General features: G+C 33.9%; 4 protein-coding genes, 2 long non-coding RNA genes and 2 pseudogenes across 6 annotated transcripts; 4 read left to right on the top strand and 4 right to left on the bottom strand.

The window, feature by feature from the left end:
- Positions 1 to 15725: 15725 nt before the first annotated feature.
- Positions 15726 to 19513, bottom strand: LOC146922788 (uncharacterized). The gene is made up of 3 exons (XM_085715574.1): positions 19327 to 19513; positions 18897 to 19247; positions 15726 to 18338 (listed from the first exon to the last, which is right to left on the bottom strand). Exons 1-3 carry the CDS (start codon positions 19402 to 19404, stop codon positions 18159 to 18161), a joined length of 609 nt encoding a protein of 202 aa, XP_085571700.1. The 5' UTR covers positions 19405 to 19513; the 3' UTR covers positions 15726 to 18158.
- A 1686-nt stretch (positions 19514 to 21199) lies between these two features.
- PUR7 (purin 7) lies at positions 21200 to 32398 on the top strand. Its single transcript, XM_085715573.1, has 12 exons — positions 21200 to 21595; positions 21771 to 21872; positions 24562 to 24691; positions 25542 to 25634; positions 25716 to 25804; positions 30080 to 30160; positions 30250 to 30339; positions 30441 to 30530; positions 30633 to 30683; positions 30766 to 30812; positions 31787 to 31844; positions 31931 to 32398. The coding sequence occupies exons 1-12, from the start codon at positions 21287 to 21289 to the stop codon at positions 31988 to 31990; spliced, it is 1200 nt and encodes a 399-aa protein (XP_085571699.1). The 5' UTR covers positions 21200 to 21286; the 3' UTR covers positions 31991 to 32398.
- Positions 26257 to 29529, top strand: LOC146922787 (uncharacterized). Its single transcript, XM_085715572.1, has 4 exons — positions 26257 to 26388; positions 26711 to 28486; positions 28573 to 28691; positions 28785 to 29529. The coding sequence occupies exons 2-4, from the start codon at positions 26713 to 26715 to the stop codon at positions 29259 to 29261; spliced, it is 2370 nt and encodes a 789-aa protein (XP_085571698.1). The 5' UTR covers positions 26257 to 26388; positions 26711 to 26712; the 3' UTR covers positions 29262 to 29529.
- A 2420-nt stretch (positions 32399 to 34818) lies between the features above and the next one.
- On the bottom strand, positions 34819 to 39275 carry LOC146922784 (uncharacterized). The gene is made up of 2 exons (XR_015012578.1): positions 38951 to 39275; positions 34819 to 35418 (listed from the first exon to the last, which is right to left on the bottom strand). It is a non-coding gene; the product is annotated as an uncharacterized LOC146922784 (long non-coding RNA).
- LOC146922785 (PKS-NRPS hybrid synthetase cheA-like) lies at positions 35472 to 38416 on the bottom strand (annotated as a pseudogene).
- Positions 39276 to 42803: 3528 nt separating the features above from the next.
- LOC146922783 (uncharacterized) lies at positions 42804 to 45587 on the bottom strand. The gene is made up of 3 exons (XR_015010871.1): positions 45315 to 45587; positions 43607 to 44181; positions 42804 to 43446 (listed from the first exon to the last, which is right to left on the bottom strand). It is a non-coding gene; the product is annotated as an uncharacterized LOC146922783 (long non-coding RNA).
- A 1793-nt stretch (positions 45588 to 47380) lies between these two features.
- Positions 47381 to 48147, top strand: LOC146922782 (SKP1-like protein 1B pseudogene; annotated as a pseudogene).
- Positions 48148 to 55104: 6957 nt separating this feature from the next.
- Positions 55105 to 57084, top strand: LOC146922781 (protein neprosin-like). The gene is made up of 5 exons (XM_085710856.1): positions 55105 to 55347; positions 55922 to 56089; positions 56202 to 56255; positions 56429 to 56575; positions 56707 to 57084. Exons 1-5 carry the CDS (start codon positions 55228 to 55230, stop codon positions 57067 to 57069), a joined length of 852 nt encoding a protein of 283 aa, XP_085566982.1. The 5' UTR covers positions 55105 to 55227; the 3' UTR covers positions 57070 to 57084.
- Positions 57085 to 72089: the final 15005 nt, after the last annotated feature.

Below are 72089 nucleotides of genomic sequence, written 5' to 3'. Positions count from 1 at the left end.
TCTTTTTTATTGCCCTTGTGGCATGCTGTGTTAATCATTTCCCCCCTTCTATTCCCCATTTCTTACCCTTTGAATTAATCACAGTTTTTTTCTGTAATTACTACTATTAATCTTATTTTTACCATGTGAAAAATATCCGAGGAAAGATATTTCTATAGATACTTGTTCTACCTTCAGATCATCAGATGTATCCCTGTTTATTTTTATTTCCTTGCCCCAATTTAGAGAAGCAGTGCCAATAGGAAATAGGCGAGAACTGGCCAAAATAGCTCATGTTGAGTATATTGATTGACTTACAAAATGAGAACGTAATACAAAGTGGAAAATGGTCCATATTTTGAAAGTGATGCAGGTTTCCTATGGCACTCTTTATAGCTTGAAACATATTAGAAGTTTCGCACATATTAATCATACAAATCCACAAAGAAAAATCTACATGGGGGGAGGTATAATTTAATATAATACCCTATGTCAATTGCATATTGGTACCCCTAAAACAATAAATCTAAATGTGCTTATTATTACATTCCAGTTAGAGAAAGCATCTTACTGGATAAAATGCTTCTTTTTGGAGAACATGATGGGTATTCAATGGTAGCTTTCTTGATAATAAATCCATAACACCTGTCAGTCATAGCTGTATGCTTGTATGGTACACAAATTTAAAATTTCAATGGCTACGATTTGGGAAGAGCAACTTAATTTTTTTTTTAGGCTAGATATAAATTAAATTGAAAAGAGAAGGAAATACAAGATTGGGGATGAAGAACCTGACCCGACCACAAACTCAAACCTTCAAGGGTGGGTGATACAGACAAGTCACTACAAAAGTTTTAACCCTAACATAGTGAAATAGCAATATGTGAAATAGCAATATGTGAAACTCACTTCGGTCATGCACAATGAGGTGAACCATTGGAGGTGCTTTTAACAGTTTCTACCATTACTATACGGGAATGGATTCTCTCAAGTGGTATTCTCTCAAATTTTCTCAATTATTACATCAACACAATTAAATATAAGAGAGAGAAGGAGATATAAAATCATAAGAAAATAAGACATGTGTGACTCAGATGTAACAATTGAAAAAAAAAAATTGAGAGTTACACTTAGAGAATTCATTCTTGCTTTATCAAGAAAAAGTACCAGGACAATGCAATGCTTTTATCCTTTAGTAGGCAAATACTATAGCAATAAAAAATTCAACCTAGTTTTGGCACTAACATATCCTTATCCCTTATTCCTTAATGGCTCAAAACAGTGTTCATAGCAAAAGGGTTCATGAAGAGGAGGGAAATGACCAATTGGCAGAACAATGGAGAGCAGTGTGCAGAATAAACTATAATCTAGTATAAAAGAACTCAACATTTAAAATAGCAAAGTTCATCTACCATAACAAAATTAATTCACCCGTTGATCAAAGCACACTTCCTAAATAAAAAACTTGGGAATCTATGACTAAGGTGAAACAAAGAAAACATATCCTGCTGCCAGTTCTCATATCACATTCTCATAACTTGGATGAAATTATAAAATGAACCCTTCAAACTAGCTGTAGATTCATTAGTGCATCATGATCATCATAATAGTTCAAATAAACACAACCAACAAGAGTTCAAAACCAAACAAATGCATGTTTTGAAATCCATTTAAGAGATTTCCCAGTATGTTTGAGCCAATGCTTAAGCTCTGTCTAACCACATATCTGAGCATACTAATATAATATTATGATCATCAAAACAAAAAATATATGTACAAGTGTATATTCAGCAAGAGAATATCCATCATAATTTCATATAGTCAGTAATCAAACAACATAGATAATTAGTAAAGGGTTACGTGAAGGAATTAAGATGTCCATATTCTTTATTGTTTGATTGAAGTATTTGCTTGGATAAATCTGGCCTAGTGTTTCAAAATAGTGTATTAGTAGTAAAGGGATTTGTGAAGGAAGAGAATTGACCTATTGCCACAATAATGGAGACCAGTGTACACGACAAACTATAATCTATAAATGTATGGAACAAAAAATAGCAAAGTTTAGCTGCCATTACGTAATGCATTCACCTGCTGATCAAAGCACGTTCCCAATGAAGGAACTTTGCCAAGCCATGATATAAGTTATAATAACAGGTTAGACTTCAAAAAATTGGGAGTCGATGGCTAAGGTGACACAAACAAACATACATCTACCAGTTCTCATACCACATTCTAATAAATTGATTGAATGATGCATAATACTCATCATAATAGTTCAAAGAACACAATCAACAAAAGCTCAACAAACAATTGCTTGTTTTTAAATCCAATTCAAAGATCTTATAGCCTAATTTCTAAATCATATTAATTTCATAAGTCAATAAAAATCAAACAACACAGTTGCTAAAATAAACAACAATAAGACAGCCTCAATATTGAGATATCCTTAATCCTTCATGTTTCAAAACAGTATACATGGGAAAGGGGTTCATGAAGGAAGAGAAAGGACTTTATTTTCACAATAATAGAGAACATTGTGCAGGACCAACTATAATCTACTATGAACTGAATATATGAAATAGCCAAGTTCAGCTGCCATAGCAAAATGCACTCACCCACTGATCAAACTAATCTCCTAATTAGGGTATTTTCCTCAGCAACCAGATATAAATTAGAACGAGTCAATCTTCAAAAGATTGGGAATCGATGGATAAGATGACAAACAATCATATATGCTTAACTTGATTGGAATGCAATGAACATTCAAAAAGTATAAGTGAAACTGTGTTCTCCATAACTTACATCTTTAAAGAACAGTGAAGTATGTGACATTGTCTCCATACTTCATTGGAAAACTATGAAATCCTTCAAACTTTCATTAATACAACAATGAAATCCTTCAAACTAGTGGATACTGTAACACCCCGTTTTCCCAACGTAAAAATTTCATAAATAAATCAGAGTTTTTCAACATAAAACGGAATGTCACATTCTTTTCTTAAAAATCATAAATGGAATAAATAATAATTTATCCTTAAAAAATCATTCAACATAAGTATTTATAAACTTTGCAGCGGAATTAGTTCAACATCATAAAAATAGTCTTTGGCACCAAGGCCTCATCACTATAGTCTCATAGATAGTCTAAACATCATGATTTGTTCAATCCGACGACTTCATTATAATTCTCATAAAAACAATACGTAAGGAATAGAAAGTAAAGACATAATCCCCATCCCGTTACGTATCAGAGCATCCTAGACGACACGATGTGAGGAGTCTACTCACGAACACAGCTAGTCTTTATTACCTGCACATTACCCACGGTCGAGGCAACATATACGCAGAAGGGGTGAGATTTCTCAAACAATAATATTAAGCTCATAAATCATAAATTACATTTAACAACATAAACATCTTATAATTTAACAATTATAATTAAATACATAAACATCATCACTCATCTTAGCAAAATATCATCATATAGCAGTCACAGTCATCGTCACATATCATCATACTAAAAGACATCACAAGGTAATTCGTTAAAACATCACAACTTAACGACTTGACTTGACAATGCATCTAGACTCGACTATGCAACTCTTAACGTCTTAAACCATCTCGAATCATCATGAAATGCAAATGCATGTGGTACCATTTTAGGGCATAAGCCCTCATCGTCGTGGTTGAGCAAAAGCTCCATCGTCATGGTTGAGCAAAAGCTCCATCGTCGTGTTTGAGCAAAAGCTCCATCGTCGTGGTTGAGCAAAAGCTCCATCGTCGTGGTTGAGCAAAAGCTCCATCGTCGTGGTTGAGCAAAAGCTCCAGGGCATGAGCCCTCATCTTTAAATGAGTATGCATGGACTCAACATCTTACGTCTTAGAAACTTCATGAACATCTATGACATCTTAACATCTTGACAACATAACATCTTAACAACTTGATGAATTCATAACGACTCGACGACTTAACAAACTCTGTGACTTAGACAGACATTTACATCTTAAATAAGATCAACAACAACATATGCAACACTTATAAAGACACATCATATCAGCATCATAACTTAGTATCAAATGATAAACATCAACATCTTAAACATCGCATCAACATGAGCATCATAAATAACACGTATAGTGCATAAATAACAATATCACTTCATTAACAATCTTAGTCATCTCAACTTAGGCTTCCTGGACAGCTTCTAATAATCTAGACATCCTTCCTTTCCTACTCCAAGTTCATCTTAAAACTACACGATCTTTAAATAGTAACACATCTTTATACAACACATCTTTAAATCACACATCTTCAATTAATACATTTAGTTACACATCTTAAAATTACACATTATTTTTACATCAATAAATACATATCTTTATATTGAACACAGTCTGTGACTTGCCCCTGACGTAGTAATCATTTTGAAGAGTTAGTGGTTTGTACATTATAGGTCAAACCATAACTAATGCTCATAAGAAATTTAATTAAGTTTTGTCGTAAAAAGATATTTTAAAAAACTACCATATTCTATCAAAGAGAGTCGACCTACGCAAGGAGCTTTTCATGAAGCATAAAGTACTTTCTATATGCACAATAATAACAACCTATAGTAATTATCTACTGGTTATTTACCATATATGTGGCGAAAGCTGAATATATAATGCCAACAGAATATAAATAATTTTCGGCTAAATTATAAATATGAGGGACAGCAATGTGGACTAAGAAAATAGTTCGAGTAGATGTATACAAGGGTTAAAGTTAAACACATAGCAAGTAGACAAAACATCAATATAGGTTGATCTCGGAACCAAAATAGTATGCCGTTTTATTAAAATAATTTCACTCAAACCCTAATTTCTCATAATCTCACAACTCATCCTAAAACATATGTTAGATGCAATCTAATGATCTACTGACTTAATATTAGTGAAAGATAGTCTCACCCTTACCTTAGATTGTTTTTCTGAAATCAAAAGCAGCGTTCTTCGTTCCTAGGGTTCTCTCTCTGAGTTCTCATCTTCCTCCTCTTTCTCCAAAAAGCGGTTTAACGTAAAAACTCTTTCTAACCTAAGCTACCTTATTTATAATACTAAATACTCTTCCTAAATCTATTTAGGCCCAATAACTTTTTCTTCTTTCTATTCTAACCCCCAAATCTACTTACTCTAATAATTCTCATATTCTAATAAATAATAGAATAAAGCCACTTAATAAAATACTAACACCTCATATATATAAATAAATAACATAAATAGATTCTAACTTAATAAAAATAATTAAATATCAAAGTGGGCGTTACAGATACATTGATGCATAACAATCATCATAATTGTTCAAAGAACATGAGCAACAAAAACTCAAAAACCAAGTAGTTGTTTTAAAATCCATTTTAGAGATCTCTCAACCTATTTGGGCAGGTGCTTAAGCTCTCTATAACCACATAACAAACATTCTAGTATAATAATACTAAAAATCATCAAAACAACACAATGTGTATATGCATATCTTCAGCAAGAGAATATACGAAATTTCTAAACCACAATAATTTCATATAGTCATTAGTTGTTAAAAGTCAAACGATCAAAAGACGACATCAAAATCACTACAAATATAAACCGATAAAATATCCAACACGAATGGCAACAAAAGTTATACCTAAGAAAGAGAACACTTAAAGGTTAAATCTCTTCTCGGTTTCCTTCAATACCAATCTAGCCTGGTCCCTAATCAACCTTGTGCGTTTCACAAACAGCTCCATCTTGGCGATATTAAACTTGTGCCACCTCTCCTCCAATGCAACCCCCTTAGACTCCTCCATCAATTCCAACCCCCTTTTAACAGCATCCTTGTTCAGCGCATTCAGACCCATGTCATCGTTATATTCAACCAATCCTCTTAAAATCACATTCGTATCCATCCCACTTTCCTTCTTGGAAGAACCACCATTCTTTGAGTCTTCTCGAATCAATTTCACATCTTCCTCCTCCGCAAGATTCTCATCATCATCAACAACAACAACACCACCACAACTGGCGGTAAGAGTAACTTTCTTGGCACATTTTGAATCATTTCCACTTCCACTAGCAGCACGCTTTGTTCCAGATTTGGCAAGTGATTAGTTTAGGGTTCCACTTTGGTCTGGCCTAATTCCCATTATACCCTTTCAATTCTAACGTTTTCTTTTCCCCGTTAAATATCTCTTCTACTGTTTCTTTTTGTTCCCTTCAATTTATTTATTTTCCTTTTTTGGGATGTTGTCACACTCACACACATCTGATTTATAAGCTTTTCTGGACAAACATTTTAATTTTTTAATTTGTTTGCCTTTCTTGTTCATACTTTTGCTAGATTAGTGATTAAATTTAGAATAACAATAATGTGCATTATCCGATCAAGTGTCTCAAATAAGTATCAATATGTCCAAATCATCTTTCTATGTCTATGTATTTACTACTTATGAGTTTTTGAAACGTGTGTCTACTAAGAGGCAATGTTAATTCAATCTTACTTTTATGATATGTACATAAGATCATGGTTTCAAATTGCAATCGCGGTTGCAGTTACATGATCGAATTTAAAACTATGATTAGGATTATCGGAATTAGGATTAAGATTGTTTTCTCTTTCTTTCTTTTGCTATTCTAATCTAAAGTTGCCTTGGTTGTTTCCCATGATTGTTAGTTATTTTTTAAGTTTGTTCTTTCCTTCATATCTTTGAGTGTGAGGGTAATTAAGATGGATAGGATTCTAGCTTCTGTGGTTTTCAAGGGTCCTAGTCATGTAGACAATTCGACATGAATCACAAGGTCATTAAGGCCTTCTAAAACTTTCCCGTCACGGAACTTGGCAATTGTATCATGATGCATTTGGTAGGTTTGCATTTCCGGACTATTAATGTTGGTGACCAATCAAGCTTGCACACCAAGAAAATGAGACTTGACATCAGCAAAATAAGAAAATGCTTGCTGTGTTTTTGGTTCCTAATGTTTTACTTGGTTACTGAGTAATGTACTCAACTCACTTGCACATATATTTTTAAATGTTTTGGCTCAAAGACGATATAATATTTAATGAATGCAGCGAAATGCAATTGGTGTGTGTCCATTACAACAAGCTCAAGCGGTTCTAGTTCTTTGTCTAATTACAGCAAGCTGAAGTAATTCGTGACAGCAATAGATTTCTAGTGGGCCACTATTGTGATCAACATTATTCGTAATACAGATGACCTCTTTAGTTTGGGCGTTCGTTATATAGTAGAACTCAAACATCACCAACGAATATGTGTGTTTCTTCACAGCAATGAAGACACTAGTCCAGAATCAGAGATTGATTACTTCCATTTTTAATATGCTATGCCTCAAAATATTCGAAAGTATTTGAGCAGTCATGACTAAAACCTACAGAAAGAATAAACAATTGAGTAATAGCAATACAAAAACACAAGCCAAAGAGAATAGCAACATGGTCAGGGATATCAATTTAAAAATATCATTTAGTATGATAAAGATCATAAAGAATATGTGATCAACTACTTTCCAATCATTTAGTATATGTGATCAATTATTCGTAATGTTGAAAGTAAGCTTGATTCAATAGTTTGTACCATTAAAGATCATAAAGAACTGAAGAAACATTTAACTACGCCATTTTAAATTGTAGTGGAGTATGATAAAGCGATCAGTCTATGTTATTTACATGAGCAAATGAAGCATATGGAGATTGAAGCTGAGAAGTTGCAAAATCTAGTTCAAGTTGAAGCAAAATGTAGTTTATGGGAGCTAAGGAAGAGCTGCGTCAAGTATACACAAAGTGATCGAGCTGCAAACCTATTTCAGAAGTTGGTAGCTGTTAATTATGCACTTGGTGAACTGGCACAGTGGTGTGAATACAAGGTACATACTATTTCATGGAGAATGAGGAATCATGAATTTCATAGTTATCTTTTATAATTTCTTTACTTTTCTTTTTCAGTTTGCACAATCTTTTCTCGCAGCTCTGCAAAATGATGAGAGGGTAAACTACCAACTTGATGTCAAGTTTCAGGCATCTTATCTGAGTATAAATTGTGTCTCTTCTGACATGTCAACTCTCAAAGGGTGTTGTTTCTGACAAAAAGGATGGAGAAGTTGACTCAGATTGGTATAGATCACAGTGGATCGGATGAACACGAAGAAATAGTAGAGCTTTTGAACAGTCAAAACTAGGCAATCCTGCTCTTACAATTAATAATTCAAATGTGTTGACAAGTGTGTATTGTTTGGTTGGAAGATATATTTAAATTTTGTGTCCATCGTGTTCTGAATCCAAAATATGGATATGCAAATAACATATGAGTAATGTACTTAATCATAGGATGGTACCTTTAGTTACACTTGACAATGATCTTTACGATAATGCTAAAATTAGTAGAAACGCGTCATGATGCATTCTTCACTAAACAAACACTACCTTTATAATTAATTATATGGTGAGATAGCTAAGCATATATTTTTAGGAAAAATTGAACTTTTCATTTTATACTAGTTGTATCATAACATACTCTCTAGTTCAGGATAGTTGGTATCATCTTTTCATTTGACATTATCTCTTATTGGATACAAAATTTATATCATCACAACTGGTTCGGTTCTTGGGTGGTAAATTGAGCCATGGAATCAAATATAGTATTATATAAAGATAAAAAAATGATGGAATTGGTTTTTTCATTATGACTTTTCATGTCATGAGAATGGAACTTACTTTAAGGACTACAACGTGGACAATAACGAGCGACCTTCAACGTTTCTGTGAGGTAATGCAATGTGGTGGTGACTGTTCAATGTCGTGGTGGCGTCACAATCAAGGCCGTGGTGTTAAGGACGTTCAACTAGTTGGTGGCGGACTGCAAGGCAAATTTCAACTTCTATCTCAAAAAATGTATCTGTTTTGTTCCAAACACATAATACTTTCTGCATATTTTGCTTCAATGTTTGTTGATATAACTCTTTCCTCTTGGTTCCTCTCTAATTATGCAATAACTGTTTTTTGACAGTGAGGCATTTCAATAATACCTGGTATACATAAAAAAATCAATTTTCCAGCTGGGACTCCTGGTATAATTGATGATAATATTTTTTATGTTCTTTCAAAAAAAATATTTTTTATGTAACAACTTCAGCTAGGGTGAATATGTTATACAAGAAAAAGAAGTGAAAAATGTGAAGAGTAATACTATATTAAATTAAAAAGGAAATATATACAAAATAAAGTGGGAGAATATGCTTCTTTTTGGAGAACATGATGGGTATTCAATGGTAGCTTTCTTGATAATAAATCCATAACACCTGTCAGTCATAGCTGTATGCTTGTATGGTACACAAATTTAAAATTTCAATGGCTACGATTTGGGAAGAGCAACTTAATTTTTTTTTTAGGCTAGATATAAATTAAATTGAAAAGAGAAGGAAATACAAGATTGGGGATGAAGAACCTGACCCGACCACAAACTCAAACCTTCAAGGGTGGGTGATACAGACAAGTCACTACAAAAGTTTTAACCCTAACATAGTGAAATAGCAATATGTGAAATAGCAATATGTGAAACTCACTTCGGTCATGCACAATGAGGTGAACCATTGGAGGTGCTTTTAACAGTTTCTACCATTACTATACGGGAATGGATTCTCTCAAGTGGTATTCTCTCAAATTTTCTCAATTATTACATCAACACAATTAAATATAAGAGAGAGAAGGAGATATAAAATCATAAGAAAATAAGACATGTGTGACTCAGATGTAACAATTGAAAAAAAAAATTGAGAGTTACACTTAGAGAATTCATTCTTGCTTTATCAAGAAAAAGTACCAGGACAATGCAATGCTTTTATCCTTTAGTAGGCAAATACTATAGCAATAAAAAATTCAACCTAGTTTTGGCACTAACATATCCTTATCCCTTATTCCTTAATGGCTCAAAACAGTGTTCATAGCAAAAGGGACCCTAGCCTAGGGTGAATATGTTATATGAGAAAAAGAAGTGAAAAATGTAAGAGTAATACTATATTAAATTAAAAAGGAAAGATATACAAAATAAAGTGGGAGAATATGGTTATAGTGTTTCCTTTATGTTAATTAATTGTTATATCAAAACCTTTAATGCGTGGAAACCGTCTTTAGCTTCTATACCCAACCAACATATTGTTTCACCTGCGATCCCTTCCTTAATGATTGATAAACCTTGGTTTTCTTCACAAATTGTTCCATGGTTTTGATAATTTGTGCTTGATAATTTGAGCATAATCTTTCGAAAAGAGCTTGGCATGTTTCATGGTTTTGATCAAAACCTGAAGAGGTTGGCTAGTGTGCTGACTACAATCAAGGCTACACTTGACTACAATCAAAACCTGAGGAGAAACAATTCATTGACAGTGCTATCAAGGATTGGCTACTAAAGCTCAAAAATGCTGATCACATCCTCAACGGCATCTTGGACGAGTGTGACACTGAAGCATTGGAGATGGAGTGCAAAGGATCCAAGTGTAGACTATCACACATGCATGGTACTGTTAGATTATAATAAAACATCTTATAATATATTTATACTAAATCATAATAGATTATCTTAAATTATTTTCTAGGATCAATTTATAGTTTTAGAATATCTAAGAATAAATAATATTAATCCTATTTTATATTATTTATTCTTATTATGTTTTGTTCTTGATTTATGATTGAGTCTATGTATCCCTATAAATAGGATTAATATTTAGTCTATTCTATCAAGTTACTATGCAGTCACTATCAAAAATATCCAGGTTGTGGCTGTCATGGGAAGGAAATGAAGTCTCCCAACAAGAAGAAAATCTTGAGCAGATTCTAGAAGAGCTTCAACCTTATGCCCAACAACTTTACTCTTTTGGAGTAGGAGGATACACAGATGCACATTTTTCACCATGGATTTCTAGCCCTTCTGTCAGAGATTTAAGTTCTTTAGAGCTTGATTGCAAGAGTTGTCTAAACTTTCCGGAGGCTATGGAAACTACCTTCTCTAAAGTATCTATGAATATCCAATATGATCCATGTTATATACTATGATGGAGAAGGTTTAATGGCTTTAAAATATCTTTTATTGGAGAAGTTGCCAAACCTAGTAGGATATCAAGGGAAGAAACCAAAACATTTTCCCACGCCTTAAAGCACTTGAAACCACTGAATGTCCTAATTTGTTGGGATTGCATTGGCTTCCATCTCTCAATGATTTGTATATACAAGGGAAATACAGTCAAGAATTATCAACTTCAAACTAGGTAATCTTGAATCCCTGCATTTCTTGTATAATGAAGAGTTGATTTACTATCCAGATGGGATCCTAATTAAGAAACCTTGCTTCTTATGTTAAGACATTGGATTTTCACAGGCTCTCAAAACTTAAGACACTCCCCGCTGAAATGATTCACCTTCATGCTCTACAAGAACTATATATTAACCATTGCAGAAGCATCATGTCAATAACAAATGATGTATTGAAATGACTACACTCTCTCAAGGTGTTATATATTGTGGGGTGGAATAAGTTCAACATGTCATCGAGTATTCAATATCTAACTTGTCTAGAGACAGTTGGTAGTTGTAACACCCCGTTTTCCCAACATGAAAATTTCATTTAAAATCAGAGTATTTTGATCACAACGGAATGTCACATACTTCAATTAAATCATAAAATGGATAATAATAATTATCCTTCAAATTCAACATCATGAAAAATCTTAAACTATTGCAGCGGAAAATAGTTCAACATTTAAAAGTCTTGGCACGCAGGCCTTATTGAAAAATCTCATAAATTAGTTCATAAAAGAGACACGTAAGGAATAGAAGTAAAAGCAAGCCCCCATCCCGTTACGTATCAGAGCACCTAGACACCAACTGAGAGTCCACTCATGAACGCCTCTAATCTTTATTACCTGCACATTACCCACGGTCGAGGCAACATATACGCAGAAGGGGTGAGATTTCATAATCAATACATTAAGCATATAATCCAATAAAATGCATTTAACAACTTAAACATTAATAACATATCAACAATTAACAATTAGCATAATTTTTCATTACATAACAAATACAATCATCAATACCATTACTAATTCTCATCACAAATCATAATCAACTTAACACTCAACTTGACGACACAACTCATCCTTGACCATGCAACTCTATCAACTCGACAACATCTTGACAACTTAGACATCATGAACCTCTTGATATGCAAATGCATTTGGTACCAATACAGAGCATCAAGCTCCCAACCAACTTATATGAGCGTAATTAGGCTCTTCAGGGCATCAAGCCCCCAACATAGTGAGCAAAAGCTCCAGGGCATCAAGCCCTCACCAATCATGCGAATGACTAAGCATTCCAGGGCATCAAGCCCTCAACCAACTTATATGAGTATGCAATGGACTCAACTTCCAACAACTTAGACAACGACGTGTACAACTCATACGACTCATAATCATGGACAACTTCTTAAATTCCAACAACATAGACCGACTCATGCAACCTCAAGACACTAACAGTCGACAACAGAAAACAGCAGCAACATACAACAATTAACAACGCTTGAATGTGTTAACATTCACATAAGGAATTAATTACATCAATATAAATATCATATAACATCATTATAGCATTCATGCAGCAACACTTCTAATTTTCAGTCACCATAACAGACTTCTGGAGCTTATGAAAGCATCCTAAACAGCTCTCTAACTTACTTCTAAGGTCATCTCAAGACTACACGTGCGAAAGGATCGCATCGGGACAATTTTGGGCAACTAACAGCTTAACTCGCAGTGGCGAGTAACTTCACTCGCACCGGCGAGCAAAGTGTGCATTCTGGGTTCCTACGTATTTACTCGCAGTGGCGAGTTATTCTGCTCGCAGTTGCGAGCTCACAGGTCACTCGCAGTTGCGAGTTCCATTGCTCGCAGTTGCGAGTTCTGGGTTCTAGCTCGCAGATGCGAGTGTTCTTGCTCGCAGGTGCGAGCGATGAATGTCAGTACGGCCAGAAACCTAAAAATCACAACTTTTCACCTATATTCATGATTCCTTCATCCAAATAGCATCTAATTATCATCTTAAGTCATATCTAAGGTCTGTATACTAATTTTGCATCAATCTAACATCTGTTCTTGATTTATTCATCAAAATTGATCCTAAACCTAATTCTCAATTCTCACCAAAACTTAACCTAATCATGCTAAATTCATCCTATAGAATTATACCCTTAATAATATTGAAAATTAGTCTCACCCTTACCTTAGATTAATTCCTGAATCAGCGGCAGCGTTCTTCTTTCCTAAGGTCTTCTCCTCTTCTCTTCTTTCTTGTTCTCCTCTTTTCCAAAAAGCGGTTTCCGGTAAACTCTTTCTAACCTAAGCTTCTCTATTTATAATACTAAACGCTCTTCCTAAATCTATTTTGGCCCAACAACTTATTCTTCTTTCTATTCTAACCCCCTTCTTATTTCTCTTACACCTCAAAACTACTCTATTCCTCATAATCTTATTTATTTCTAAATTAAATATATCTCTCCCCCACTTAATAATAATAATAATAATACACCAATAACAAATATATCTCTAACAAATAATAAATATATTTCTACACCAAATAACAAATATATCTATAACAAATAACAAATATATTTCTACACCAAATAACAAATATATCTATAACAAATAACAAATATATTTCTACACCAAATAACAATTATATTATGCTAGTAAATACCAACATATAACATAACAAAATATCACATAAATCATGTAAATCATACCAATCATATAAATATATTCTAAAACTAATTAAAATAATTAAATAAAAAGGAGGGCGTTACAGTAGTTGTTCAGAAGTGGAGGATCTCCACGAGGCTTTACATCATATGACTTATTTCCACACTCCTTAAGCTTATCTGATCTTCCAAACCTAGTGAATCTTTGTCTGAATGTTTTGAAAACTTTACCTTCCTTCACGAGTTAACAATTTATGTGTATCCCATATTGTCCTGCCTTCCAACGAGCATTCAACACCTTAAAATCATTGACTCTTAATGGTTGCCCAAATTTGGAGAAGTGGTGCCAAAAGGAAATAGGTGAGGACTGGCCAAAAATAGTACTCATGTTGACATATACACGTGTTGATTGAAAAGCATACTTTTAGTTGGAATTTGGAAACACATACATTTGTCGATAAATACAGGATATAAAAAATCAAGCATGACCTTGTTCCATCAGGATGTGTTATAATGATATCAATGTCCCCACATGTAGCTTTCCCACGTCGATATGATCCTCCGCCAACAATAATAACCTATGTGAATCAGCAGCAGGTAACCAGGTTTTTAATGTCATGCTTCAATTCTAACTAGAGAGCGACATGATGTAAATTGCAAAAGTTGACAAGTATGATTGCGAAACAAGACAAATGTCTGAAGTTGGAGATTGGAGGTCTCTTAATAAAGCTTGAATCATTCCTTATTTCAAAGAAGTTTGGAGATTATAGTGCTCACCCCAGGCAAAACATCCTCCCCAACTTTCTGCAAAATGTGTTCATCTCATGAAATAATAGCATATAACAGGTAGAACCCCACACAGACCTCATGGCGTTGAATCCAATGCCTGATATCATCAAAGTATTTCAACCCTAACTTTTGTGCATTCGTAAGTGTATCATCGTTCCTAAGATCATCTAATGCACGATGTCCTTTGTCATACAATTTCAGTGCTGTGGCTGGACCTATACCCCAGACTTCTCCAAATAAGGATATTGTTTGCACCTATAGTTGAATCAGCTTGAAGAAGATAAGGCAGTAAGATTGCTATCAACATATCGACAATATACATGGTGTTACTATATTAAATCTGATAGATATACAAATTAAATTTGTATTACAATTTTAATTTCATTTAAATTTAATTTGTATTACAATAAGAATCAAAAAAAAAAAAAAATTGTATTACAAACGCATCCGTGTGCATATATGCCAAAATTTAATAAATATGATGCAAAGGTATTTAAAAAAGGCTAAGTACTTCATACCTTTTCATCATTTTCAAAGTGTTCCAATTTCGATAACTTCCCAGTAGTGATTATCTCCTGAATCTGAACACAACAATTGTTTGTCACTTTGTTTATTACCTGACCCAAACAAATTGCTAGATAATTACATAGGAAATGGCACAAATGTCTTATTGAGGACCAAATTCAGATGTATGTATTAACAATGGAAGGTCATTCGTATATACTGAACAAAGCCAAATGTTAAAAAACTGTTAAAAGAAAGAAGTAAATAAGAAGCATAATTGAATATTAGAACCAAACTTTCTAAAAATGGAAACAATCATAGTTAACAGAAATTGTCAGACTATTATTAGACCAGTATCCAAACAACACATGCACTTTTATTCTGCAATAAATGACAAATGTTAAGCACGCACACACTAGAAAGAAAAAAATAATAATAACCAAACCAAACCACTCAATGGGGGTGAGAACCAAACCACTTAAGCATCTCATACCACTCAATGTGGGGCTTATGCACATCATAATAACCAAGTCCCTATCATAGCACTGCGCCTAAGTGCAAACATCTTGGTGGCTTCACTCTGCAATGCTTCATTCAGCCTTTTCTGGTGTAGCCCTTTGTGAGACATCAGAAACCAGCTCCGATACCCAGGCACTTAGGGAACCCCCACCCCACACTCACCCAATATTTCATAAATGCATGTGCTCCAAATCCGTCTACATTAATTTCCCTCCAACCTATTGTCTATAACTAAACACAATTAGACAGAACTAGATATTGAGAAAAGAGTGATTTTTTTTGTCAAAAGTCACTTTATTCAGAGGAGCCAGAAGAAAGTTTTGGATGAAAAATATTAAAAGCAAATAATCATCAACTGTAGGGATGTAGTCTTCTGTCAGCATAACTTAAACTGTCGACTTCCCTGCGACTGCTTGCTATGCTTGTTGATGAAAGTGGTCCATTTTCTCTTCTATCTTCATTACTTTCAAGGTTTACAATTTTCGTATCCTCATAAGATGATTTGATCTTATTATTTTGTAATTGATGAGGTTCGCTAGAAATTATCTCATCAGTTGGCTTAGGATCCAAAGACTTGTCGGGTTCATTGATACCTTCACCTTGAGGATCCAACTTTAGTACATACCGATCCTCTGAAAGTTTCTCCCCTGATTTCAAGCTGTCCTCCAGCCATTGATAAAGGAGAACTCTGCAAAAAGCATCATCGTGAATAAAAAAGAAAACACATAAAAGCACATTCTGACCATAAAAATAAAAAATTACTGTGTGCACTTTAAAGGTGATTGTTAACCAAAAGAAATTAATCACATAGAGATTTCAGTTTATACAAGTCAAAGTACAACATATAAAAGTCCTAAAATAAACGGCGCATAACATGATTACGTCATTCAAATACTATTAATCAGTTGTTATGATTAAGGATAATGCAGTGAGCTGGCAAGAGATGAATGCTGAAGGAAAAAGACAAAAGGAAGGTAATCAAGGACACATGGTATGTGATTCTTACATCATGGAGCCAAGGAGAGGCAAGAGAGAGAGAATGCCTAACAGAAAATATTCCTCTTGTCTGTACAAATAGAAGAATGAAGAAATGAAGAGGGAGCACAACTTGATACACGTCCTTTTCTCCTTCTTGTGAATAAATTTATCTTCCTTTCCGTTGCAATAATTAGTACTTTTCCATTCCAAAAAGCGATTGATTAATAATATTCAATCCAGAATTTCTTAGATTCTTCATTTGTATCAGTTCGTATTGTAATGAAAGGATCTTTGTGATTCATTATCTCTACAATTGCTTATCACTGTTACATCATCAGTTTCTAATTTGATGCTTTAAAGATATACACACACAACATCAAATTTTATGCAGTCAAAACGCCACACAATCAGAACAGTCGGACAATTGGAACCCGTAGATGTAGACGCATTTCATTTAAAGGTTGATTCGAGCTTTAAAAAATGGACCGTTTAATCTTCATCCAATGGCTCCGACTTGCTAACTGTGGGGAATGCATGGTTCGCCTTTCGCTTCTGATTCATTTGGGACCCTTTCCATTTTGTGGGTCCCACGTTTGATAAAGGGTTTTGGAGGTTATTTTGCTGTTGGGTTGGTTTTGGAGATTTCAGCTTTTTCAGTAATTCTACAATTTGCCTATCTCACTCTATGATTTTGGTGCTTCTGATCATTTAGTTGGTAATCCATCTCTTATTTATAACATATCACCTCCTAAAATATCTCACAATATTACCCTTGTTATTAATTCAAGCTTCACCTCTTGCATGTCTATCTTTGTGTTGGATTTCAAGTGTGAGTGGTTAAGTCTCACATCGCCCATGTAAATTGTAAAAATCCTTTTTTATGGGATAATGGCATTGTTAAGTCTGTGATGTAAATTTGAACCATACTGTATATCTGCCGGTTAACCTAGGATCACTTGGTTGAAAATTCACTCTTCAACTTTGATGACCTATAGGTTCGATACTCTGTCACACCGGAAACCATATTGTATATCTAATCCTAAACATTGTTATGTCATGTATAATTAGCAATTCTGTTACCTAATCCTAAACATGGTTATGCCATGCACAATTAACACCTGTGCAACCCATTTAAAATAACAAAACAAATCTGTGCAAACCATGATCAAAGTTTTTTTGCTTGACCTTTTTTAACAGAGATAGCTGATACGGTTTGTCTCTCATCCGATTGAGCACGTCTCATCAGAATATTCCATTTTTTCATACTAATACTAACAATACTAATGAATGAATGGCTAATCCCCTGAAAGCTGAAAGTATGAGTATCTTTGCATTTGAGGTATAGGGAAGAATGAAGTGGAATGAGCTAACATTTGATTGTTAGATTTTAAAAGAGGGGTGTTATCATATTTTATCACAATCAACTTCATTCTACTCTATATCATCAATTCAAAGTACATATCCTAAAAAACTATCAATGAAGTGCAAGCTAAACCAGTTGAAGGTGGCAGGTTTCTAAGGTCTAAAGATATATGCAAAGAGGGACATGTCTTTAGCAAAGTTACCACAGCTAGGTAGTCTTCAACTTCCCTTATCTTGAGCTTGCTTGTGTCACATAATACTCTGAAGTTGCTTTTGCAACTGTGCTCTTATTTGGTGATTAGATTCAATATTTCTACATACATTTTCCTTCTCAGCCAAGAGTCTCAACCTCCTCGCTTCAGCATCAGCTATCTCAGAATTACACGAGTTTCTTGTGTTGCTTTTAAGATCCATGAAAGAGGACCTCAGCTGAAAACCAGAAACAAAAAATCACTTTCAAACACTTAACAACCCACCAGATTGATCATAATCTAACATTGTTACTATTAATTTCATACAAATTGATAGCTAGGAATGCAGAACCATGATCAACAGAAGCAGATATATAGCATACCATAAACACACATGTTAATTTCTGTTTTACTTTAAAATTTTAATCATGACATATGCACATAAATATGCAGCTGCTATAAATAGTATATGAAGCACCGACACATACATGAGCATTGGATATGACACTGACACTCACACATATGTATTGATAATAGTTTAAGACAGTAGAAATGATTGTATGTAACCACAAGTGTGTCAGTGTCATGTTGGTGTTAGCATCAAGTCAAATAAGCTATGCGTATCAGACACTCGAACACACCTTCACTATAGAGTGTCGGTGCTACATACGTCGTTATATAGTATAAATTAAGCTTAATTTCTAGGTGCCTGAAAAACATAATTATTGTATGTTTAACTTAATTTTAAACGAAATGAAACAGAAAAATTGTATGAAGTTATTGATTTTCCGATTACCTCATTGACTGCATTCCTCAAACTCAGAACTTCAAATTCACATTTCACCACAAACTTCTCCGCCATTTCCTTGAATTCCTTCATTTCCATCTTCTTTACTTCAAAAAACCTATCTTTCATTTTGTGCAATTCTTCAATCTCCTCCACCTCATTCTGCAATGACCTCAATTCTTGCCAAAGAGAATCATATTTCGCTTCGAGGTTCTCAATTTGAGACTTAAGAGACAAAATATTGAAATTCTGCGATGCAATTTTTCGATCAAACAGCATGCACCGTTGTTCCATGGCTCCGATATTTGCAAGCTTTGAAGCTAGAATACGAGATTTGTGCGCTTGCAATTCTTTCTCAGCCTGAAAATTGATATGCGAATTTTAAAAATTGGATGCTGAAATCGGAATTGAAAGGAAGTGGAGATGAATTGAAGTGAACCTGAAGTAAGGAGATGCGTTGAATTCGAGTGCGGTCCATTTGTTCGAGTCGTTCATGGAATGCTGAAGAAAACGCCATTGTTGATGAACACAGTTGCAGAAGATTGTGATTCTTTTGAGGATGAATTGAATTTCACTCTTTCTGTTGCTGTAAACCGCGAAAGATGAAGACTCGATAGTTTATTTATTTATTTAAAAAAAATTGAAGATTCGATTATTTAATTTAATTTTTTTTTCTTTTCAAAATATAAAAAAGCTCCATTTGGGTTTAAGATTTTTCAAAAACCTTTTTTGATGTTTTACTTTTGTTTATTAGTAACTTTTTTTTCAAAATTATCTTGTTAAAATATTTTGGGTTAAATATGTTTTTGACCCTTATAAAATTGGGAACTTCTAAGTTTCGTCATTCCTTAATTTTAATAGGTTTTTTAGTCGTTGCAAAAAAAAATACTTCTAATTTTAGTCCCTGCTAAAACAAAGTTTGTTTAATTACCTTAAACTTTTAAATTTTTGAACAGTTTTTTTGAGACAAAAGTTTAGAATACTGTGAAAGCATTTACTAAAATTTAGAATTTTTTAACATGAAAGGAATTAAATATGAATTTTTTAAAACGACAAAAGTTAAAACAGAACTAACAAAATCTTGATGTAGAAATCAAATTTTGAGATATTCAGGGGCGGAGCCATGTTGGCTCTTGTGCAAGCAAGTACCCCCACTAATTTTGAGATTTTTTCATATACATCCTATATAATACTACATCATAGATTTCCAGCACCAAGATTTTTTCATATACATCCTATATAATACTACATCATAGATTTCCAGCACCAACACATACATATATACACGCAGTATTATAAATATGATGATAGAGTTATGATAATATATACACGCAGTATTATAAATATGATGATAGAGTTATGATAACTAGATTAGATATTATAAATAATACATGCACCTCTCCTGTATGTGTTTTCCTACTCTTTGTTTCTTTTATTTAGTTTCATTTTTCGAAAACATTACTTCTATAGTTATAGGGGCTGCTAATTTACACCCACCTAAAAACACTAAGGTGTAAATTAACAAGTTACACCACCTAAAAACACTAAGATGTAAGTTAGCAACCTACACCGACTTGATTATATACACCCATTTATATAAATTTTATCAAATTGTTTACACTCACCTCACTAATTTACATTGATCACTTTCATCATTCCAAATATTGTTTCCTTAAAAGTTTGTCTCCATTACATATTTTGTACCTTAAGCATGTCATTGTCTTTTTTGTTTCTTTTTTTAAGGATCTTCCTTACGATAGTTACAAAATTGCCCTTCTATTTAAAGTTAATTAGAACAGAAACAAAATGATGTTTTAGTAAAATATAAGTGGGTGTAACTTGTTAATTTACACCTTAGTGTATTTAAGTGGGTGTAAATTAGCAGTTCCCAATATTATCTAAAAAAAATATATACTCAATATATTTTTGTAACACTTATTTTATTCTATTTTTTTTTTAGAAATTTATATGTAAATATTGCCCCCATTACTTAAAATTTCTGGCTCCGCCTTCTGGGATATTGCATATTATATGTAGAGGTTGGAGTTCGAATCCCAAACACTCCACTTCTTACTTTTAGGGATCAGGATTCGAACTTCAGACACTTCACTTCTCCACGATTAAATTGCGTGAGCTCTAGCCGATGAACTACTTAAAAAAATATGTTTGATCTTTGGTCTAATAGTAATTTGCTTCTTAGCACGATTTTTTTTTTTTTTGGCATGTCCTCAACAGTCAACCTTGTTCAACACAAACAAAAATTCGAATTGATACCATTTGTACAAGCCCTCCCGCACGTGACCCTAAAACTCAGTTGGGTCTCTCACTTGAAACCTCACTTCCGCCGCGTGAATCTCTAAACCTCAGCCACCGCGTCGTGCAAGCCGTCACAGCACGCTATGTCAGATTCTATACTTTCCTCCATAAACCCTCCAAAAACCTTCCACACCAAAATTCCAATCATCACCAACCCCATTTCCACAACCACAATCACTTTCAAACCAACCAAATTCAAAATCCCAACCATGATTCACGCTTCAACGACGCCAAAACAAGGTGAAATTCAACCTTCTTTTGGAGATACTCTCATCAACAACACTCGCAAACAACAACTTCTTGGTCCCATCACTTCTTCCCTCTCTAATTGTCTCTCTGAAACCAACCTTCATTTCTCTCTTCCTCAACTCAAATCCAAAATTCGCGGCAAAGTAAGTACTTGTGAGAGAACTACTTATGAATGTTTATAAACTGTTCTCTAACATAGCTTATAAAAAGCGCTTATGTATGATAAGCGGCTATTCTATAAGCTGCAAATTAAGTTGTTTATCCAAACAGGGTTATATTTGATATTCATAAGTAGCTTAGTCAATGTAATGTTGGCAGGTTCGAGATATTTATGACAGCGGGGATTATCTTGTTTTAGTGACTACTGATCGTCAGAGTGCTTTCGATAGGGTTCTTGCTTCCATTCCTTTTAAAGGCCAGGTTTGTGATTCTTTTCATCGTCTTCTGTTTATTTACAGAGTTAAAGGGGCATGCATAGTGTAATTTAGTTTTACACCGACATTTAATAAAAACTCACTACTTTGCTAATTCGTGTAATCAATTTTAGATACACTTATAAGAGTGAGATGGTGTGGTAAAACAATGGACTCTCATCGGATGTTAGTGTAAAACTGGTTTACTTTGGCAGTGTATGTTGTTTAAACTCTTGTTAGGAAATGGTGATGATTCAAATTCTTTGCATGATTCACTGTGATGGAAAACCAGTTAGATAGTATTGGAAACTGTAGCAGTAACTGCTTGGTAGTGACACTCCCTCTATTCCTTTTATTTTTTTGTTTGTAGTTTACTGTTTTACCACACAGACCAAAAAGCATTTGATTGATGTATATTTGTATCAAAATATCCTTCATTTAATCATTAATCGTTTCACAAATTCTCGTATTCCAATGCTTAAAATATGACTACTCTAAGATCTACATTGTTTTAAAACAATGATAAAATATTAAAACGACCAAAAATTTTAAAGAGGGAGTAGCACACAGCAGATTTATGTATTGACAATTATTAGGGAAGTTAAGATTAGAAGGTAACTTATGCGGTTATTATCAGGGAACTCTGTACTGCATGTGTGTTGCTGTATTATCTGTAGGGGGGGGGGGGGGGGGGTAGTCTCTGAGACGATGATAAAATCCCAAATTGGAGAGGAAGTGGTGAGCTGGCAAGTTAGTTAGAGAGCGGAGGGGATATACACGTGAGAGGGAGTATAAGAGGTGTGTAGGAGGGAAAGAGGGATTTGTTCAGTATCAATCTATTGGCAGAGAGAGAAATGTCTCTTCTCTGAGGAGCTTATGCTCTGGGCTGCAAAAACCCAAATGGCTGAGCGATTGAATAATGTTGAGAAACGTTTGGGACGTGTAGAAGCAAATCTCAAAGGGTTTGCGTGCTGTGATCACTGAGGAGATTCAGCTTGCTTTGGTGAATCCATTAGAAGAACTCATGGTGCTGAAACACACTGGCTCGGTGGAGGATTATGTTGTAGAATTCCAATTTTACTCTTCCTAGTGTGAATGTTTATCGGAGTCGAGTCATGGCTTCAGATCGCATTACAAAATGGGACAAAACTCTTGGGCGCGTGACGGTAATGGGTCAAATGAAATTATGTTAAACTGCAATAGGAAGATTGTCATGCTAACAAATCTGAATAGAAAAATGGAAGTTACAACACTGATGTCTGCTTTTCAAATAGAGGTTGTAGCAATGGAGGATATCGTAAATCGTGTTGTCATGCTGTTGAGAAGCAGAAGAGTCAGCTTTTGATATTTTGTTTAAATTTGATAGATTGGATACATTAATTGAGACTTTGTGAACTACCTTGGCTGAGATGTATATGAAACATGGGCTGGTTTCTTACGCACAAGTGGTTGTTGTATGGAAGGCATTGAGAGGAATTTATGGGAATAATGAAGACTATGAGTTTGCTTTTGAAATGATATCCTTGTACTCATCGGTTGTGACCAGACAATGTGATCCAGGGAAGAACAATACTCTTATGGTGGTTACTGAATATGAACATGGCTGGAGAAATCTGCTTTCAATCTATGGATTGCTTCATTTGGTATATGGTATATGACAGAGGGAAAATTTGGTTCAAAAGCATTTGGGTGCTGCTTATGTTGGTATATGATAGATTGAATATGGTGGTTACTGAATATGAACATGGCTGGAGAAATCTGCTTTCAATCTATGGATTGCTTCATTTGGTATATGGTATATGACAGAGGGAAAATTTGGTTCAAAAGCATTTGGGTGCTGCTTATGTTGGTATATGATAGATTGAATATGGTGGTTACTGAATATGAACATGGCTGGAGAAATCCGCTTTCTGCTTTCAATCCATGGATTGCTTCATTTGGTATATTACAGAGGGAAAATTTGGTTCAAAAGCATTTGGTTGCTGCTTATGTTGGTATATGATAGAGGGAAGTTTTGGTCCTCAAGCATTTGGGTGCAAGTGCAATTGATGTCCAACCTGAGTGTCTTCAATGGCTTGAATCTTATACATTTCTCAAGCAAACTGAAGGGTCTCCTAGCAGAAAGAAGAGTAATAGAAACCATTTCCAACCTTGAGGACAAGGTTGTTTTTAAGGCGGTGACAATGATAAGGCCCGTGATGATAAAAACCCAAATTGGAGAGGAAATGGTGAGCTGGCAAGTTAGTTAGAGAGTGGAGGGGAAATACTCGCGAGAGGGAGTATAAGAGGTGTGTAGGAGGGAAAGAGGGATTCATTCAGTATCATTCTATTAGGAACCTTATGGTTTAGGTAGAGAGAGAAATGTCTCTTCTCTGAGGATCTTATGCTCTGGGCTGCAATTTGCAGATTGTACTCAATTTCATCATCAATCAATAATAACATTCATCCATTTATCAAACTTTTTATCACGGCTCTATCAGATGATAATTGTATTGTTTTATATTTAGTAGTTTGGTTTGCTTCAATTCTATTGTCTTAAATTTAAATTAGTGATCTGTTATTATTCAATCCCATTAATTTTTATTTACATTGGTCTTCTTTCAAAACCTGTGTGGAAAATCCCTTCTACCTGGTTGGTCGATGGTTACTATATATGCAACATTCAGTAACCTGATTGTTTTATCTTGAAATTGCAGGTTCTTAATGAGACAAGTCTGTGGTGGTTTGAGAGAACAAGCCACATAGTTTCTAATGCAGTTGTGTCGGCTCCAGATAAAAATGTGACAATAGCGAAGAAATGTTCAGTTTTCCCTGTTGAGTTTGTTGGTGAGTTCTTTGCCAATACAGAGAGTTGTTATTTGTCTCTATGATTAAAATTTGTTCTCAGCTTTTGTTTCTGAATTCCTATAGTTTTTAACATAATTTCACTTTTTAATGAAATATCATCTAAAATAAAATTGGAATTTGAAGAGGTAGTCAACAGTTTTTTTTGGATTGGGTGGGGATTAGAGCTTTCTTAAGGCATCTTTCAACTGAAGTACATTATCATAACGTAATTGAATTTCTTATTGGGAATGCAAATGCTAACGTCCGGGGATTGGTTAAAATAAAAAATGTTAATGTCTTTTAATATTGGTTGTAGATGACTAGTCCTTTTGTTCAAAATGATATCCTTGGATAATAAGATAATATATGGCGTGGATGTATGCTTGGCATATTTTTTTGTTTAATTATTTTGGAAGAGTATCCCTAAATATTGGTTTAGTGGTTAAATGCTTAAATAATCTTATGTAAAACAGTTGCAGTAACCATTCATAATTATCTGAATTTAATAAGATCTACATGTCGTCTTGTACCTTTTCTTCTGTAAAATACGTAAAGTCTGTGTAATCTATAATGAGATCACACACCTTGTATTTATAATGGCTTTACAATAAATACATTGAATGCTTATTTAGTAAGCACTAGCCTAGGAAGTTGAATACTCTAGGAGTTATACAATCAATCTAGGAAGTTGTACAATTAAAGGGATATCTAAAGATTCTTAACTTTAACATCTTCTTTGAAATTAAAAATCTTGTTATTTTAAAGTGTTGTGAAATATTTGAATTGTTTTAAAAGTGGATGTTTAGGACTCCAAAACCATCACCTTGACACATATTTTGCTTGTGTGTAGCTAGAGGATTTGTCACTGGAAGTACGGATACTTCTCTATGGACAGTGTACAATAAAGGCAATCGTAACTACTGTGGAAATGTCCTGCCTGATGGTGAGAATCGAGATTTCAAATTCTTTTGGAGTTATTAAAAAAAATTACAGCCCTGTGTAATAGGATATTATCATATGACAGGAATGGTTAAAAATCAAAAGTTGCCGAAAAATATACTCACTCCAACCACCAAAGCTGCAGATCACGACGTTCCAGTCACTCCAGATGAGGTATGATGCCTAGTTTTACTTTTCTACTTGTCATTGGGCTATGATTGAATTTAAGCTTCATATGCAATTGAAATGATCAAAAAGAAAATGTTGGATTTGGACAGAAAAGTAGACAATAGGAGAGTAGCGAACCATTTAGCTAGTTGATTTATCACATCTGAAAATTGATTGATAAATTTATAGGGATAAAGAACCATAGTAGTCAATAGCGGCGCTATAGCGGCGAATAGCGGCCGCGCGGTGCGGTGCGGTCCCGGTCCGCTATGCAATAAGCCATAGCGTAGCGTTATGAGATAGCGGCGCAATAGCGGCCGCAACACTGCATAGCGGTTTTGCAGTCTAGCACCGCTATTTCATTTTACGTGAAAATACAAGTTTGTCCTTGGTTTTTAAAAAAAAAACAAGGGTATTTTTGTCATTTTCGTTAAACCCTAATAACTTCAGTTTCTCTCTTCATTCTTTCATTCTTTACCGCCGCATCTTCTCATCTCAAAAACGCATCTCATCTTCTCACTGTTCATCTTCTCAAAACCGCATCAAACGGCAGATCTGTTCCTCTTCTCCTTACAGCCGCCGTTCCTCAGGTTTGCTCTCTTCTATAAATCTTCCTTTCTGTTTTGTTCATAAACATATCACAATATGTTTTGTTCTTCCTCTTTGTTTTGCCCTTCCTCTGTTTTGTTCATAAACATATCCTCTGTTTTGTTCTTCCTCTCTGTTTTCTCATGAATGATTGAAAAAAACACAAATGACTTCGGTTATCTGTGAGATCTCTATGATAAACTCTGCTCTCAGACGCAGGACACATTTAGTTCAATCTTTCTCTGTTGTTTTCCTCTACTGTTTTGTTCATCCTCTATTCTGCTCTCTGTTTCCTTATTTTTGTTGTTTTTGTGGACAACACAGTCATGGCGGCATCAGGTTCTGGTGTTCAATCAAACTCTGTGTCTGTTGACTCATGTGCTCAAAGACATAAGCGGACCGGTGATAATCTCGACATTGCTTGGCAATTTAATCACTGGAAGGATTTGAATGATAAGAAAAAGATTTACTGTGATTTCTGTGATAAGGTCAGCAATGGAGGAATTAGTAGAGCAAGAAGACACCAATTGGGAATTACGGGTGATGTAAAAGCATGTCGTAAAACACCAGCAGAGGTTAAGGCATTGTTGCAAGCTGATTTGGATGAGAAAAAAAAGAAATCAGAAGGTATTGCAGAGGTCCAAGCGCAAATAGATGATGATGTTCAAGAAGAAATTGAAGAAATAAGGAGAATTCGAACTGGAAAGAGGCCATCTGATTCCTCTTTGTCTGCTCCCAAAGCCAAGAAAGGTCCTTTGGATGTATTGTTTATGGGGGAAAAGACTACCAGTACCAGTACTAGGCAAACAAACATTAAAGATGCTGAAAAAGAAGCAAGGGCAAGAACCATACAATTTATTGCTCGATTCTTTTATACAAATGGAATTGCTTTTAATGTTGCACGGTCAAAACACTTCAAAGAAATGTTGGAAGCTGTTGGAGCTTATGGTCGTCATTTGAAACCACCAAGCTATTATGAAATTAGGGGACCACTACTTGAAATAGAGTTGGAAGAAACTAAGAAGATGTTGGTGCCTCATTTGGCCGCAAGGGTTAAATATGGATGCTCGATTATGTCCGATGGTTGGACAGACCGAAAAGGTAGAACCTTGATTAATTTTTTGGTGAATTCTACTGCTGGAACAATGTTTGTCAAAAGTATTGATGCTTCTGAAGAGTCAAAGACTGGAGAAATGGTGTATAAATTGATGAGTGATTTTGTTAATGAGATGGGTGAGCAAAATGTGGTGCAATTGATTACTGACAATGGAAGCAACTATGTTTATGCTGGCAAAAAGTTAATGCAGAACAAACCTCACATCTTTTGGACTCCATGTGCTGCACACTGCATAGACCTCATGTTGGAAGATATTGGTAAGATTCCTAGGATTAAAAAGGCTATACAAAAGGGGTGTTCTCTTGTAGGCTACATTTCTAACCACACATTTGCTTTGAGCCTAATGAGGAAGAAAACTAACAATGTTGAGTTGGTTAAACATGGAGTCACAAGGTTTGCTACCACATTTCTTACTTTGCAAAGGTTACACAAAATAAAATCCAAGCTTAGAGAGATGTTTTTATGTGAAGAATGGTTGAGTTCCAAGTGCAATAAGGAAGCTAAAGGTAGGCAGGCAGCAACATGTGCACTTCTGCCATCATTTTGGAATGATGTACTCCACACTCTTAAGTCCATGGCACCTCTTGTTGACGTGCTAAGAATGGTTGATAATGAGAAAAAACCTGCAATGGGTGAAATATATGCAGCCATGGATAACGCGAAGGAACAAATTGAAAAAAATTTCAATTTTAATGCAGGTCAGTATAAAGATGTGTTCAAAATCATTGATAAAAGATGGGAGTGCCAACTTCATCATCCATTGCATGCTACTGGTTACTACCTCAATCCTAAATACTTTTATAGCAAACCAGAAATTGAGAACGATCCCAAATTGCTGAGAGGTTTGCATAAATGCATTGAGACACTTTGTGAATGTAATGAAGTGGCAGACTTGGTTACAACTCAGTTGGGACAATTCAGGCGTGCTGGAGGATTATTTGGAGGAAAGGCAGCAGTAAGGCTACGGTCAAAACTGTCTCCAGGTAAATGGAAGTTAATTTCTTACAATTATATCACATAACTAGCAATTTTATTAAGAATTTAAGATCAAAACTGTGTATTTTTGCAGCTGAGTGGTGGATGAATTATGGAGCAGAAACTCCGGATTTGACACTAATGGCCATCAAAGTGCTGAGTTTGGTTTGTAGTGCTTCAGGATGTGAGCGCAACTGGTCTACTTTCGAGCATGTAAGCATTACACTAGCTTAAGTAACATTATTAGAGATTTAGAGTATCTTACAATCTTGGATATTAAACTAATTTTTAAATTTTACTATATAGATTCACTCCAAGAAGAGAAGTAAACTTGAGCATCAGAAGTTGCAAGAGTTGGTTTTCATTAAGTATAACCAAGCTTTGAAAGACCGATATGATTGTCTTGACAAGATTGACCCCGTGATGTTGTATGATTTTAATTATCATACTGAATGGTTAACAGGGGAGATGGGAGAGATGGGAGAGGATGGTGAACCTGTTGAAGAATTTGTTCATGAAAATGATGATCTAACTTGGGATCAAGTTGCCAATGCAAGTGGGGTTAATGAGCCTATTGTGAACACAAGGGCTAGTATTAGGGCAGAACGAGCAAAGGAACTTGCTGCAGCAGCAAGTTCAAATAGAGCATCAATTATACAAGAAGTATTTGTTGAAGATGTTGTAGGAATTGAAGAAGAAGATGATGATGATGATGATAATTGGTTGGAGGATGATCCGAATTATTATGGTGAAGAGGAGCTTTATGATGATGTTGATGAATGATGATGATCATCATTGATTCCAATGCTATGTTATGTTGGAATTATCAGTTCTTTTCTTTAGGATTTAATGTTTTGAATTTTGGTTAAGACTTTTGAATTTTGATATTATGTTGGAGACTTGAAAGCTTTCGTAATGTTTTGAATTTTGGTGGTTTGTAACTTTGAATGATTGAGTAAAACCTTTCATAAGATTTAGGTGGTTTGTTACTTTGTGTGATTTATAAATGTGTCATGAGATTTGAATGTTATATTTAATTTTATATTAGATATATGTTTGTTTATAATTTATAGTATTATTTATATAATTTGTCCAAAAAGTTATGAAATAGCGGTCATAGCGCTAGGCGCTATCCCGCTATAGCATTTTTGGGGTCGGCCGCTACGCGCCGCTATCCGCTATTAACTACTATGTAAAGAACCTTATCTATTAGTTTCCTGCTCCCCTTTTAAAAAACGGATCCTTGTGCTAAATCTTCAACGTCGTTTTCTTTCAGATTGATTTATTTTACAGTTTTATCATTTATACATTTGAAAATGTTATCTATGACCAGTGATGCTGGGCCTGGTCAGCAGAAATAATGAACAATATTATGATAATGGATTTACTTGTTAAAGTTATGCCTACCTCATAAGTTGCTAAAAAGTAGCATGACAAAAAAGTAAAAACCTATGATGATCCCATGACTATTATCATAAAATTCATGCAATATGCCTTCTTTTAGTTAGTGAGGCGTAGTACTGGTCTTCCAGAAATGGATAACTTTTCGCAACATTTTCTCTTCCAAATTTTAATTTCCTCTATGTTGCATTTTCTTGCAGATCATAGAAAAGGGACTGATGAGTCGAGCTGATTATACAGAAGCAAGTGAAAAAGCTTTAAGGTTGTTTGAATACGGACAGGTAATAAGCTTATTTGTATAGGTCATTTCAAAACCACATTTTGCTTGCTTTATTGTATGCTTGACTTTACAATTTGACTGGCTTTGCAGCAAGTGGCCTCGGACCACGGCCTTATATTGGTAGACACTAAATATGAATTTGGGAAGGCAAATGATGGATCAATATTGTTGATTGATGAGGTCAAATGCAATCTTTGATACACATTGGATTCTCACATGCACTCACATATTAACTTATTAAGTATATAAATGTGATAATGGTTCTATGTTCCTAACTACAGGTCCATACTCCTGATTCAAGTAGATATTGGATTGCCAATTCTTACTTGGACCGCTTTCAAAATGGTCTTGAGCCTGAAAATGTTGATAAGGTGTTTTATGCGTATCTTTGTTTTCTTCTTAGATTGAGTATTGCTGGTTTAGAGATTTAGTGGATACATTGGCTTCCATCTATTAATGTTATGCTTTTTTAGGAGTTCTTGAGGTTGTGGTTTAAAAGTCATTGCAACCCTTATGAAGACGAGGTAATTTACATTTTCTACCGCTAATGGATTATTGTGTAGCTTTTAAATATGCATCAAATCATATGAGTTGATTTTTCTTTAGGTCCTTCCTGATGCTCCCAAAGATCTTGTTTGTGAATTGGCTTGGCGGTATGTCTACTGGCCCTTGGCTCCTTTTACACTTCATACATATTTCGCTTTGAAACTTACTTATATAGTGAAATGTGCCGGAAAAGTGCATTTTTTTCCCTTTGGACTTGGTTAGTTATGCAGTAGTTATGTTCTGATTTTTCTTTCATAAGAACCTTCTAAATATTCTAATGCTTATTCATCAAATTTGCATCTGTTGTGCGTTTAGTTTGTATGTAAGTTTGGAATAGGAGAAGCAGTACATGTATATCTTCACTTCTTTTTTCAAAAAAATAGTTATAAGAAAATATTCATTTTGGACGGTATGGGATCCTTGAATGTTAATAGAGAAAAAATACAGTTACAATGTAACAGAAACATTAATCTCCTCTTTGTTTAGCTTTTATTGTACAAACATGCTTATGCTCATCATTTTCAAGCTTCCTAAGCTTTTCCATGTCAAAATATATTTGTAATGACTAAACAGTTAATGCCCTGCATAAGTACTAACTTTAAAATACTGGTTTCAATCATTTTTTTAAATGTTTCTGTTTTGTAACATTTTCAGTTGATAGGTTACTTCCTTGCGAATGATTTAGAAGATATTAGAAGTTGTGTTTAAAATGTTATGACATATTACAAGATGGAGGAATTATTCTCTATCTTATTCTGACACGTTATATTGTCACTTTAAAGCAATAAAATAAAAAAGTAATATTTTTCTCTACCGTGTGAAGAAAAATTCTGACCTTATATCTTGCTGGTTTGCATCAAATATACTATCAAATGGTGCATGAATGTTTCCACTAATTAGCATCTTCTCATACATAGTAATCAGCACAATTTTGGTATATCCTTTTATCATGGCATGTCTGTCCAGTTTATGCTTCTTTGCATAAATCTAAGTTCTGTGAAACAAGTTGTAGTTGATTTTTGAGTGCACAAGTCTTTGTCTTTATACATTTAAATGAGCATCACACTATTCTGGTGGACAGATACATTTTCTTATACGAGACTATAACAAAATCAAAGTTTGAGGTGCAGTCGACCGAGGTAATCCACAAACCAGTCTTTTTAATGTACATTATCTGATCCGATGCAGATAAATAATACTAATAGAACTGTATTTCTTCATGCAGGAGCCAATACACGACCGAATTTCACGGAACGTTGCAACTGCATTATCATCCTTAAAGTAGCCCTGGAATATAGCTCTGTATTTTTAAGGGCTCCATACAAAACTCTATTAAAAACATTAACGGGAAAAGATCTGAAAATAAGTTTTTATTTTTCTAAAGCATATAACTTAAAAAGGAAGCCCCTTTGTGAAAAGAACAAAAGATTGTTTTTGAAAGCAGGACTAAACGAACGAGTCTGATCTTGTATTATCCTCACGAGTCATGCCAGCACGTGGATGCCATTTTATGTAACCCTATAATCAATTTAGTGTAACAAAAGAACATGTCTGAAGCTATAGTTTGTCGAAACAGTAGTTCCATTGTTGGATAATAACTTAATAAGGGTACCCTTATGCACTTGTTGCATTGCATGTAAGGTTGATTTATCATGTCATGATATGAATGTATGTCATTTTGTTTTGAAAGCAACAGGTGGATTAATAGCAAGTAAATTAAAATTGAACTCAATATTGAACCGAAATAGCTACTAGTTAAAAGCTTCTGGGTTGAACTGGAATAAGACCGGCAATACTTAAATATAATTGTTTTATTTTTGAATGTATCACCTATTATATTCTTGAACCGTATAGATAAAAGACATTATTTTTTTTGTTAGAAATAAAATACATTATTTATGAAAAGTAAAATAGTAGTATTAACAACAAATTATTTGATTTTGAAAAATGAAAACAAAGTCGTTCAAAATTACCTTATGGAATACTCCCTAGCTGCAAAATACCATATTCGTGTTTTTATCTTCCTTTGATTATGTCATATAGTTAAGGGGCAATGTGTGCATATGAGACTATGAGTATCCGATCTTGATTGTACATTGGTTAATAGGGTAGCCTATTCAGTTATTCACTGAGTAACGAGGCTTCACCATAAATTCGTAATTAGAACTAAAAGCAATTCAAAACTAGAATGGTAAAGGCTAGACATTTAGTCATAAAAGATTTGTGAAGACTGAAGGAGTTTAGTGCAAAACTCAGTAACTAAAGGATTGAAGTGCAAAGATAATGGATGCAAACTTTGAAATAAAAATTTTTTGTTGTTACAAATATTAACGACAATTATACAAATTTTCATCATTTTATGACATGATGACCAGGCGTTTCCATCCTATTATGTGAAAATTACCTCAAGTAAGATCACTTCCATTAATTGAGAGGGAGACTGAAATAGAAAAAACGGGGAGTTGGAAAGTGCTTTTTTTGGGTAAACTCAACTATCACACTCATCTGGGGTAACTGGAGGGATTCATCATGTTATTACTTGTGTGGCTATTAATAGTAATTAATGCGCGATCTAAACATATTGATTTTTCAATTAATTCAGCTATGAAGCCCTCCTTTTTTTATGCATGTCACTAGTGGTCACCAGATTTTCAACTATATTACGGCTTAACTGCATAATTCCACACCCCTAAAGTATCCAATATTTTTTCTTATATAGTTAGTTTCTCATTATAACATCTACTCCTCTGTTTTTAATTATAAGTTATAAGCAAATTTTGACTTTTAGATTCATTCAATTAATGATGTAAATGAATCTAAAAGTCAAAATTTGCTTATAATTAAAAACAGAGGGGGTAATTGGGATTAATATTGTACTCTTCTAATGTATAATGCTATTTAAAGCTTTTGATTAAATTAGAGCGCCATGTCACCTATGTTATGCATTTGTTTGACTTTTTTGTGTTAAAAATAAGCAATGATGTTTACCAATTTATGGAAAATTTGAGTACAAAGTTTACTCAAGTCGTGTTTCAGTTGATCGTTGTTTGTGTTAGATTGACATTTGTGGTCCTTACTCTTTAACAAGAGAAAGTGTTTGTTCACTTTCAAAAAATGTATGCTTTAAAAAAAGTCAATCCTACTTGATGCGATAAAATTTGAATGTTGTTTTTGAGAGAGAACATAGTGTTATGTTTTACAAATATTGAAGAAAATTTCATGTGAAATAACTACACTTATTTTTTTTGAGGGAAAATAACTACACTTATAATGTTTCTAATTCAGTTAAGAATTTTCTCTTTTTTTTTTTTTAAGAAGAAGAAGAAGAAGAAAGAAGAACGAATTTTCTTATTTGTATGTTTTTTCTTTTTTTTTTTTTTGGACCGAATTTGTATGTTTTTTTCTAAATTTATATGTACTGTTGTAATTATTATGCAATAAATTAGTATGTTCAACCATATTTTATTCTACAAATGGATTTGGGAAATAATTATATCATGATATTTTTGAAATTTACCAAGTCTTACAGTATAGATACTTCGAGTACATATTGTGGAACCGTATTATTTTCTGCTTAAAACTAGAAGTATTAATTAATGTAATTTTCATTTGTTAGGATTTTACAAAATTTTCCCCACATCTTGAAATACACATTGATGCTTAGAATGTGCTTCGTTGAAATTTCATGGTGTAGGAGGTTGTTGGAAACAATGCATTTAACCTTTTTCCCCCTCCCTTTTTTATTAATGTTTTTGCATGCTTTGAAGGGGGTGGCACTTTGGTGACATAATGTCACCGTGACATTAAATTTGGACCACACAACACACACCTTTGTGTGGCCCAGATTTAATGTCACGGTGACATTATGTCACCAAAGTATTATCCCTTTGAAGATACTTATCAATGAAAATTGTTGTTCACACATTAGAGAAGGCTGGGACACACATGTAAAATACGCTTTTGCCCCCTCGGCAGTTAACTGCCGAGGAATTTGAAATCCGGCTGCAGTTAACTGCCGAGGAATTCCTCGGTAGTTAACTGCCGAGGAAAGCATTTATGCAGACAGCAGGTTCTGCATTAATGCTAAGCATTTCCAAGCCATTTTTCGGCCAGTTTTTACCTGTAATTTTACCAGAGCATTTCCATATGCAATTCAAATTATACAACAATGAAACTCGGTCATAAACAAGAAAAATACAATATCTTTTACATATGTCCATAATTAAATCAAACCGACATTTGGTTCAAACCACACAAAAGTTTGAAATTCATCAAAACGGAACATAGTGTCCATAATCAAACAACACATTACAAGTCATTACACATCATTACACATCATTAAATTAAATCCCCACTTACATTCATTACAATTGCATATGGAACGAACATATATATATAATACATTATTTTCCACCATATTCCTAAACATAAATCCGACGTCGCTATCGTCTTTAATAAGCCAAGGCATATAGCTTGCCGTTTTCCATGTGAATTCATCTCTATCTTCTCCTAGGTCTATCATTGGCATTAGAGCAGACAAGTGACGTGTATATTGATTTTCACCAAGATGCTCAAAATAAGTGTTAAGTTGTGTCTTCAAATCATCAATAGAGTCCGTCGGTGTTATCATAACCTTAACCGTCTTTTTAAACGCGCAATACCTAACACGCCCTTCAATTCTTGCAACCTCTGACATGTTTCACTTGACAAAAGCTTTAACAAAATAATCATAGATTAGAACAAAATTAAATGGAATGTAATAACGAATAAATCAAATGAGCAAACATTAATAAGCTATAAATAAGTATTGCACTAGTTTCAAGTCAATAAAAGTCATGTTATCATATATATCAATATAAATTACATAATGTTACTTATATATTGGCCACAAAAAATTGGCATTACAATTTTGACCCCAAAATATACGTCGGTGTAATTTCTACCAAAAAAAAAGGACTAACACCGACAAAAAAATCCCTTGTTAATTGCCAAGTGATTGGAGAAGATCAAGTGACATAAAATCTTCCTCATCTTCCGCAATAACTTCAAATTGTTGCTTTGGTTTTTCGGGAGTGTCCAACAAAATAGGCGCCGCTTTGTTTGATTCCTTTTGTGGTTTTGGCGGTTTGTTTCCACTTTCGATAGCCATGAGCTTTCGGAACAACTCATGTTGATCCAAATACTCATCTTCCCAAGTCACCGCATCTTGTTTCTTGTGATTGTGCCACTCCGTAGATGATGGAGGTAGTGGACAACCATTCCTCAAGTAAATAAGCACAAAGTGATTAGGAATTACCCCAAGGCACATGATGGGAGTTTTTTGCTTGCCCGGCGGTGGTGGCCCTCTTAGTGGGAAAAAAGATTCTGAGTTACCAACTTCAAGATTTGTCAACACAACCACACACCTTTTGTAATAATTGGCAACAATGTGCCCCATGTCCGGAAAAGTCAACCACTTATCAACAAGATGTGCACAACTTTTTGTATTTGCGGGAGGATGTAAGCCATTTAAAATGTAGTTATAACGATCCTCACCCGCAAATACTTCAACATAATCATCTCTATGATCTTTCAATTCTTGAATAAGATGTGTACGAATCATGAGATGATTTTGTTCGGTTAAGCCCATGAACTCGGCTATAGCCCGGAATCCACAATGTCCATCGCCAATAACATCCACCACTTTTTCAATAAATGGAAGCATGAAGCGTGGCATATAATCAATAGGCCTCAAAACCGGGATAGCCTTAGGCTTTGGATACCGAGAAGGTGGTGGAAGTGGGGAAATTGGTGCTTTACCAAGACGAGCACCTTTTTTCCTTTTATATGATGATGTTGTTGGTGATGGTGACGGTTGACTATCCGGATTTTGGGAATCAACAACCTCCCAAGAAGAAGGGATCCGGCTAGTGGATGTAATTCTTCCTTTAGACCTCGCAATGTCCACTTTTTTCTTGGCTCCCTTGGTTGTTGCTTTTTGTGGTGGTGGAGACATCATGGTGGTTTCAGGAAATGCCAATTGCCGCAAAGCCTCCTTGACTTCAAGCTTCATTTGGAAAGGGAGTTTCTTGAGACGTTCTACAATACCCTTCAACTCATCATCCACCGAAAAAGCAAGTTCATTACTTTCTTCTCCCATGCGTAACCTTTGCCAATGGTGGTGTATCTCATCCAATAAAATTGGCTTTTCTTCAAGGAGTTTAGTTGCAATTTCGCATGCACATGGTAAGCCATAAGATGTCCTTTGAACACAACCACAAATTTCCTTGTTCATGCACAACGTTTCCCTACAACATGACTCTTCCATAGCAATGTTGTCCAAAGTATATCTAGACACATGACCACCTAAGCCGGAGTACAAAGTGACATCTTTGAATCTATGTTCCAACACGGTAACGCTCTGACCAAAGGCTGTTTGTATCGCAGTGTGTTGAAGCAACAACATGTTATGTATTTTCTCCCAACAAGTACCCAAATCACCCACACTATTGTCTAAATATTTCTTCACCAAAGCATGAGCCGATTCTACCCTATTGGTGGATCTACAACCAAGATGCAACACACGGTCTGTCCATACCCTCACTATTTTCTCCTTCACTTCATTCAAGGTGGTCATGGCATAGGCTAGGAAAGGTGGGAAATCACTACAAGCATCTTGGAACTCCACTAATGCATTTGCATATAACTCTTGAGTGGACGATTCAACCATATCTTTCCATGCCCTCATGATCTTCTTGACAACATCGCGATTACTCACCTCTTTCCCATCCTTTTTTCCCATAGGATATTTACAATCTAAGACGCACCTTTGTTTAACATTTGCTTGCACATGAAAGTAACAATTCATACCATAACTTTCCGGGAAAACAATTCCAACCGCTTTCATCAAAGACCCATCTCTGTCGGTAACAATCACCTTAGGCATATTCATCTTTGAAGTAAGAAGTTTACGCAACATTTTTAAAACCCAAACAAAGTTTTCCTCTTTCTCATGCATCAAGAATCCAAACCCAACCGAATATGTCAAATCGGTCGATGTTACCCCAACTACCTCAAACATTGGCATCTTATACAAGTTGGTTTTGTAGGTGGAGTCCATAACCAAAACCGTTGGAAAATTGTTAAACAACTTAACGGATGTTGGATGAGCCCAAAAGATATCTTCGATTGTATTACTTTCACCATGTGTTCTTGAGTAATAAGTATAGTTGTGCTCCTCCAACTTCGAGATTAGATATTGCAACGGCTTCTTGTCACCTCTATTTGCCTTCCATATTTTTTGACGTTCATTGTACACTTGCTTCACATTTGTCATGCAATGTGGTCTTTTGTTCTTCAAGTGTATCAAAATATTTCTTGGAAGCACCTTGCTCTTGGTCAAGTCATGTACAATCTTCTTGTCATCCTCCTTTAATCTACCGGCAAGAATGTGTCCTTCTAAAGCCGGCTCCATCGCATGGTTGTGAACTCCATTAAGAATGTTCAATCCCCATTCCTTTGTTTGCGTACTTTGATATCCACTAATCATGAACAAGCACCCGCATTTTCTTGAGCCCGTTGTCGCATGCTTCGGTTTTTTTTTAGGCACTTTGTGAGCTCCACTCCTTTCACACACTAGGCGCAATATTGGATGGATCAAGCTTGATCTTTGTGTAACAATTGTAAATCCCGCCTTGTTTGCTTGACAACGTACCCACCCAAGCAATTCTTCTCTATCTTGAAACTTAATGTCGTCAGAAAAAAACCTAGCCGTGTCAACTTCGTGGGCTTGAAGTGGGACGACACCGGGGCTAACATATTTAGAAGCTTCAACATGGACGGAAGCTCCATCAATGTTTGGTTTGACTTCAACCTTAGGCGGTTTGACATCTCCGGAAATTTGGACAAAATTACGTTTTGTCTCTCCCGAAACATCTTCCGCGTTCTCGGTCATTACTATAATTAAACAACACAAAAATATAAATTAACAACTTACTAATGCATAAACATCAATGTCATAATGAACCAAAACAAAAAAAACAAAAAAAAAAAATTGAAAAAATGGCAGTAGCTGCCATTTTTTCGTCCTGAAAATTTTTCCCAAGAGTTCCTCGGTAGTTAACTACCGAGGTTTTCCTCGGCAGTAAGGTACCGAGGATTTCCTCGGCAGTAAACTGCCGATATTCCCCATGACAGTGTTACGTAGCTGACGTTGTAAAACTACCCTGACATATCCAAAAAATAAACCGAATAAAATGCACAATACCTGTTTTTTTACGTCAAAAGTGTGTTGAATCATCCTATGCTTGATGCTTGAATCATTTTGGAGCAAGATTTGATGAAATTTTTTTTAGAATTTTGGGGTGGATTGGAGTGGTATGAAGGTGATGAGAAAATAGTGTGTAGGGGGAGCAGGTTTCCTGTTTCATCTGAAGAAACATAATCCTCGGCAGTTAACTACCGAGGAATTCCTCGGCAGTTAACTGCAGCCGGATTTCAAATTCCTCGGCAGTTAACTGCCGAGGGGGCAAAAAGGTCATTTACATGTGTGTCCCAGCCATATGGTATGTGTCAACAGCAAATTTCCTTATCAATTGCTTAATACTGTACTTGTTTAAGTATATACTACTACTCTTTATAATTTTTTTATTCCTTACAATGTCATTGTCATCTATAACTATTTTCCTTTTGTGCTAAAAATAATCAATTAATTTTGATGTTAACATACTCTTGCAAACACTTGTGTGTGAATTGTGTATAAGAATTTGTTTATCAATGTGGAATAAATCGCATGAATATCAAAATTTCAATTCTTTCAATAGGTAATGTTATGTCTATCGGATCTGGCGTAGTTGTGATGATTCACCACCGAATTGTGATAGTTGTGTTGTGACAAATAGAGAAACAAATCAAATTGGGAAGTTAACAAATTTATTTTAGTATACCATCTTTTGAATAATAAAGAAGACAAAGCATAAATCACTTCCAAGTAAATTTTCTTTTCCCACGTTGGATAGATAAGATTATTAAGAAGAGTTTATAAAGATGAGACATTTTTCACCGTACAAGCCAGTTTTGTATGGATGAGTTAGGCTTCGATTTTCGTGTCATGGTATCAGAGCCTATCAGGTCTATCGTTGGGCTTCCTGCATCATCCATGCTTCAGGCCCATTGAGTCGGGCTGAATCGTGAAGGGGTGTGTTAGCAGCCAACACTCGGTGGGACTTAGTCCCACATCGGATAGATATGATTCTTGAGAAGAGTTTATAAAGATGAGACACTCCTCATCTTACAAGCTGGTTTTGTATGGATGAGCCAACACTCGGTGGGATTTAGTCCCACATTGGATAGATAGGATTCTTGAGAAGAGTTTATAAAGATGCGGCACTCCTCACCGTCCGATTTTATAAGGATGAGTTCGACCCTCCTCACCGTCCGATTTTATAAGGATGAGTTAGACCCCAAATTTCAACATGGTTCCGGATTTTATAAGGATGAGTTAGACCCCAAATTTCAACATGGTCCCATCTATCAATATTTGTTTAATTTTCAAATAATTTCCCTTCCAATGGAAAGTGAATCCAACCATTTTTCCCTTCCAATTTCTTTTTGCAGTGGCATAATGGTTTGTATATTTGGCTAATTTAAAGGAAAATGTGGTTAGAAACAAAGAAAATCAATCTTAAACAAACTTAGTGTTAAATTGCCTAATCTTATACCAAATCTATACATACATTTTTAGTCCAAATCTCTATGTGGCCCGAAACAACTTCCCTTTTAACAAAGTATGTATGATTTATTACAATCATAATTTAGAAACTTATTACTATGGTGTATAAGATAGATGCATATTTTTATAAGGACAAAACTTAGGTACAATTCTTTAGGCGCTTTTCGTATGGTTCTTAACTAAAAATATATCTTTTTTTGTTATAACAAAATTTGAGAAAATTATGGATTTAAGGAAATCATGGTGAATTTAGTTAAGAACCATACGAAAAGCACCTAAGGAATTGTACCTAAGTTTTTTCTTTTTATAATATAAATTTTTTTAATTTAGAATAATTTTTTTTCCAAAACGACATATAATTTGGGACATAGGGAGTAAAATTTAGTGACATTAAGCAATTAATTTAGAGCAATCAGAATGATTGTTTAAGTGATGATTCATTTTCTTATATATATGGTTGAAGGAAACTCTTTTTACTTCTTATTTCTCACAATCCTTGCGTTCCTTTCTCCCTATTCTCTACCACTACTTATTTTGTTTCACTTTTTTTTCCTTAACTCTTGTTTTCTTGCAGATTTATTTTTTGTTTCATGAATTCCAAAAGCATATATGAATGCATGATTTTATATATATTTTTTTTATATAAGGGAAACATTGAAACAATTTATGCTTTTGTTGGATGTTGCATAGATAGACATAAGCAAAAACTAAAATAGAAAAGAAATATGTTAAATAATTTAATCGACTAAGCGAGGTTCTCTCTAAAGTTAGTCGTTGAAACTTTGTTATTGTTATATAATATTATAAGGTGTCCACTCTTTTTCTTATTTTGTTAATTGATTATTAGGGATCAATTTATTTATATTACTACATTTTTATATCCTATTCTCATGAATTTTAACATGAAATTGATTGCTTTTACTATTGTATGATTGGTCTAGGCCGAATCCACCATATTGGGTGAGATAGACGAGTGATTGTTGCGCTACAAGATTTATACCATCATGTCACTTTTATTTAATTATTTAACATAAAAAACTTGGCATATGTTTTAGGAATATGTCACTTGCAATTTTCAAGCTGCATAATATACATTTGTTTTAATTTTTGCTTCATTTGGTTGTCTATTCCTTTGTTTGAGTTATCGTTGTGGTACAAGAATGTTCAAATTAAAATTTTGATTCGTGACAATTAAAATCATTGATATATAGTTCACGCATGAAGAATTTAAGGCAAGACCGAAGACAATGTATCAACACTTAGCCTTGGATTAATGATTGAATTGTTCAAATATAAGTGTAACAATTAACATGTGGATGCGGAACAAATGAAGACATAGAGGCAATTACAAGACAATCACTGATTTGTTGGTGAAAAGGAGAGATGATAATGTGTCCTTGGATTAAAATGAAGACATTGTGTCACATGTTCAAAAGTTTTTAGGAATTTTCGATTGAAAATTTAGGGATCTAGCAACGTTAAGAATGTGTTGATGTTTTCGCTCAACAATTCGGTTTTGTTGAGGACACTCAACACAAGACGTTTGATGAATAATCCCTTTTGAAAGAAAAAAAAATCAGTCATGGCAAATTCAACACTATTGTCACTCCTTAAACATTTAAGTTTAGTGCTAAATTGTGTTTCAATAAAAGGAAATGAAACTTTGAAGACGTTGTCTAGTTTCACTTTTAACCTTCATTAAGACAACCCAAGTAAATCTACTAAAATTTATGTACAAGAGTCAAAAAATACTTATGACCAGAAATGGATGGAGTGGCATAAATGTCTGCATGCAACAATTCAAATATATGAGTAGATTTAGATGTATACTGTTAGTATAAGGAAGAGCTTTTTGTTTAGAAAAATGTCATATATCACAAGGGAAATCCCTCTTATGTTTGTATGATACAAAAGGGAATTGGGAAGAAAGACATCTATGAACAGAATCTGAAATATGTCCTAATCTATAGTGCCATAAGAAACCGTCATCATTAGTAGTTGTAATATGAATTACAAAGAGAAGTAAGTTTGGAAGGAAGAACCGTGGCACAAGATCTCCATGTTTCTCAGCTATACCAATCAGTTTCCTTGTGGTTTTCTGCAAAATCAAACAATCATTGACTAGGAAAGTAAAGGAATAATTCAATGAGTTAATCATTTTTGTGACAGATAAAAGATTAACATTAAAATCTGGAATATGGTAATCATTGTGTAAAGTGATGTTTTCAGATAATTTAACAGTGCCAGATACATTGGCAGTGCTTTGGTAACCATTAGGTAATGTCATGAATCATGATAAATGGTTTAATAGAAAGGAAAAAAAAAACTAGTAAAATGTGTGAGAACAAGTTATGTGATATGTGGCATCCGTGTATTGTTACCTGTTTGAGGCTTTGCGATAGAATTGATTGAAGGATTGGAACTGATGATAGAATTTGTGAAATCTGACAATGTATGCAAAATCTGGAACCACGACGTGACCTCCTCTTCATACTTTCTCATGTCAGATGGAATTGCGCAAGTGCAATCACGAGTAGGTCGATAATTTGCTATCTCTTACCACATCGATGTTAACTGTGAAATAATTAGAAATATCCAAGGCTCCTTGCTGAAATCGTCTTGAATGTCGGAAACGCGAAATAAGTGCAGCTTTATCAATCACGAGAATGGATTCCGAAATTGATCGCTGCAACTATGTTGTTACGACGAATCCATTGATTATAGAGAGGATTGGTTGTCACGGGTTGAGGAAAATAACCATCAACAATGTTTTTGAGGAAAAATTTCAGCAAATTGAAGGATCCACATATGATAGAAGTTAGAACTCTCAAAGATTTTAATTTTACATCTTGAACATGCCAACCAAATCCGAAGCCAAGCAACACATTACCATATCAAATAACCAATAAATTTTGAAGCATAAAAAACAGGAACCTAAATGATTGAACCATCTCAGCCTTCCTTCATGTGGCATATCATATCATATCATATTAGCAATGCTTCAACCAAGACCATCACTTTTTACTGTTTAACTGCATAATTTAGTGTAGAAAAATAATATCAAAATCTGCATATAATGATAGATGTCAAAGTACAAATGAGTATTAACATAGTTAAAAGACTAAAATAACACAATAACAGAACATGTAAGTATGTAACTGCTGCAACATTGAATAAAGTGTTTTTACTCACCTTCCATCCATCCACAATCTAGATGCCAATATTTCGCTATAACAGTTCCTTTATGGTTAGCATTTGCCCATTGCTTTTACTGCCTTTCTTGAACTTTATCTTCTTCTCCAGATCATGTCGCCAAAACACCAATTAGAAACTTGAATAATCACCATCCATTATTTAACCAATATAAAATTAAAACAAAAAAACTCACCCAGATGGCCACCATAAGCCTGTCATAAATGCGGCTCTCCTACGTTGACGTTCTCTCTCTTCTCTTTCACGTTGTCGTTCTCTTTCTTCTCTTTCCCGTCTTCTTTGACGCAGGTATTTGATTAAAAACCAAATACCTGCGCCAACGGCAAATGACAACAAAACCGTTCCGATCGTCCCAATTACTAAAAGAACTACACCCTTTCTAGTAAAGGGGGTCGTCCGTGGTGGAGGAGGTAGAGACATCAAGTTTGGAGAAGGTGGGGGAGGGGGACTATATGTAGTGTTAACCCACGGATTTTGTGGGGATGGCGCGTACTCAGTTTGAACGGGTGCAGCAAAATATAAGATGATAAATGCAACTATTAGTATGGTCATACCTTCAAACACAAAAAATGGAAAGAAATTAATATCAAAAATGTATTTGTCATTAAATTATAAGGCCTAATTTATTTGTCATTCTAAGTGAGTTATCAACTTTTGTTGATGTTTTATGGATTTTATTGTATCTAGAGTTTTTAGATCCTAATACTTTTGAATATTTTGATAGTCCTTAAGAATATATGTATAAGAACATACACGACCACCAACCTAGAGTTTTTATTGAATGCTATGGAGGAAAGTATACTATTATTTCTTCATCACCTTTATTATTGAACATACTATAATGAGGTTTCCTCCCTAGTATTCATTTTTTTACCATGGCTGTTTAAATTGTCATGGTTCATGTTTTATGTGATAAGACTTGCTACAATTTTAGTTGTTTTTTTTTCATAAAATAATTTAAAAAGGTATATTTGAATTATTTATCTAGTCCTCTTTTTCCTATTCATTATTTCAACAAGTAGTACCTACGTAAATAAATATCTAATTGCTACAAACATATATAGTTTCAATGGTTTTATGGCAAAGCTAACACAAACAAATGAAGAAACTAAGAGAAGGATAAGATTGTGCAAAAACTATTTTTCCCTGAACATTTATAAATATTTGTTAAATTTTCAATGGGATTAATAAATAGGTTCTCACAAACCAATCGTAAAAAACCAATGTGTGTAACTAAATGTTGTTATATTTGAAGTTTATTTACACTTGGTTCAATTTATATACATTTTAGTTTACTTGAAATTGTTATCAGTATTTAATTCTTAATTTGATCTATGTGCGATTTTGATCACCCTTACTCTTTTACTAATTTTAGTCTTTTTAATTTAAAGATTAACAAATAAAATAATTCTACCATCAATTGGCTTCCATGTAAATTTCTTAAAGCCCCGTCTAAATCATAAGTGTTTTGCATGGAACTTCGAATATCTAGGGTACTCTTAAAAAACTTGATTATGAAGTTGTGTAGTAGGACAATCTTTATGTTGACTAAGAGAATGTCAATAATGACTCATTAGGTCTAAATAAAAATAAAAAATCAATACAAATAATTATAGACTCATTAGGCGGAAGCAACTATTAAACATAAATATATGATTGGATTAAAGTTTAAGGGTCATAAGAATACCTTTGTTTAGTGTTGAACCATTCACAAGTGAAGAGATCCCAAGGGATGAGGGATTGATCAACAAACAACTTACCTTCAATCCTAGAGGTTTAAGGTCTTAGAGTCAGATGACTTTAAATCAGATATAAAGCACCCACAGCTTAACTGTATGTTTACTCATTGGTTGAAGTAGTAAGGAATTGAAAGGCTAGAGTTTGAATTAAATTACAACATCGTCATATTCATGGAAACAATTTTTAGAATTGGAGGAAGACAGTGAGCTTTGAAATATGCAAAAACAAAGGTTTGAAGCTTAACATAAGCAAGAATTCGAAAATATATAGAAATAACAAGTTGTTAGAGTGCCCAAGTTAAAATCTACTGTGGTTCCTCGGAAAAGAAAAAAAACGAACACGTATGGAAGAGCACGTTTTTGCCTATGAATGTATAAGTACAAATGATATAAAAAAAGATTGAGAGTATTTACAATTATCAACATCTATTATTCCTTGATTGTCTAAAAGAAAAATAAATTATTCCTGTTAAAAAAAAAATATATATATATATATTTTATAATATTATTATATATTTGATTTATACAATTTTTTTGACATCAAGAAATAAAAATGGAGACATGCGATCTTTGATGCTCAACTTAAGTTGCTTACATTACTGTTAATGGAACCTCGTATGCATCGACAACTCCCTTGTCGGAAGACCTCCTTTAAGCATACGCCAAACCATGATGATCACCTTCGAGGGTACTAGACTGGACCACAACTTTTTGCATAGGGCTGCAACCATTGTGTCATGGCTGCCTAGATTTCGTTGTGGGATTTAACCATATCCAGCTATCACATTTGATTGAAATTGAACATCTCTTAATATGAATTCCGACTCCCGCTCAAATAAATTACACTTCCAATTCCAACTCTAACTAATGAATCTTATATATAGATTACATTGTAACAATCATTAATCTTAACATTTAAAAGATTACAATTTTGGCCCCCTAACAAAAAATTAACAATTTTACCCCCTAACTTTATAAAACAAAGGAAAACTGCTTAGAAGACACCACGTGTCCGAGAACAAGAGCATATTTCTGTAAAGATAGAGGGACAAAAGAACATACTTTCATATAGTTAGAGGGTCATAAGATCATATTTAACGAAAGATGGAGGGAAAACTTGTTATTTTTTTAAGGGGTCAAAATTACAACTTTTTAAACGTTAAGGGGAGAAAAATACATTTAAAATTTATTTTTTTAACAAGAGAGGAAAGAATCAATTAGCAATTATATTGTATTACACTGAATAAAAAAAATTGTATTACAGTTTTAGTTATTTTTAAATAGATTTTAATGATGAACTAAAAAATACATTTTAAGGAATATGTGTCCTTTAAGTTACACCATGTGTCCTTTAAGTTTGTAGTTTGTAACAGATTAGTCTTTTAAGTTATATTGGTCACGCATAAGTCATTTAAGTTTGAGGTTTGTAACAAATTGGTCCTTTAAGTTATTTTGGTCACAGATAAGTTATTTAAGTTTGTAAACGTTTTCAATTTAGTCCTTCTACGACATCATCATTTTGGTTAACAGAAGGACTAAATTGAAAATTTTTACAAACTTAAAGGACTTATGTGTGACCAAAATAATTTAAAGGACCAATCTGTTACAAACCTCAAACTTAAAAGACTTATGTGTGATCAAAATAACTTTAAAGGATCAATCGGTTACAAACCTCAAACTTAAAGGACCCCTATGTAATTTAACCATATTTTTAAATATATTTGAAATCAATCAAATATATTTGAGTTTGTTATTTCTTTTTCTGAAGGAGTTTGTTATATATCTTAAATCTTCTTTTTTGTTGAGTTTGTTATACCTTTCCGAAAGAAAAAAAAAAAGATCTTTTGCTATATTTTGTTAAAAAAGTATTACAAAAACAAACTATAAATACGATTCAAAGTTTCTACCCGTCTCACAAATTTCTAATTGAGAAAAAATTTTAGGGTTAGCAATTTTACACCTTTTCATCGTTAAGAAAAAAGTTAGGGTTAGCGATTTTACACATTTCATCATCATGTCTTCAACCACCAAGAAGATCACTCTCAAGAGTTCCGACAACGAAACCTTTGAGGTTCCCGAGGCTGTGTCACTTGAATCGCAGACGATCAAGCGCATGATCGAGGACAATGGTACTGACAACGAAATCCTAGTTCCTAATGTGACCGGTGAGATATTGGCGAAGGTGATTGAATATTGTAAGAAGCATGTCGATGCTGCGAGTTCCGATGAAAAACCTTCAGAAGATCATGATCTTAAGAATTGGGATGCTGAATTCGTGAAGGTTGATCAGAGTACGCTTTGCGGTCTCATTCTTGCTGCAAACTACTTTGATATCAAGAGTTTGCTGGACCTTACCTGCCAGACTCTGGCGAACATGATCAAAGGGAAGACAACGGAGGAACTTCGGGAGCAATTTAACATCGAGAATGAATTCACTCCAGAGGAAGAGGAAAAAATTCGTAAGGAAAATCAATGGGCATTTGAATGAATCATATTTGTGGCTGCAACGTTGAAGGATTTATTATGCTTTTATTTTTTTTTATTTTTTTATTTTAAAGACTTTTATGTTTGTTTTCGTTCTGTTTATTTCAGGGTTCCTTTTTTATCTGTGCTGTTGATTGTGTTAACTATGTTCACTTCACACCATAGACGACAATGATGTTTAACGTGTTCTCTTCTAGTTTTTATTTTTGTTTTTTGATTGACTTTCTTGTTTGACTTTCTATTCTTCTACATACTCTTTATTAAAATTGATGCCATGTGAAATTCCAATTTTGCCCCTATGAGGGGCAATTTGGTAATTCCATAATTCCATACCCTTGGAGAGTGCCACCTCATTATCCAAATATTATATTTTATATTTTATTTTATATAATTTTATTTTATATTTTATATTTATTTTATAAGAATAAAAATAATCCTAAATTCAGTTGCTTTTACATTGCCGTTGTGGGAGATTAAAGTATCGTTTGATCCGGCTTTTTTTCAACTTCTCTACATTTTTAAGGAGAAGTTAGGTCAAACACAATATCAATTAAGTACTTACTAAAAAAATACTTTTCTTGAATGCATAAAATTGAATGGAATGAGCTTTGGCCAAAAGTTGTTGAATGGTACTTTATAAAACTACTTCTCGAGAATTTATTTCACAAGCACCTCTTTTCAACTCACGTTAGGAACCTTTTCTTTTATTTTTTAATATTATATTTCAATATGTTTTTTTCTTTCATTTAACTTTATTTTATTTTATTTTTTGAACCGTTCCATTTAATTTTTCAAAGAGGTTCCATTTAATTTTATTATCTTTTTTTCAAAGGAATTTTATTATATTTTTATCACTTATATATTTAATTTCAATATTGTTTAATCATCACAACCTCACAAATATTTTTATTCACGCTGTCATTTAATGATACCAAATATTTTTATTTCCTTTCTTCAACCTCACGAATATACACACACACACATTAACGTTTAGAGTAATATTTTATGTACTTCTGTCTGTTTTTTTGTTACGCTAATGCATATAATTTTTTTTAGTGTTGCTTGGTTGAGTGCTACCTCACCGATTTTTTTTAACTACTTTCCAATTTTTATATTTTTAAAAACTTTTAACTATTTTCCAATTTTTTTATTTTTAACTATTTTCCAATTTTTTTCTCCCAAATTCAGTTGCTTCTACACTGCCATTGTGGGAGATTAAGATATCGATTGACCCGGGTTTTTTTTTCAACTTCTCTACTTTTTTAAGAAGAAGTTAGGCCAAATACAATATCAATTAAGTACTTACTAAAGAAGACACTTTTTTTAAATGCATAAAATTGAATGGAATGAGCTTTGGCCAAAAGTTGTTGAATGTTACTTCAAAAACTACTTCTCGAAAATTTATTTCACAAACATCTCTCTTCAATTCACGTTGGGAACCTTTTCTTTTATTTTTTTAATATTATATTTCCATATATTTTTTTCTTCCTTTTAATTTTTTTTTGAACCGTTCCATTTAATTTTTTTTAAGGATGTTCCATTTAATTTTATTACCTTTTTTTCAAAGGAATTTTATTATCTTTTTATCACTTATATATTTAATTTCAATATCGTTTAATCATCACAACCTCACAAATATTTTTATTCACGCTGTCATTTAATGATACCAAATATTTTAATTTTCTTTCTTCAACCTCGCTAATACACACACACACACACACGCATAATTTGTGTTAGGAAACATATTGCATCACTATTTGGAAAACAACTAAATTTAATCCTAACCAGTTTGGATGGTATTATGAGAGTTGCACCAAATGTTCGAAGACATCAATGTCAAATGATGCTAGCTATAAATGCACATGCAGGAGCGATGCTTAACTTCCGTTTGTTTCAACAATGTTAATTGGCCAACGGGGTACATATATACCACATGCATGCATTTATCTAGACTTTATAAGAAGATAATAGGAAGATAAATTAGAAGTCATGGTACATTTTCTTTAGCTTAAAATCAGTTATGCTACCTTCATTTTATAAATTATATGTAACTATATTCGCATACATTTTATCCATGTTAATATGCATTAGACTAATATTGCAGTTATTTTTCTGTTTAGCATTTCCCAAACGAGGTGTCAAGAACAATTCTGAAAGAAAAGCGCAAAACAATCACTCTCATTGATGACCAGACACAAAGAAAGTATAAGTGTCGCCTCATTACCGCCGAAAGAGCAAGCTATGAAAAATATTTGGGTGGCTAGTGGTTCCATTTCTGCAGAGAATGTGTGATGGAAGAAGGTGGTAAGCTCATCATTGATCTTGAAAAGTCACCGAAGAACTTGCATGTTCGAGTTGTTCCAAAGTAGATCTTTGTTGCTGAACTATTTGAACTTCTACTATTTTGGTGTATTGCTTTGGACTGTAATCGTAAACTATCTTGACTTTGGGATGCCATTTGTTCTTTTCATTTTGTCTGATGTAAATATTGGCAAAAATTCCTTTTTGGTTAGTCTATGACACTTGCAGTCTCTTTTATAAACCTAACTATTATGTAACGTTAATATGCACATTGTTGGTTTCTTCATTGGTTCCAATTAGTATCATGTTAATTATAATGTTGTTTTCCTAATCTCTTGAACAAAATGAGATATGCTTGCTTGATTTTCACATTTATGAACGACAACAATTTCTTAGAAAGATGCAGCTATTTCCCTTAATTTTCTCATTAATTTCTCCTTTATAACAAAGTTTTTTAAAAATATAGTAAAAGTGGTTTATTTAGAATATCCGAGTTTGTGCAATATTTATTAATTTGCTCATTTTTCCTTTGGAATTTTTTTTACAAGATACATTATTCAACCCGTGCGAAGCACGGGTTTGTAACTAGTTATTGAATGATAATACTTCCTTTTTATGGAAGAACGAACACGTATTTATCTAAAGATTGATAAAAAAAAACAGATTATAAATTTGTTTATTATTGATGTTATTTTCACTCTTTCATTTAAAAAATGTATTTATGGAACAAAACAAAAAGTTGTAGGCTGTTAATATACTCATTCTAAATTTTAGAATGTTAGTTAAATAAGTGCGTATTTATGTAATTTTCACTTATTAATTTAACTTATTATAGTTTATTTTATTCTTTGAAATTAAATTTTACTTCTCTCTTTCGTCACAATTTTTCTTCAAATAAACTAAGCAAATTATATTAAAGAAACAACAAACAGCCCCTCAAACACAAGGCGTGCTAGAGGTAACTGATAAAAGTTTAATACAATACAATCAGGCTACCAACAACCAAAGAAGAAATAAACAAAATTACATAGCAGCTTGAAAACAACATAAAGGAAGACACTCCTTAATATTTCTCGAAGCTACAACAACACTATTTACCAAATAAAAGCTTTTAAGCAATTATTATGACCTCTAATAGAGAAATTGAAGGTGCTTTCATGATCCTAGGAATACTAGATAGTAATTGTAACAAGTTATTTTAATTGGTCTTGCTAACAAGTGTTCTAAGAACTTTGTTCAAAAAATCCATAAAAAAATGTCTTAAAAATGCAAGTCAAATATATGTAAAAATCGTAACTATACAATTTTTAATGTAAAAATTATTATTTTTTTATGTTTAAACAATGCCCTAAGGGTTAGGGCATTTGTTAGTATTTTTTTTTTAATTCCAAACTTACATCACACAATGCATACTTAAACATTTAGATTTTTTTTTTTTTACTATTTTTATATGGTTGTGAGGAATATTGATCATTATACGTAAGTTCCCCATATTGATTGCGGACACAAATAAATGTCACTTGATAATTTGTGATTGAGTCCATATGTGCTTCATAATGCAACTGGTCTTTTTCTTGATATCACTTATTGTATACCATTAGGAAAAAAATTAAACTTTATATCAAAGAATGTAAGTTCTAAAGTTAAGACTTAAAGTGAATCAGCATGAGTCATTTTATGGATCATAATTAAAAGTGAATGAAAGATTATGAATAACTTAAGTAGGGATTTTTGTTTGGTCCAAATTAGTGAGAGATTAATTAAAGTCCTTTTTGCTAAGTTTTAAAATTAATAAAAATGTCACAAGAATAATTTGACTCAAAATTATGTGTTAGAATTTGGCAATGACTAATTTGAATATTGATGTTGCTGATGAACTAAATTGATCCTCATGGACGATATTGGTTCTTTAGTCATTTATTTAATATTTAATGTTGTGATTAATATACTCATCAATAATGCATTCATCGATCATCTATCCCATTTTTCTCCAAAGACCAATGCTAGCTAATCTCCAACTTAATTTCTTGAAATGCTACAACGTACTGTATAAACATGATCACAAAGCACTTGTAAAAGGAGTATTGCAGACAAGATTAAAGGAATGAATGGAATAAAAAAGAAAAAAAAAAGGAATGGAAATTGTTATGGGTTATATATACTTGTCTCAATCAACTAGTAGTCTATGAAAAACAATTATATCATTTTCAGCGGTAAGTAAGATAACACATCAATTCCGATTTGAGTATTTCCTCTTCCACCTGAGTTCGACAAAGAGCATTAACCTCTATATCCTTTTTTTGTCATATTTTGGGACCATTACCTCAAAGAATCAAGATGAAGAAGAACAATGTTGTATTAGAATTAGCCTTATAAATAGACACGATCATGACACCTAGAAATTTTTTTTTATGTGAACCAAATAATTAAATGGTTTTGTTAATAGGGCATGGCAACAAAATCCATACCCGCGGTTACCCGCCCGAACCAAACCCAATTTGACGGGTTTTCCCCGTTTGGACTGGGTTTGGGGTATGAGTATGGGTTTTCCCCGATTTCAAAACACGGGTGTGGGACAGGTAACGGGTATATAGGTACCCACCCCAAACTCATACCCAAACCCGTCCCAAATGTAAAAAATTACTTTATGATTATATGTCATGTTATTTTGTTTGATAATTGTCATTTTAATGAAAACTACCATTGATATTTAAAGGATCAACTAAATCAATCCGTCTAAGAAATGTTAAAGTGAGCGTATTGTTGGATAATGTATTACAACGTTGCTCTTGGGGATGAAAAGAAACTTCTATTTTTTATTAAATAAAATTATTCAATGCGGGGACGGGGATGGGGCGGGGATACCCGAACCCGTCGGGGACGGGGATGTGATTCAATTTCTCATCCACGTTGGGTATGGGTAGGGTAACGGATAAGTATATTCAAATCGGGTATGAGGACGGGGAAGGTAAAACCCGTCCCCACCCCGCCCCATTGCCATGCCTTTTGTATAAATAAAACATATCTTGAATAGAAAGTAGTATAAAATTTGTTAGGGGAAATATTTTTTTTATTTACCTATTTTTTTTAAAGATTATTTGTAGTGTTTATAACTGTAATTTAATTTAGTAAATTCTTAGGTGAACTCTCACCTAATACATGGCTTGTATATAGGGTCCATAAAACTTAGAAAGAGATGTAATGGCTAACACGGTTCCAAAATGTTTTTAGTAGAAGTTGATATATATATATATATATATGAGATTTGCTAGAACACACCCACTAGTTTTTATGTGGGAGTGTTTTAGCAAGCTACACCTTAAGGTGTATTTAACTACTTTTTAGTTATAACTTGCTAAAACACACATTCTAAAAAATAAGTGGGTGTATCCTAGCAAATGCCTATGGGAGTTGCTAACATACACCCACTTATTTTTTAGAAGGTGTGTTTTAGCAACATTCACCTTAAGGTGTATTTAACAACTTTTTAGTTATATCTTTGCTAAAACACACCTTAATAAAAACTAGTGGGTGTATCCTAGCAAACCCCTATATATATATGTATATATATATATATATATATATATATATATATATATATATATATATATCTGGGGCTGTTAACTTGCACCCACCTAAAAACACTAAGGTGCAAGTTAACAAGCTGCACCTACTAGTTATTTACCAAAACACCCATGTTTTTCTATTATAAACAAATATTATTTATGCTATTTACAAAAATGTCCTTTTAATTAAAATAAAGTTTAATAGAGACAAAATGGTGTTTTAGTAAAATACAAGTAGGTGCAGCTTGTTAACTTGCACCTTAGTGTTTTTAGGTGGGTGCAAGTTAACAGCCTATATATATATATATATATATATATATATATATATATATATATATATATATATATATATATATATATATATATATATATATATATATATATATATAATTTTTTTTAAGAAGCCAATAAAGAATTATATTAAGAAACCAACCCAATTAAGCATAATTTTAATTATATCACAAAGAGTTTATACTTTATACATACATACACATAATATATATATATATATATATATATATATATATATATATATATATATATATATATAAAGGGAATGCATGATTTGATAAGTTTTTATCTTTTAATTATACCATTCGTTTAAACTACAATTTCACCTTTTTCATAATATTATTAGAAAAAATAAAATCGTTTTTATAATATTAATTAAATATTTATTTAAGGTATAAGTTTTCGTTATCAGATCACTCAAGTAAAGTTGTATTAGATCCAACCCAACTTCTATGATGATTTTTTTATGCCTTTTCAATATCGCTTAGCCCCCCACCCCCCAAAAAAATCGATTTTACTTTTTACCCCTAATATATTCGTTTAGTAGATACATGCATGTTGGAACATGTGTGGAAATTGAAAATTTAAAATGTAACACAATGTCTCACATTGGGTAGAATTAGAGTAGTGTGCATTGAAAAAAATGAAAGTCCCACATCAAATGAATCACGTACATTAGTAGTGTTTATATAGTGGGATGTATACTTCAAAGGAGATACATAATTATGTGAACGAAGTAAGCACAACACAATGTCTCACATTGGGTAGAATTAGAGTAGTGTGCATTGAAAAAAATGAAAGTCCCACATCAAATGAATCACGTACATTAGTAGTGTTTATATAGTGGGATGTATACTTCAAAGGAGATATATAATTATGTGAACGAAGTAAGCACTAGAGAAAAAATATATATTTATATATTTTATTATTTAGAGATATTAAATTAAATAGTTATTTTAATCAATATTAGAAAGTGTTTTCTTACTCCCTAAGTTTTGTTAAAATATTTTAGAACGCAACTTGAAATATTTTGGTATGCAATCCAATATATTTTGGTACTTGATATAAAATATATTTTAGTACTCAATTTGAGATATTTTTGTACTAAATCTATCTAATATGATGTGAATTTTCTCTATAAATACAGAGCTCACATAGTTCATTCGACACATCGGAAAAACACTTCCAAAATTTGAGATTAGAGAGGTGAATTTTGAAAATGATGATCAATGTATTTTTATTTGTCATTTGTTTGGCGAATAGCCATATGTTTTATGGCGTTCGAGCTCGGATATTTCCACAAGATGTAAAGGATCTCAACAGTGGCAACAACACTGATGTATGTATACTCCCTTTATATGTTACAGTCATGTGTTTACTTTTGATTTTGACTCAAGCCAAGTGCTTCTTTTACTTGAATTTGGTCTCTTACTTTAATATGTTTTATTTGTTGTATTGAAATTAATTTTAGTATACAGAGTTTTGATATATAATTGATCATTGCATTGATATTAATTTTGAGATAACCTATATTGACATATTAATTGTTTGGTTAAAGTCTCGTTGTTTAACATGTTTTTCTTTGGATTTTGTATGGTTATGGTTATGGTTATGATCATTCAGATGTTTTGGAGTGATTTTTTTTTTTTTTAATTTTGCTTTTAGTTTCTATTTTTCGTTGGCTTCACCGTTTATTTTGGTACTTTTATGTAATAATTACCGTTGTAACTTTTCGGTTCTATACTCCTAATGTTATTAGCGTTGTAACTTTTCGATTCTAACGCTCGTTATGATATTGAGTTTTATAGTATGCGGGAACAATTACCGTTGTAACTTTTCGGTTCTATACTCCTTATGTTATTAGCATTGTAACTTTTCGATTCTAACGCTCCTTATGATATTGAGTTTTATAGTATGCGGGAGTAATTCTCCGTCCAACAGTTGGTGCTAAGATGCGCGGTGTTAGTGGAACGGTTAGTGTTTATAATCCAAGTGTTGGGAAGGATCAAACGAGTTCTGCAGTTATATGGGTTCGAAGTGGATCTCCAGATAATTCTAATATAATTACAATTGGATGGCATGTGAGTATAAATTTATGTAATTATATAACTTTTTTTCTAAGTTTTTTGTGAACAGCTTGTTAATTTTGTAATATTATATACAATGTCTAACATAGACTCAAAATTGTGTTAGGTGCTTCCTCAATTATACAATGACGACCTAACTCATTTTTTTGTCTTTTGGACGGTGAGTTTTTTAAAATGTTTTTAATATTGTTTACCATTAAGATCTTATAATTTGATGGCATATAAAAGCTTTTAGTACATCGTATATGGTTTTATTTTAAATTTTGAGGGTACAACTTTAATAATAAAAAAAAATTATTCTTGAAAATTTGACGTGATATTAAAAATTAACAGAATGATTCTTTCAAGAAGACGGGATGCTACAATTTAGATTGTTCAGGTTTTGTTCAAGTCGATAATACAATTACTCCAGGTCAATCATTCAACAAAACATCCATCGTTAATGGACTTATTATCAATCTTCCACTTTCTATCTTCCAGGTAATTTTCATATTATACACTCGATTTAATTTAAATATAAACAATAAAGTTAAATGAAATTGGTATTTCTTTTATAATTTTCTTGACAAAAAAAAAATGGTATTCTCATAAAAGTTCATCAATGTATGCAGGATCCAACAACAAAAGATTGGTGGGTTAGTGTAGAGAAGAAGGAAATTGGATATTTTCCCGCATCTTTATTCTCCAACATGACATACGTTGATGAAGTGGCATGGATGGGTATAACATCAACTCCTTTGGGTACCCCTAGTCCTGAAATGGGATGTGGAGAACTACCCATGGGCATTTCGAATCATGGGTCTTATTTTAAGAATCCAGAATTTGTTAATGATTTTGGACAAAATCAACCACTTGAGAAAGACGAGGGACGTATATACACTTCCAAATTTGTATGTTTTGGTGCTGAATACATTGAGGACAGAGACGTTGGATTATCAGTTGAATTTGGAGGACCCGCAGGGTGTAACGTTTAAGACTTTAAGTTGTAGTATGGTCTTTATTCCAAGGAAAAATGCATAAATTCCAAGGAAAAATGCATAAAGTAATGCTTTTATTGTTCTTTTCAGGACAACTAGTCCTTTTCTTTTAAGACCAACTAGTAGTCTAAACAATCAATTGTTTGATGATAAGGTTGTTAAGGTTAACGTTAGAGATTATGTCAACACTCATGGTTTTGTCTTATATTCGGTCCATCCTATTTTTATTTTTTCACTCGATCCATTTTATCTGGAGAATCTGAATTCAAACCGTGACTAAGATAATCATTGGGTTGATGTTATTTACTTACCTACAGATTGTACACGAAAACACGAAATTACGAGGACTCATCCTCTGTGAACGGCAAAGATTCTTTGGTAAATTAGCCTCCAACTAGGACATATTTGAGCTCCCCGGACACCGGATTGTAAACCAACAAATAGGTCACTAACATTAGGAAGAAAAGCACACACACACATTTGATTTCAACACTAAAATGTTTTGATATGAAAAAGGTGTGAATGACCTAATTGCTTGAAAGTTTCTAAAGGATTAATTTCAAATATATTTTTATACCTCTCATATCGTGTATTTCCAAATATAAAAAATGTGTGAATGATTCAGTAGGCTAATTCATTAAGAAATAGATACCATGACTATTAAATAAGGAGAAAGGCCAATACATCAAGATATCAATGAGAACTGAGAGCATATTATGACGATTATATTGCAAACCAAGGTCGAACTTGTGCAGAAATTTAGCAACCAAAAGTAGAGACGATAACCTAAAAGAAGAGCAAATTCAAACACAAGAAGAAATAATACAACATACAAGTTGTTAATTGCGAAAATGAGCCATCCATTCAAAGTTAAGCATTTGATCAACTAACAAATCTTCGGTGATAAGACATTGGATGCTCATGATAGCCACATCAGTTCTAATCAAGAAGCCTAATGCACCCCCTACAACACATTTTGTCAGCTACAAAGCAGTAGCCACAAACACATAATACAAGCCGACATTTACTGTAGATATTGATTTTACTAGTAAGCAAACACATAATCTCAGTTGACTATCCTTTATCATTTTATGATAGTACAATGAGCTGTTTTGAATCATGGGTTAAAAATATAAATAGATAATGAAACAGTTGATTCATCGAGTGATATATATATATATATATATATATATATATATATATATATAAGCCACACCTCAATGTGTGATTTCCACTTTTTAGTTATAACTTTGCTAAAAGACACCTTCATAAAAATTTAGTTGGTGTCTTTTAGCAAATGCTCATAGAATAACTTGCTAAAAGACAACTTCATAAAAGGTGTCTTCTAGCAAAACCCATGTATATACGTCGAGACTGTTTGTGAGTTTACTGATGAAAGACTGTTTGTTCTGTTTGTGGACTTTTTCTTTATTTATGCATTCTGTTAAGATATACGTCGAGACTGTTTGTGAGTTTACTGATGAAAATGTTGTGGTATATTTTCATTTTCAATTCATTTACATTTCTTTCATCTATAAATGATTTGCTTATATATGAATCAACACACTAATAAAGTGCACCCTTTTTTCTCTTATAAGAAAATGTTGAAGGTGTTGATTCAAGTAACAAAGACGAAGTTACTGTGGTTGATTCTGTGTAACTCCAACTAGCAAGACATTGGGAAAGATGGTTGTTTGTGAGCTGGATGATCAAAATTCAGCGGTATATATTTATATCAAATTATATCACATTATTTTGATTTGTTAAAGAATTTAGTAGCAGCAACCATCTAAAGGAATGCACCATTTTTTTTTTTTAGGAAAAAATCCATGGAGCTGATTCCACTGATAAGGACGATGTCGCTATAGTTGATTCAATTGTGACTCCGACTAGCAAACCTTGGAAGAGAGCTGTTGCTATGGTGGAATCATTGGATGACCTCTCTGTTGATGAATTTGATGCATCCACAACAAAGGAGCCAAAACTGGTGCGTGTGAAGATTGAATCCAAAGATTGAGGTCTTTTACAAGATTGTGGGGTAGCAGTTCTGTTGCTGATGTCCAAGTTCGTTGCACTTTCGTTTTCATTTGTTTTTTGTTTTTGTTTTGCTGTGTCGCACTTTTAAGTTGTGTTATGTTCTTAGACTTATGTTACTTATATTTATGGTGTTGGGTGTATTGACCATGGAAAGTTCTGAACATGTCTCAGACTTATGTTTTTTGTTTTTGTTTTGCTGTGTCGCACCTTATGATTATGTGCTGAACATGTCTATCGAGCATGGAAAGTTCTGTATCAATTGAAAAGTCATTGGGTGTTTTGATCTAATTATCGTTCCGTGTTGTTTTAAATATGAAATTAACAAAAAAATGCTTAATTATATTTTTATTTCCATTGTGAATATGCGAAGGAGACGCTTAAACATTGTCTTCAAGGCAAGATGGTTACTTATAATATAGTCAGAAACTCAATAGTATAGAGTGCAGAATCTGTTAATTTAAAATTGAATCCTTTTTTAGAATAGAATTGCAAGCACCTGATGAAATAAATAGTCTGGAGAATATTATTGCAAAGATTCTGCTTATTTATATGAAGACTTTGAAAAGTTATTATCATTCTGTTCTCTTTCCGTGTTCTACTGCCAAGATTATGTGCATGTTAATAAGATTGCGAGGCTGAAAGTAACAACATAATAAGACTGCGATTATACGAGTGGTATACGCAACTTTGCCAACTACGTTGACTTTTCTCTCCTAGGGTTACGGAATATCCAAATTGGGCCGCCGTGTTCAGTGGGTATCGCCGCCCTTGTGGGAGCCTGATTTTCTGTCTGATTTGGATTTTCCAGGTTTGGACGTAGACGTTTTAGCCTATTTATGGCAGTGTCATTCATTGTATTCCACAGATTCTTCAGAAAACGCAAGATTAAACCAAAAACCCCAACATTTATGCAAAATTCGTTTCCCCCAAATTCCACCTCCATTACCAAAATTCTTGTCGCCCTTCTCTTTCTTTAATTTTGTCTTGCTGTTATCATGGATCTCAACATTGAAGGCTTAACCATTCAAGAAGATGGCCTGACAATTGACTTAGATGCTGATGTTGCCGTTGTATTCTGGAAAATTGTTTGATTGGTTGTGTTATGACTGATAAACAAATCAAGACCAAATACTTGGAGGAGCGTATGGAACAGCTCTGGAGGCCAGGGAGGGGATTGGCTGTAATCCCTGTGGTGTAGAACAGGTTCCTGTTTCAGTTCGGGCACAAGGCAGACGCAGACAGAGTGATCAATAAGGGACCTTGGTCATATGACAACGACAACATCATTATCCAGAGGATATCACCCGGAGAGGTCGCGAAGGAGGTGATGTTGGATAAACTGGAAATTTGGGTCCAGGTTCATGGGTTGCCGTTTGGATACGTACAAGAAAAGACCGGCATGGGATGCGGTGCTTTCCTCGGTGTACTGCGTGAATATGATTCGAACAACTGGATTCATAGCAAGTATATGCGGCTAAGAGTGGCTATAGATGTCAATAAGCCCTTGAAGAAGGAGATGAAGCTGACAACAAACAAAGGGAGTTGTACTGTCTATTTTAAGTATGAAAAATTAGGTACCTTTTGCTACAGGTGTGGCCTCCTAGGACACACAGACAAGAGTTGTCCTAAAATTTATGATGAGACTGTTGATGATGGTGTTAGGATGTGGCCTAATTCTCTGAAATCTGATTATAAGGAAAGTAATTCCAGCAAGGCAAGCAAGTGGTTCAAGGATCCCAAGGAAATGATGAAGGAAGCAGAAGATGTGCGGAGTACAGAGAATGATGGTGATGGGAGCAGCGCTAATGGCATGTCCAATTCACAAGAGAATACTGCTCAGTCTATGTCTGATACAAACAACAATGAAATTAGTAATCAGTTGGTTAGTGGTGCGGTGCAGCATGATAAAACAGTTGGGGAGGTGCTGATGAACAATGATTTGCCTCGACATGTAGTAAGTGAGCCTCTTTCAGCCACTACTACTTTTCTGTTGGATAAGGAGCATGGTGAAGAAGCTGAAGCAGGGTCAGAATTGAAGAAACGCAAGCGGGACAAAGATGTATCTGAAGTACAAGTCCAAGAAGTTGATTTACATGTTAGTCATGGTTTTTATTATGATAATGAGGGGCAATGGTGTTTTAGGGTGCTACAATCCAGCAATGGTACTGAAGAGGGTAGTATGTCTATTACTAGGAATAATCCTTTGTATGTTAATCAAGAAGAATCGGCAGATCCTGGGGATGTCCAGGACTGCCGGGAATTATGAGTCTTATTGCTTGGAATTGCCGAGGTTTAGGGAGCCTGAGTGCAATTCCAAACTTAAAATTCTTAGTTGGGTATTACAAACTGGATGCCCTCTTTCTTAGCGAGACATTAGTCTTCAGTAATAAAATTGAGGAATTTCGTTACATTCTTGGATTTGATAACTGTTTTGCTGTTGATAGACAAGGTCGTAGTGGTGGCCTTGCTCTTTTTTAGCGTAATTCTTTTAATTGCAGATTGCTCAATTATTCTAAAAACCACATCAATGTTGAGGTTGAAGAAAGATCTAGAGGCAAGTGGCAACTAACTTGTTATTACGGGTTTCCTGAAGGGAGAAGACGAAGGGATTCATGGAATTTTATCCGACAACTGTCAAGGAATACACAACTGCCTTGGTGTGTAATAGGGGACTTCAATGATATCCTTTATTCCCACGAGAAGAAAGGTAGAGCTGAAAGACCTTCGTGGCTCATCAACGGTTTTCGCCGTGCAATTCAAGAAGCAGGTTTTGTAACGCCCTCCTTGTTATTTAATTATTTTTTCTTGAGATAGAGTCGAATTATATGATTTATTTAATTATGTGATATGTTGATATTTTATTGAGTGGCTTTATTTTATTATTTATTAGTATATATTTAGTGGAGAAATATAATTATTTAGAATAATGAGGCTTTGGGGTAGAATTGGAATTAAGATAAAATAAATAGGTTAATGTTTATATAAAGAGGATAGTCAGAGTTAGAAAATAAGGATTAAGTGCAAAACTGTTTTGGAGAAAGAGGAGAAACCTAGAGAAAGAGGAGAAACGAAGAGAAGAGAAGAGTCAGAGAAGGAGAAGTTTGTAGAACCTTGCTGTCAATTAATCTAAGGTAAGGGTGAGACTAACATTCAGTATTATTAAGTCTGTACTTCTGATAATTAGATTTAACATGTTGTAAGTTGAGTTTGTGAGAATTTGAGAATTAGGGTTTGAAGTCGTTATAGGTTGTTAGTTGAATAGGAGTCTATCAAATTCATGTCCAGTTGGTGTTCAGTTCATAGAATAATCATAGGTAGAGGTTTCTATCAATTTTGGTATTTGGGTTGATGAAAATTGGGATTTAAGAGTGATTCTTAAGTGAAAAACGCATTGTTAAACTGATTTTTGTACTGCTGAGAACCCCAAAATCGGCCACCGAATTGTCAAAATCGGCCACCAATTTCTGATCTGAATTTCCAGTTTTAGTTCTGCAAAAATCAGCTCCCGATTTGTCAAAATCGGCCACCGATTTTCTGTCGGACCAATCTAGAAAACACTCACATTTTTCACCCTTTTCCGTTTTGAATTTGCCTTCGGTGTAACATGAAAGTTTTAGATAATTGTGTTAGCTTTCTAATGGTCTTGGTTTGGCTCAAAAATGATTTTTAGATTTTGAGTTATGATAAAAAATACTCCAAGTGGGTCTTTGTAAAACTTTATGAAAATTCAGCATAACTATTTCTAAGTTAAACCAAAACTTATGGATTGTCTCTAAACTTCAAAGCTTGTGTACTATGAGTTCAATTAAGGTGTTTAAGAGTATTTAAACTATGCTGTGATGAGTCCAACTAGTGGTAGGCTGCCTTGAATTGTTGCCTTGCGAACCTTTCGCACATGTAGTCATGAGACGACCTTGGGGTAGGAATGAAAGTTATTTATGATGTTAGAAGTTGTCCAGAAAGCCTGGATTAAGATGATTAATATTATTAGTGATGTGATGTTGTTAAATATGTACTATATGTATTATTTACGATGTTTATGTTGATGTGGTTCATTCTTTAATGATGATATGATATATAAGAACTGTTATATGCTGCCTATGTTGTTGTTCTGTTGTTGTCGACTATTAATATCATAGAGTTGTAAATGTCGGTCTAAGTTGTAAAGTTGTAAGATGTTGTCCAAATTATTGGAGTCATATAAGATGTTCATGATGTTCAAGATGTTTAAGATGTAAGATGTTGAGTCCATGCATACTCATTCATGTTGGGGGCTTGATGCCCTGGAGCTTTTGCTCAATTATTTTGGGGGCTTGATGCCCTGGAGCATTTTTACGCTCAATTAAGTTAAGGGCTTGATGCCCTAGAATTGGTACCACATGCATTTGCATTATTGAGATAATTTAAGATGATAAGAGTTGCATAGTCGAGTTGAAGCATAGTCGAGTTGAAGTTGCATGGTCGAGTCAAAGTCGTCAAGTTGATTAAGTTGATTTATGAAGTTGATGTTGATGAATGATTATGAAGTTGTTTATGACGATGCTATAATGCTACATGATTATTATTATTATGATATGTTGATGATGTTTATGATGATGCTATGATGTTACATGATTATTATTATGATATTTCGATAATGTTTATGTTGTTAAATGTGATTGATGAATTATATGCTTAATATTGTTGTTTGTGAAATCTCACCCCTTCTGCTTGAAAATGTTGCTCTTCGTATGGGTAACTTGCAGGTAACCGAGATTAGTTGCGGTCGTGAGTGGACTCCTCACAAGTGTGTGTCTTAGGTGCTCTGATACGTAACGGGGTGGGAATTTTGTCATTGTTTTCTATTCCTTACGTATTACCTTATGAAACTTTTAAGAATTGTTGTTGAACTAAGATATTATGAGATTTTATGTTGAGGCCCTTGTGCCAAAGATTATTTAAGATGTTGAATTATTCCGCTGCGAAGTTTTAAATATTACGTTGTTGGATTTTGAAGGATTAATATTTATTTATTCCGTTTATGATTTTATGAGAAGGAAATGTGACATTCCGTTTACGTTGAGAAAACTCTGATTTATTTATGAAATTTTTATGTTGGGAAAATGAGGTGTTACAGGTTTGATAGACATTCACCTTGATGGGTATCCATTTACATGGTTCAAAAGTTTTGGTACAGATAGAGCGGTGGAGGAGAGACTTGATAGAGTACTCGCGAATGAGGCTTGGTACCAAATTTTTCCGAATGCTAACCTCGATAATTTAGTTGCACCGTCATCAGATCATTATCCCATATTGCTGAATAAAGAACCTAGCAGTCGTCCTTGTAGGGCTAGAAAGAATTTCAAGTTTGAAAACGCTTGGCGGCTTGAACCAAGTCTAAAGGAGGTGGTGCAAAATTGTTGGCAACAACAAAGTGAATCTGATTTGGTCACGAGGCTAGGAGGATGCGCAGAGGAGCTGAAACATTGGAGCAAGACGCATTGCAATCAGCTACGGAGTGACATTGAGGAGTGTCGTAGGAACCTTGCTAGATTTCGTGGGTCTGCTGATGCTGAATTTTTTTAGAGTCTTCAACGGAAAATGACTCAGTTACTAGTACAAGAAGATGTCTATTGGAGGCAAAGAGCTAAAAGTCATTGGTACAAGGAAGGAGATCTTAACACCAAGTTCTTCCATGCTTCAGCTACAGCAAGGAAAAAGGTAAATAAAATTCTTTCTCTAGAAGATGATGCAGGGGTCCGTGTGTCAGATGATAATGGTATGGCTTCAGTGGCTAAATGTTACTTTGATGAAATCTCTCGAGCTTAACAAAGCACAAGAGATCCGGTGCTCAATGTTATAAATAAAGTAATTTCCGAGGAGGATAATCATCAACTTACAACACCTTTTTTGATAGAAGAATTTAAGGAGGCAATGTTCTCAATGCAAGCTGAAAAATGCCCAGGTCCTGACGGATTTAATCCTGGATTTTACCAACATTTTTGGCAACTGTGCAGCCCGGATATTTTTCGTGAATGTTGTTCTTGGTTAGAAAGTGGTCATCTACCAGCGTCACTCAATTCTACTAATATTGCTTTAATCCCTAATGGTTCTGAGCAACGGACAATGAAAGATTGGAGGCCAATTGCACTTTGCAGTGTTCTCTATAAGGTGGTGTCCAAGGTGTTGGCAAATAGATTAAAGAAAATTTTACATAAATGTATATCTGATAATCAATCTGTGTTTGTGCCATGGCGGTCAATTTTAGATAATGTGATGGTTTCCATCGAGGTGGTTCACTACATGAAGTCGAAAACAAAAGGGAAGAAAGGTAATGTTGCTCTAAAATTAGACATAAGCAAGGCGTATGATAGAATTAATTGGTTGTATCTTAAGGAAGTAATGATCAAGATGGGATTTTGTCATCGGTGGGTGAATTGGATAATGATGTGCATAGAAACGGTTGATTACTCGGTGTTGGTTAATCAACAGATGGTAGGGCCTATCATTCCAGGGAGAGGACTCCGGCAAGTGGATCCTTTGTCCCCGTATTTATTCATTTTATGTGCGGAGGGGCTGTCAGCTCTCATTCGTCAAGCAGAGGCTAGGGGCGAGTTGCATGGCGCAAAAGTTTGCAGAAATGCACCGATTATCACTCACTTATTGTTTTCCGATGATTGTTTTCTGTTTTTTAGGGCACGGAAACGGAAGCACATACTATGAAGACTATATTGGCTATTTATGAGGTAGCTTCTGGACAGGCTATAAGTCTTCCTAAGTCTGAAATTTACTATAGTCGTAATACAAGAGCCGATGTGCAAAGTAATATTACTTCAATCTTGGGAGTTCTGGCAGTATTAGGCACAAGTAAATACCTTGGTTTGCCATCAATGATCGGAAGAAGCAAGAAAGAAACTTTCAATTTTATCAAAGATAGAGTGTGGCAAAAGATTAATGCCTGGAGTAGTAAATGCTTGTCGAAAGCCGGAAGAAAGGTTATGATAAAAATCTGTGCTGCAAGCAATACCTTCATATGTTATGAGTGTGTTCCTGCTTCCTACCACACTTGTAGATGAAATAGAAAAAATGATAAATGGCTTTTGGTGGGGGAATGGAGGGAGTAGCAGAAGAGGAATTCACTGGCTATCTTGGGATAAGCTTACAGTTCATAAAAATCATGGAGGTGTGGGGTTTAAGGATTTGACGGCGTTTAATCTGGCAATGTTAGGTAAGCATGGTTGGAAGTTTCAATTTCAAAGTGAATGTTTGGTTTCGAAATTATTCAAGGCTCGATATTTTCCTCGAAGCGACTATTTGGGGGCGAAATTGGGCCACAACCCAAGCTTTGTGTGGCGTAGTATTTATAACGCCAGAAGAGTTGTTAGATCGGGTGTTAGATGGAAAATCGGTAATGGTGTCAACATTCCAATTTTCGATGCTCCGTGGCTAGCAGATGGAGGTTGTATCTCAGGTGAAGGACAAACAATGGAGGTTATTCAGCAAGCCAAGCTTGATTCTCTTATAAATCCATATACAAGGAGCTGGAATTATAATGCTATTAATTATTATTTTGATCACGGTACTGTACATCGTATTCTTAGGACACCTCTATTTAATCAGGTGGAGGAGGACCAATTAATATGGAAGGCTGAGAGGAACGGACACTATTCTGTCAGAAGCGCGTATCGTTTGTGTATGGAAGAAATAGGGGATATTTCATATTTGCATAGGTCGGGCTACTGGTCAGACATTTGGAAATTGAAAGCTCCACCTAAGGTGAAGAATTTAATATGGAGAATTTGTAGGGGGTGCCTGCCAACTCGTGACAGGTTACTTGATAGAGGCGTTAATTGTACCTCTATGTGCTCGTTGTGTAAGGGTAATTACGAGGATGCTATACATGTGTTGTTCGACTGTCCAAAGGCAAGGAATGTGTGGCGGGTTAGTCAGCTCCAAAATGATGTAACAGCTGCAATGCGGAATAACAACACTGTAGCAGAAATTGTCTTCCATTTGATTCAAAATCTGCCACAACTAAAGTTGGAAAATTTTGTAACTATTGTTTGGAGTATTTGGAAGACGAGGAATATGCAAATTAGGCAAAATGTGTCGGAAACATGTCAAGCTATTGTGGAACGTGTGTGTAAGTTGTTACAAGGATGGAAGGAAGCAAATTTATGCAAGGCCCGGCTAGGGGAGGGCGAAAAACATCATATCATGCGTGCTGGCAGTAGTAGTTCAGAGATGGGAGAGGGCGAACAGCAACCTACTATGCGTGCTGTCAACACCGTATCAGCTAGCACCAACAGCGCTACATTGAGAAAAGGCAATCAGCAGCCTGTTACGCGTGTTGTCAGCACCGCATCAGCTAGCAGCAACAGCTTTGCGATGGGATAAGGCGAACAACAGCCTGTTACATGTGCTGCCAACACCGTATCAGCTAGCAGTAGCAGTTCAGCGCATCAACAGCACGTCAAATGGTAAAAACCAGGCACGGGAAGGCTTAAGTGTAATGTCGACGCTGCATTCTCGAGTTCCTTGAATGTTATTGGATTTGGTATGTGTATAAGGGACGAAACTGGTCAGTTCTTGGCAGCAAAGACGCTTCGGTCTAGTCCTATATGTGATTCAAGTATAGGTGAAGCTTTGGGCCTGTCATATGCTATCCAATGGATACATGAGCTGCAACTCACTAACGTCGATTTTGAGATGGATGCCAAACGAGTTGTAGATACATTAAAGGAGGCAATGATATATCTGAATTTGGTGCAATCATCGATGATTGTAGACGTCGATGTTGATATTGGTTTGAAAACTCTAAGGTTGAGTTTAATAGGAGACAAGTGAATATGGTCGCTCATACACTTGCAAGAGAGGCCATACTCCTAGCTAGTCCCCAAACTTTTAATGTTGTACCTTCTTGTATTGGATCTTTAATTTCTAATGAAAAACTATAAGCTATTTCCTCTCAAAAGACTGCGATTATACCGCTTGGTTTGAAAATCCAATTTTATATTGTGTGCGAACCATATGTGCAATTTTTGTATTACACCATTCAAAAAAAACTCAATCAAAAATTAGGCTACTTTTGTTGAAGTAAAGTCATATAAACCAATCAAAACTTGAGCCACCATTACTTTTTTTAGCAACAATTACTTAAATTTCATCGAACTTCTGTTATCTATTCCAAGCTATTAAACACTTAAATAGAAGTACATAACCCAATTCACTATGATTGATACAGTGAGTAGCATTGGTGGCCAAGAAGATGGTGTTTTTTTTTGTGGACAAGACCAAGAAGATACCGCTGATGCAAATGAAAGGACTCCCATGATCTTATAGTGAAAGTTTTGATGAAATTATGTGTTTTTATATCATTATATTTGATTATATTATTGTAATAAAATATAAATGTGATAATAATAATAATTTAAAGATCATTTTATAATAGACACGTGCGATAGCACGGGTCAAAAGTCTAGTGTGTGTGTGTGTGTCCTCCTACTCTAAACCCTACTTTTTTTCTAAACCTTACTTTTTGAAATTTTGTTATGAAAAAAGGATCTAACCAGATACATCATGCTTCCAATTCACAACTCTTAGTACTTACCACCAGGGCACTGGTGATTTTGATGACATGTGATTGCTTCAATGTTATGTATTCAACATAAATCGTGGGACCTTTTTCTTTCAATCTCACAATCCCTAAATCATTTATCACCATATTGCAATTGAACCTAATAACCATAACCCCGCCCTTTTTGGCCGGCCTAATTAATTTTTATGAAAAATAAGGACTGCAAGGAATTGAATCAAGTAACACATGAAAAGTTCATTTTTTTTAAGTCACTAAAGCCATTGCAATTCTTTTTTTTTTTTATAGCAGTTCATTTTCATTATTATTTTTTCTTTCAATTACCACGTAACAGTTCCTTTTTATTATTATTTTTTCTTTCGGTTACTACATAGTAGTTCCTTTTCATTATTATTTTTTCTTTCGATTACCATATAGCAGTTTCTTTTCCTTTTCATTTTTACAGATTTAATAACCTTTGCAGTTGACCAATTTTTTGATGCAGACTTTTGTATATATTTTTTCTTTTTATTTGTCTTTTTATTGCAGTCCATCTTTTGTTTTTGTTACATTTTGAGGTAGTTTGATAACATAATATTGAATATAACTTTAAAAATAAGAATATAGTCAATGTCATAGTTATATACGTAGCTCTAATCAATAATAAAAAGGAACTGTTACGTGGTAATTGAAAGAAAAAATAATAATGAAAATGAACTGCTATTAAAAAAAAAAGGAATTGCAATGGCGTTAGTGACTTAAAAAAATGAATTTTTCATGTGCTACCTGATTCAATTCCTTGCAGTCCTTATTTTTCATAAAATTTAATTAGGCCGGCCAAAAAGGACGGGGTTATGGTTATTAGGTTCAATTGCAGAGGTTAATTTCTTTTCAATATTTATTCCACTTCCAATCAATTTAACATTCAATTCATTTAGTCTTCTAATTTCAATGCACAAGAGTTTTAGTAGATATAATTTTTTTTCCTATCAAAAATGACTTAATTTTACCAAGGGCATGTGATATTAATGCACAATGAGATCAATTATTCCATTCATGCATATATCCAATTATCTCACTAACAAAATATTTTATAGATCATAACGTCCCTCTAATTTGAAGAGAAAGATGGATGAGAAACAAACTAATGAAATAAAAAAAATATCCTAAAATCCCAACTCTCTAAGAACAAATATTTGGAGATGTATGAAAATGGAAAATAATGGATGAATAGTTCGGGAAAAACAAATGATCAAGAAATGGAGTGGAAAAAGAAAGATGAGAAAGAGAAAGAAAAAAAAAAGGAAGAAAAATAAATCAGAGAGAAACTAAATCATGATAAAGTAATATGTGGAAGAGAGGGAGACGGAACTGAGATGTCAAGGAAGAGTTTTCAATGGGAATCAAGGTTGCAATAACCATTAATAAAAGTCAAGGACAATCACTTAAACATGTCAGAGTATATCTTCCAACACCAATATTCTCATATGGTCAATTATATATTGCAATTTCAAAAGTGACCTCAAGAAAAGGTTTGAAGATATTGATAACCAATAAAGATGGTGAAGAAGATACCATTACATCAAATGTGGTTCACATAGAAGTTTTTAGAAATGTGTAATAATTTGTATCTAATTTTAGATTTTAAATGTTTTTTGTTGTTTATGTTTATCACCAACTATAAGTTCAATATAAACAACAACATTAATATTTTCATAAATAGTGAATCACGACATAGTATTATGTATTACATCAGACCTAACCCGTGCGTCTCACGGGTGGAGGTCTAGTAATTAAAATAAAACAAGAAAAATTGTATGAAAATTTAGAGGGAAACTAGAGTTTAAGAAGTTGAGGGACAAATTCTAGTATTAGCATTAATGACATTATATTTCAAACGATACTTTCTAGTATAAGTTTTCATACCATTCAACATTCTAGTATTTAGTAACACTAAGAGGAAATTTTCTTAATTTGTTGTGTCTTGTCTCATACCACTCAACATTCTAGTATTAGTTTTCATACGACACTTTCTAACGGTGGATAGTGGTATTAGAGATACGTTCAACATACATACGGGATGTAGCAAAATATTTTATGTTGTCATCAACTACTTTTAAAAATGATCAATTAGACAATATGATTTTTACCATGTTACTAAATTAGATAATGAGGTTTTGAGTCGAACGCAAAACAAGCATAATAACTCCCTTAGAAGAATTGGTTTAAGTTTATCATTCCAAATGTGTGGTCAATGGGTGCAATTTATGAAAGATATTGCCTCCACCTTGATAATTATTCTGTCACTCCTGACTCCTCTAACAAAGAGACGGTCTTGTGGAGACTTGGGACCATTATTTATTGCTTCTTAGTTGCACTTGTGATCCTTCTTATTGGTCTTGTTGAAAACTTCTATTAGACTTGTGATCCTTCTTTCTTATGTTACTAAATTAGAAAATATTGGCTCACCTTGACCTTACCAACACTAAGATTAATTTAAAGTGAAATCTATCGCTTTCTCGCCAGCTGTTTAGCAACAAAGTTTTTCTTATGGTAATAATAGACGGTGACAGATGAATGCACTTACACAAAACACTGATTTCAGCTATCATATACTATTAGTTCATAAAATACAAGCACACTGAAAAATAGAGGTAGTAGTATGTCATTATTTTGTAGCATTATGCTAAATTAATTAAAATGAAGCATTAACGAAAGGATGAATCAACTTTGTGTACATGTACTTCACCTCCCACTCGATGAATGGATGCTATCTCAAACGCAGTCAAATGATTGAATGCTACCTCAGATTTTGGACCACTCGAGAGGCATTTTTTAGACAAGCAAACATGGAGATTTCTTGTATTGTTGGGTAAAAATAATACGTTAATTTTCCTTTGTATTTGAATATTGTTGTTTTGGTCTTAGCCCCTCATTTTTATTTATGTAATAACATACGGTACTTTATTTGTTGTGTAGACAAACTTTCACAAATTTTCAATACTTCAATATCTTTTCAGTATTTCACGCTACCAATTTACGTGTTCATCAGTTTCATTTACGTGTTCAATACTTCTTTTTCCCTAAAAAAAAAAAAATCAATGTCCTTTTATGCAAAGAGAAATGCTAGAGTCATATATTCTAACATTTCAATTATAATTCATCATACATAACACTCCAATTATAATTTATCGTACATAAAAGGTTTGCCATAATTTACTCATACTTTTTTTAGTACATAAAAGGTTTGCCATAATTTACCCGTGCTTTCTTTGAATACATAAAAGGCTTGCCATAATTTACTCATACTTTCTTTGATATTTACATATTTAAACTTGGTTTCCACAATATAAATAAATTAACTGAGTAGTTCTTGTTTCTTCCTTTAACCTCTTTCTCCATACAAAGCATTCCACTGCTCCAGCCT

The sequence above is a fragment of the Medicago sativa genome, chromosome 5 (genome assembly GCF_051527215.1).
Source record: "Medicago sativa cultivar Bolivia chromosome 5, Bolivia_mono, whole genome shotgun sequence".
NCBI lineage: Eukaryota > Viridiplantae > Streptophyta > Magnoliopsida > Fabales > Fabaceae > Medicago > Medicago sativa.
Note: the sequence above shows the minus strand (reverse complement) of the source record. Positions and strands in the feature narration are given on the sequence as shown.

Bases quoted from the DNA above. Each gene is read 5' to 3' on its own strand.
- LOC146922787 (XM_085715572.1), top strand. From the start codon at position 26,713: ATGGCGGCATCAGGTTCTGGTGTTCAATCAAACTCTGTGTCTGTTGAC. The intron at 28,487-28,572 runs GTAAATGGAAGT...GTATTTTTGCAG, and splicing joins ACGGTCAAAACTGTCTCCAG to CTGAGTGGTGGATGAATTAT. The intron at 28,692-28,784 runs GTAAGCATTACA...TTTACTATATAG, and splicing joins ACTGGTCTACTTTCGAGCAT to ATTCACTCCAAGAAGAGAAG.
- LOC146922788 (XM_085715574.1), bottom strand. From the start codon at position 19,404: ATGGCGTTTTCTTCAGCATTCCATGAACGACTCGAACAAATGGACCGC. The intron at 19,248-19,326 runs GTTCACTTCAAT...ATCAATTTTCAG, and splicing joins AACGCATCTCCTTACTTCAG to GCTGAGAAAGAATTGCAAGC. The intron at 18,339-18,896 runs GTAATCGGAAAA...TCTGGTTTTCAG, and splicing joins TGAGGAATGCAGTCAATGAG to CTGAGGTCCTCTTTCATGGA.
- PUR7 (XM_085715573.1), top strand. From the start codon at position 21,287: ATGTCAGATTCTATACTTTCCTCCATAAACCCTCCAAAAACCTTCCAC. The intron at 30,161-30,249 runs GTAATAAGCTTA...CTGGCTTTGCAG, and splicing joins GGTTGTTTGAATACGGACAG to CAAGTGGCCTCGGACCACGG. The intron at 30,531-30,632 runs GTGTTTTATGCG...ATGCTTTTTTAG, and splicing joins AGCCTGAAAATGTTGATAAG to GAGTTCTTGAGGTTGTGGTT.
- LOC146922781 (XM_085710856.1), top strand. From the start codon at position 55,228: ATGATGATCAATGTATTTTTATTTGTCATTTGTTTGGCGAATAGCCAT. The intron at 55,348-55,921 runs GTATGTATACTC...TGAGTTTTATAG, and splicing joins ACAGTGGCAACAACACTGAT to TATGCGGGAGTAATTCTCCG. The intron at 56,576-56,706 runs GTAATTTTCATA...CAATGTATGCAG, and splicing joins TTCCACTTTCTATCTTCCAG to GATCCAACAACAAAAGATTG.